This window comes from Miscanthus floridulus, chromosome 1 (assembly GCF_019320115.1).
Source record: "Miscanthus floridulus cultivar M001 chromosome 1, ASM1932011v1, whole genome shotgun sequence".
NCBI classification, from domain to species: Eukaryota; Viridiplantae; Streptophyta; class Magnoliopsida; order Poales; family Poaceae; genus Miscanthus; species Miscanthus floridulus.
The window spans coordinates 190,364,514-190,435,413 of NC_089580.1; the positions used below are offsets into that span (position 1 = coordinate 190,364,514).

The 70,900-nt window shown below is 48.5% G+C and overlaps 4 protein-coding genes and 1 long non-coding RNA gene across 6 annotated transcripts; 1 reads left to right on the forward strand and 4 right to left on the reverse strand.

The window, feature by feature from the left end:
* Nucleotides 1–14,790: 14,790 nt before the first annotated feature.
* LOC136506585 (uncharacterized) lies at nt 14,791–18,699 on the reverse strand. Its single transcript, XM_066501501.1, has 3 exons — nt 18,335–18,699; nt 17,870–18,172; nt 14,791–15,067 (listed from the first exon to the last, which is right to left on the reverse strand). The coding sequence occupies exons 1-3, from the start codon at nt 18,350–18,352 to the stop codon at nt 15,020–15,022; spliced, it is 369 nt and encodes a 122-aa protein (XP_066357598.1). The 5' UTR covers nt 18,353–18,699; the 3' UTR covers nt 14,791–15,019.
* A 5,514-nt stretch (nt 18,700–24,213) lies between these two features.
* LOC136506594 (uncharacterized) lies at nt 24,214–24,924 on the reverse strand. The gene has a single exon (XM_066501510.1). The coding sequence runs from the start codon at nt 24,834–24,836 to the stop codon at nt 24,462–24,464; it is 375 nt and encodes a 124-aa protein (XP_066357607.1). The 5' UTR covers nt 24,837–24,924; the 3' UTR covers nt 24,214–24,461.
* Nucleotides 24,925–27,871: 2,947 nt separating this feature from the next.
* Nucleotides 27,872–31,262, forward strand: LOC136551915 (uncharacterized). 2 transcript variants are annotated; one of them, XM_066543448.1, is made up of 10 exons: nt 27,872–28,212; nt 28,452–28,634; nt 28,893–29,062; nt 29,391–29,489; nt 29,699–29,767; nt 29,972–30,118; nt 30,332–30,421; nt 30,509–30,676; nt 30,763–30,838; nt 30,977–31,262. In XM_066543448.1, exons 1-10 carry the CDS (start codon nt 28,128–28,130, stop codon nt 31,099–31,101), a joined length of 1,212 nt encoding a protein of 403 aa, XP_066399545.1. In that variant the 5' UTR covers nt 27,872–28,127; the 3' UTR covers nt 31,102–31,262. The 2 variants fall into 2 exon arrangements, with proteins under 2 accessions (XP_066399545.1, XP_066399550.1); XM_066543453.1 differs by having other exon boundaries at nt 29,972–30,112.
* Nucleotides 28,989–31,054, reverse strand: LOC136551930 (uncharacterized). The gene is made up of 3 exons (XR_010782702.1): nt 30,915–31,054; nt 30,012–30,144; nt 28,989–29,117 (listed from the first exon to the last, which is right to left on the reverse strand). It is a non-coding gene; the product is annotated as an uncharacterized lncRNA (long non-coding RNA).
* Nucleotides 31,263–31,403: 141 nt separating the features above from the next.
* LOC136551905 (probable serine/threonine-protein kinase PBL3) lies at nt 31,404–34,983 on the reverse strand. The gene is made up of 6 exons (XM_066543438.1): nt 34,132–34,983; nt 33,214–33,572; nt 32,986–33,121; nt 32,755–32,891; nt 32,529–32,652; nt 31,404–32,032 (listed from the first exon to the last, which is right to left on the reverse strand). Exons 1-6 carry the CDS (start codon nt 34,187–34,189, stop codon nt 31,545–31,547), a joined length of 1,302 nt encoding a protein of 433 aa, XP_066399535.1. The 5' UTR covers nt 34,190–34,983; the 3' UTR covers nt 31,404–31,544.
* Between the last annotated feature and the right edge of the window lie 35,917 nt (nt 34,984–70,900).

Sequence of the window (70,900 nt, forward strand, 5' to 3'; positions counted from 1 at the left end):
TCCAACTTCCAACCCTAAGAAGATCAGTGGGCAAGATTTGTGCAACTACTGTCAAAGAGATTAGAGATATTCCGGTAGTGTGTGAATTTCCGGATGTGTTTCCTGAAGATTTACCCGGTCTACCACCTGATAGGGATATACAGTTTAACATAGAGTTACAACCTAGAACAGCTCCGATTTATCGGAGAGCTTATAGAATGCCACCTAAGGAATTGGCCGAGTTGAAGGCTCAGTTACAAGAATTAATTGAGAAGGGGTTTATCCAACCTAGTTCCTCACCTTGGGATGTCCGGCAATTTTTGTGAAAAACAAAGATGAGACCCTGAGGTTATGTGTTGACTATCGTCCGTTGAATGAAGTGACCATCAAGAATAAGTATCCATTACCTCGGATAGATTTGCTTTTTGATCAATTGGCCGAAGCCAAAGTTTTCTCCAAGATAGATTTGAGATCAGGGTATCACCAAATTAAGATAAAGCCTGAAGATATTCCCAAAATGGCATTTACCACAAGATATGGATTATATGAATACTTGGTAATATCTTTTGGTTTGACAAATGCTCCCGCTCATTTCATGTATCTGATGAACTCAGTATTCATGCCTGAGCTAGACAAGTTTGTAGTAGTGTTTATTGATGACATTTTAGTATATTCCAAGAATAAGAAAGAACATGCGGAACATCTCAGAACTGTTCTGACCCGCTTGAGAGAACATCAACTATATGCCAATTTCAGCAAGTGTGATTTTTGGCTTAAGGAAGTGCAATTTCTTGGACATGTCTTGTCAGCTGAAGGAGTTGCAGTTGATCCCGGTAAAGTGAAGGATGTGCTTGATTGGAAACCACCAACCACTGTTCATCAAGTTCGGAGTTTTCTGGGATTGGCGGGGTATTATCGTCGGTTTATTCTAGATTTCTCTAAAATATCAAAGTCCATAACTGAATTATTGAAGAATCAAGTTAAGTTTGTCTGGTCATCTGATTGTGAAGAGGCTTTCCAGACCTTGAAAAGACTGTTGACTACTGCACCAGTGTTAGCTCAACCTGATATCGAGAAGCCGTTTGATGTTTATTGTGATGCTTCAGGTATTGGTATTGGATGTGTATTGATGCAAGAAGGCCGAGTCATTGCCTATGCGTCCAGGCAACTTAAGCAGCATGAAGAACACTATCCGACTCATGATCTAGAGTTAGCAGCTGTGGTTCATGCTCTGAAGATTTGGCGGCATTACCTGCTTGGTAATACGTGCCATATGTATACAGACCACAAGAGCTTAAAGTATATCTTTACTCAGTCAGAATTGAACATGCGACAAAGAAGATGGTTAGAACTGATTAAGGATTATGATTTGGAAGTACATTATCACCCGGATAAAGCAAATGTGGTTGCAGATGCCCTTAGTCGCAAAAGTTATTGCAATTGTCTGACAGTGAGAACAATGGGTTTGAATTTATGCCAAGAAATGGAGAAGTTAAATGTAGAAGTAATTCAACAAGGAAGTTTGACTAACATAATTGTTGAAGCTACTATTTGAGATCAAGTTATTGTTGCTCAGAAGGAAAACAAGGGTATAGCCAATATCAAGGAAAAAGTCAAGAATGGAAAAGCGGAATGCTTCAGCATAGATGATGAAGATGTGTTATGGTTCAAGGATCGCCTGGTGGTACCAAAAGTTCCTGAGTTGCGGCAGTCAATTCTAGATGAAGCACATGCTACTAGGTTATCTATCCATCCGGGAAGCAACAAGATATACCATGATTTAAAGCAAAGATTCTGGTGGACTAAAATGAAAATAGAAATTGCTAGATATATAGCGAAATGTGATACTTGTCAAAAGGTGAAAGCTATACATTTGAGGTCTGCTGGTGAATTACAACCATTGCCTATTCCATCTTGGAAGTGGGAGGACATAAGTATGGATTTTATTGTTGGTCTACCCAAGACATCAAAGGGATTTGACTCAGTATGGGTTATTGTAGATCGACTCACTAAGTCAGCACATTTTCTTCCAGTCAAGACAATATATCCTACGATCTAATATGCCAAGATGTACTTAGCAAGAATTATGAGCTTACATGGAGTGCCAAAGACCATAGTGTCAGATAGGGGTACACAGTTTGTCTCCAGCTTTTGGAAACACTTGCATGCTTCGTTAGGTACCAAACTTCTGTATAGTACAGCTTATCATCCGCAGACTGATGGGCAGACTGAAAGAGTCAATCAAGTACTTGAAGACATGTTAAGATGTTGTGTCCTTAACTATTCCAATAAGTGGGATGAGTGCTTACCTTTGGCCGAGTTCTCATACAACAATAGTTATCAGGAAAGCATTAGAATGGCTCCATTTGAAGCACTCTATGGTCGTAGATGCAGAACATCATTGAGTTGGTCTAAGCCGGGAGAGAGAAGATTCTTTGGAGTTGACCTTGTGAAAGAAATAGAAGACAAGGTTAGGCAAATACAGAGTAATCTGAAGATAGCTTAGTCCCGCCAAAAGAGTTATACGGATAGACGGCAGAGACCATTGGTATTCAACAAAGGAGATTTTGTATATCTGAAAGTATCACCAATGAAGGGAGTTAACCGTTTTGGTGTTAAAGGAAAGTTGGCACCCCGATACATTGGACCATATCAAATTTTGAAGAGGTATGGAAAAGTGGCATATCGCTTGAAATTACCTGAACATCTCGCAGCTGTGCATGATGTGTTCCATGTTTCTCAATTGAAAAAGTGTCTCCGAGTGCCTGAACAGAATGTTGAAGTTGAAGGAGTGGAACTAGAACCGGATTTAACTTATTCCAAATATCCTATCCGAGTGTTAGATCAGAAAGATCGTGTTACTCGAAGACGGACAATCAAGTTCTATAAAATACAATGGAATCAACATTCAGAAGAAGAAGCTACTTGGGAATCTGAAGATTACTTGTTAGAAAAATTTCCAGAGTTTCTTGCGGCAATATAGAATAATGCTAGTGTACTATGTTGTTACCAATCATGTTTGTAAAGGAACCTCAGCTATTTTATGAATAGATTTTGGATATTTTTGGACTGACACATTTCCTTTTCCATTACTTACCCTATGACTTTGAATCTCAGGACGAGATTTCTTTTAGGGGGAAGGATTGTAACACCTCGGGTGTTTAAATACTAAAACATGACATGTCATCATATGCATTGCAAAGCATTTGCTCATATGGAAAACTTTGATATGCATTCACTAAAACAAGTTTACATTTATGTTATGAGTGTTGCCTTGTATGGTTTGAATTGAGTTAAAAATTTGGTTTGGATTTTGAATTTTCAAGAAAACCTTGATTTTTCAGTATTTAAATCCTACCCTAAAAACACATTTCAAAATCTAAGCATATTTTGGGGTTGAGCCTAAAAGAAAAAGTGTAGAGCTTGTCAAGTTATACAAAGTTTGTTTTTGGAGTTTTCAAAGTTGTTTAGAAAAATTTGAAGTAATTTGAAAAGGCGTGATTCTTTAAATGTCCACTATTTGAATTCAAATTTGCATTTCAAAATGTAGAAAGAATTTGGGTATGGTTATAAAAGAAAAGTTGTAGAATTTTAAATTTGGAACAACTTTTATTTTTGGAGATTTTTGAGTTGTTACATAAATTTGGGAGTAATTTGGATTTTTAAATCGAATGGCAGTTTGGTAATTTTGATGAACAGTAACCGCGGAAGCCAACTCACCGTCCACGACCTTCCTTCTGCTTCCAGACGCGACTGTGGACACCCTTGGCTTTGTGCTGGCATGGGAAAGGCCCCTGCGTGGCTTCTCTTTGTTTTCTGGCCGCCCTATAAAGCCTGTGCAGTCGCCGTTCTTCATTTTCCCTTCTCCTCTGTTTTCCCGACGCCATCGCCGCTGCTCTGTCGAGCTTTCACCGTCGATTCAGCGCTGTTGCCATTCCGACAAAGCCTATCCAAGCTTTGCCTGCTCCTTGCGCACCCAGCCAGCCAGTTCTGGTCACTTGATTTCGCCGGGAACCCCCGTTCGTTGATCTTCTTCCTCGTGGCCGGCAGTACCGCCGTCGCGAGCGCGTCGTCGTGGCCAGAGCTCTCCGTCGCCGGAGCACCACCACCGTCGACGTTTTGCTCCACCATGGTTGCTCGGATCGTCGACCTGCTTCAACGTTGCTTCTCCAGCCCGTTCTTTGCTCCATCGAGCTCGGGGTGAGCTACTAGTGCTTCCTGTGCACGTCGAACCACTCATCCGTTGCTCTTCCGATCCAGCTTTATGCTCCAGTGCATTTGGGGTGAGCTCCAGGTTCTTTTCCGAGTTGTTTGTGTGAGCTCCAGATTCTTTTCCGAGTTGTTTGTGTGAGATCCTGGTTCTTCCCGAGTTGTTTGTGTGAGCAGGTGGTTTGAAAATGAAATTTTCCTTTTTCAGATATGATTGAATAGTGTTGTAATTTGTTATTTTTGTGTAGATTTATTTAGAGCTCCAAAAATTATGAAAATTTTTGTGTGACCTCTCTGTGATGTATATTATTTAGGAAAAATATAAAATTTTACTTTTCAGTAATTTTTTAATGTAATAAAAATTGCTCAATTAATTAATAAATGAGTTTTCATGACTTTTCTAGGCTTAATTAATTATCCAAAAATTATGAAAATTGTTTTTCCACTTAGTTATCATGTGGTGAACCTTTACAAAAATTTTGAGCTCAATTGGAACAAGTTGATTTATTTCATAATTTTCATAATTAATTCATAAAAGCAAATATTAACCTCTAATGATTTAGGTTTGGATTGAATTTTTGATTGAGTGATGACTTTGTGTCATTAGTTGGTAATGATCCTTGGCAATTGAAATAAGTTTTATGAATATGTTTAATTAGTTGTTAATTGGCATCCATCATCGAGCATCATATTTTGTATCTCGCATCATGTTAAACATGGCATTGTTACTACGTGTAGTAAACGAAGGTGAACACGTAGCAGTTAATCAAGTTGCTGAGGAGGTTGATCCGTCTATTGAGGTCGGATCAAATACTTGTGGTGTGACTCCTGAATCGGACTTTTCCGTCAACGAAGGCAAGCCCCGGATGCATACAACCCTACCTTGTGTTTTACAAATTAATTTCGCTTTTGCTTTCCGTTACTGCATTAAGTGATTAGGAGTTAAGTAAGAGCCTAATTGGTGCATTACCAACCTTGTTATTCCATATTTACCATATTACTAGTTTTAAATTCGTATATGCCTAGTTTTGCTTAGCTATGCGTAGAACGATGAAGTCAGGTGATTAACTGTCACATGCAAGTTTCAAATGGAACCTTGGTTACTTATGTTATCATGTGATATGAGAATGTGGAGTAATAATTCTAGACCGGGTGGACTCGGTGTGTGTGAGCCACAAGACATGGAGGTCTTGTGAGCGGGTTCTTTCCGCCTGTGTCGATTAAGGCACGTCCGTTGTTGAATTGCATGAGGTGAGAATTTGTAGTACTAACCACATACTCCGGTAAGCCTGAACTCAGCTATTCTATTATGAGAATGGCTACTCATGCACTGGGAGTGAAGAGATGGCGGGAATAGCGTGTACCCACGTGGCCATGGGCTGGAATGGTGGAGTACTGTATTCTCAGGTGGCGCGGACCCGTTCTTGTTTTAGAGGATCCGAGGGTAGGTTGGTATATGTAGGTCAGGGACATACATATGTCGTGTGGTCTGGAATCCCCAGCTGGGTTTAATCGGTTCGAATCGTCGTTGCTCCTCGATTATGGAGACTCAACTCACTGTTCATCATCGTAGTAATAATAACTGGAATTTGAGTAAGGTTTGAGAAAGTGTTGGTTATGAAGTTTCATGATCTCATTACGGATCATGTCAGCTTTGTATATGATCTTTTGAAGACAAATATGTTAATAAAAAGAATCTTGTTAAAGAGCTTTTACGCAAAAGAACTTTGATTATTGCTAAAGCCATACCTTGAATCCCTGAGCCTGCATTCCTAAGTTCTATCAGTTTTATTTCGGTTAAGTCTTGTTGAGTACTTTTGTACTCAGGGTTCGTTGACCCCTTGTTGCAGGTGAGCCTCATGAGCAGATCTGTTTTGGATCGTGCTGCATGACTATTGTTCGTTCTGACGATGAGAAGTAAATGTGTGATCCTTGGGCAGGATGTTTATTTTGGATGTTATGTATATGTTAATTATGCCACTCCACTACTACTATGGTTTGTATTAATTATCGAACTTAGTTTGTAAGGTTTGAAACAACTGGTTTGTAAACTATGTTATCGTAAGACTTCCGCTGTTTTTACTCTGGTTTTGATATTTGAATAAATGTTGTAATACTGCAATGACTCTGTAACGTGATCCTGCTCGGAAATCGTGGATGATTCGGGGTTCCCCGAGGACACCCGACAGTCTTTTTAAGTTATTGGAAGCATATGCATAAATGTCAAAGGTCATCGGATAGTGACAGGTGCATGTGGGCCCTATAACTTAGGAGGTTCTGCCACATCAATTTTACTATCGAGCCTTTGACCCCAGCAACGGAAGGGGCACAGACATCGCTCGGGGGCTGCCGAGAGTGTCTACTCATTTAGACATTCTCTTTGCCCGACCCCTCCTTACGTTTGAAAACCGAAAGCACGATTTGTGGGTGTAAACTTTGAATAGAACTGGATGACCTGCTAGACCCTAAGCCCCAGCGGCTATGGTGTTTTTGTTCACCAGTGTAATCGAATTCTTTGTCCCTGCATCCCAAGCTTTGGCATCCGCCTTCTCAAAAGGGGGTTCAGAGAGGTCTGCCTGCTGAATCTCCTTTAGGGAGAAGCTGTCAGGTCAGCCAAATCGATCAAACGGCTCGGATCGCTTCTGAGAGACAGAAACAAAAAACTACGATGCTCGTGTAGGTTACATCGGCCCCATCACAAACATTGGACCCGAACTCCGCATGGACATGTCCGATAAGAGCTTCCGTCACTCATGCCGCCAAGGTAACATCACCGACCCTCGCTTTCATTTCCATTATATCGTGCATTCATCCCATATATCCAAGTGTTGCATATGCAATCGTTGTATCTCAACGCTTCGTGTCACGTCACGAAGTGGTAGTCGTCTCATTCGATATGAGTGGCAACTGACCAAGGTTCAAAGGCCAACCCGCAAAGGGCTTGAGGCCACCTCACGTCGAACAAAACCAGGGGAGAAAAACCGAGATGAGCCCCAGCGGCCTTGCCCGACCCCACTCAGAAGTGGGCAGGGACATCTCGACCATTCTCGTTTGATTCTAACCTCGAGCCAAACCCACAAAATCTCCATTGAGGAGAGGCCAATGGGCCACTTGAGCCTATTGAATGACTCAGGCATCTACCGGGAGACGGGTTAAGAAGTAGGGGAATGCCATATGACGGCTCTACCGACCCCATCAGCGTATGATGGACCCGGATTCCACACAAAAATGCCTATTAGAGAACTCATTGAGTGCGACACTTGAGCCGTCGAGGCAAGTGTTGTTAGCTCAGCCCCTCTGGTTGTGAAAACCGAGGACGGGGTGACACGTGAAACACGGTCGACCCCTATCAGACCCCAAGGGGCTCAGGGGCTCGAGCCGCCTGATCCTAGATCGAGAGACCAAGGTTTGAAGGCTGGCCCACAAAGGGCCCAAGGCCCCCTCGCGTCGAACTAGAGCTTGGGAAGAAAACATAGATGAGCCTCAGCGGACTTCTCCCAACCCGCATAGAGGCGGATAGGGTTATCTCAACCTTCTAGTTCAATCTAGCCTCTAGCCGAGCCCATAGAATCCCCATTGAGGGGGAATATGTTGGAAGGCGGGTTATGGAGCAACGGAACACAACCTGAGAGCTTTGCCGACCTTATCGCAAGCAATAGGACCAGATTCTGTTCGAACATCCCCATTAGCGAGCTCATCAAGCACGTCACTCGAGCCATCAAGGCAAGTGACGTCGCCTCAACCCCTCCAGTTGCGAAAACCTCAGATGGGGTGACAGTCACACAAATGAACCAACCCTTGACTAAATCCCCGCCATGCGTGGGGGCTCGAGGAAGGTTGGACTTACAAGGAGACCGAACGCACGGTCGCAGAACAATAGCTAAAATTCTAAGGAAGGGGTATGCGCGAATATAAGAGCAGTTTCGCTATCATCTCTTTGGTCTCTAGTGACATTCAACCCCAGCAACCGCCAAGGGTCGGATCTCACTCGGGGGCTGGTAAATGTATAAAACCCTCTTTTTTCAAAACAATCGATGCGTCGGACATCTTCCTCGCTTTAAGGTTAGCGACAAGGTTTGTGGGAACAAATAACTGAGCATGCATGGTAAGACTGTAAAAAACCCATGCCCCGACGGCTATGGTAACTTTGCTCATCAGCATAATCGAAAATTCCCTCTTATACACCTTGGGCCCTAAGGTCTTAACGAACGGAAGGGTCAGATTGCATAAGCACCTTTTTTGAATCCAAAATGGGAAGAAAGCAAGTTCAATCAAATGAAACAAAATTACGAATCTGTCTTTAGGATACAAAAGTGCCGACACTTGTCCACAGATTAAAGATAATGTCTATTGAACCCATTCGACTAACTATCCCCTCTAGGGGAGCACCATGTCTTTGATCCTATTCGCCAGGTTTCGCGCAATAGGAGTCACATTCATCTCGATCTCATCCAGCTCAGAGGCTTCGTAGCCAGGCACGAAGCCGGTGCTCATTGTCTCCAAGTCAATGCTCTCCATGTAATGAGACTGAGCAACAACAAAGGCTTGGGTGATCCCGGTGTGAAAAGCGTCCTCAAGCTGGCGCACCCGCGCCGTGATGTGTACGGCAGAGGTCGCAAGCGAGCTGGTTCCCTCTAGTCGTGCCACCCTTAGGTCATCGAAGACCACCCCAATGGCAGCACGCAGGAGATCATGCTCATCGCTCTCCGCCTGAAGGATCCCCCACTTCTTGGTTAGCTCCGTGGCCAGCCCAGCGAAAATGCTCTCAGCCTCTAGCCTTTGGGCTACCGTGGTTCCAAGATTGGCCTAGAGGGAGCTGACCTCCCAACACGCCTTGTCATGCTCTCAAATGGTCTGGTTGCCCTACTCGAGGGCTGCGCCATGCTCCGAGCGGAGTCTCTCCATAGTCTGGCGTAGCTCATCCCGCTCCTTGCGCAGCCGGGCTATCGCCTCGGCGTCCAGGCTCACCCTCTGCTATAGGGCCATGGACCTCTCCTCCCCTCCTAGTTTGAGCTCCCGCACTATCTCTACCACGACCAGGAGGTCGAGCGTCTGCTAGCGGGCCTTGGCATCCTGCTGGAGCAGCTCATCCCGCTCCATCCACAACCTGGCGGCCTCCTCCATATCCTACCGTGCCCTCTCTGATAGTTCATCAAAGGACTTCTCAGCATCCTCCGCATCTTGACATGCTTCGGCCTCCCGCTGTCGGAGACTAGCCGCCTCCTCGGCTAAGGGAGTCAGCTTGGCCACCTACTATTGGGCGACAGCAAGCTAGGCGCTCACATCTCCACGCAACCGAGCCTCCTCGGTGAGGTGGTCCCATTCCACCTTCTGCTCACGGAGGAACCAGGATTTCTCCTGGCTATGAGCGATAAGGGACTGAAAAGAAGATCAACGTCAAAAACACAAAAATACATGAAGAAAGAAGAAAGCGAGAGGGGAGATTAAGTAGATACCCAGCCAGTTGGAACGATGACATCATGCAGGATGCCCCTGGCCTGGTTCAAGACATCCACCATAGCCGAGATCCCTCCGTTGAGACTCTCCCGCTCTATGCTCTCAGTAGCATCGTCGAGCGAGAAGAGAATCGATGTTGGGTCTTGAGGATCCATCCACTGTAGCAGTGACTCAACCCCACATGGGCGAATGGCTGCCCCCTGATGTTAAAGCCAAGGGCGACCCCGTGCTGGTCCTCTCCACCACCGCCACGATGCCCGAGGACCCTCCGCCTGTATCCCCTCCGTCTGGCCCACCTCAGACGCCGTGGCCTAGGCCGCCGGTGGCACAGATCATGCCGCTCCCTCAGGCACCATCGCGACTGTGTCTGGTTGTGCCTGGCTTGTCACAGTCATGGCCATCTCTGCCCACGATGCTGGGGCCTTGACTTGTGGTGCCGCACCCACCACAGACGGTGCCACAAGCACGAGCGGCAGCTTCGTCTGCTCCGACGTAGGCAGTGGAATCACCTCTACTGCCGTTTGCTCGGTGACCCTCGGGGGCGCTCCTTTAGCCCTGGCGTTCGCTTGACCCACCAAGGGCACGGGTGCCACCGCGGATGGTGCCTGACTGACCGACGAGGCCGCAACATCAGTTCTGCTCCTGCCCGAAATGGGAGCGACGTCGGGCGACAACCCCCATCTCGCCTGAATGGCGACGCCCTTCTTGGGCACCACCACCAAAGAACCATGCCGCTTTAAGACGCTGCAAGAACATAAAAAGCATGAGTCACGACGAAAGTAGAAAAAAATAGAGGAACTGGTGGCTTACACCAGCGCTATTGGGCAGGGCCATTTGGGGATGAACCCCTAGGTCTATGCTCTGCCTCATCAGGGCGGGATCATTTTGAGCTTGCCCCTGCTCCTGGGCAGAGAGGCCCACCTCCCTTGCATACGGGGTGCGGCAGCGGAGCCGCCACCCTCCACCGACACCTCGGGCGCGGTGGTAGATCTGCCCGCCCCTGCTGGCACTTGAGGTGCAGCAGTAGGGTCACCCCCCTACGCTGGTACCTCAGGTGCGGCGATAGACCCACCCACTCCTGCTATCTCTTGAGGTAGGCCGACGGTCTGACCCGTCTCCGTCGGCCCCACGGACACACTTTCTCCCACGTGGAACGAGAAGGGTCCCTACATTGATGAGTGGGTGCCTGTCAGCGCGTCCTTGCTTCCTAGGTCACCCCACTCGACGTCTGCCACTACCTTGTCATCTTCCTCATCGTCGTCGTCGTCATCATCACTGTCTATCTCCTCTCCTCGCTCTCATGCCTGTAGTTTTTGCTGCTTCTTTTTCCTCTTGACCTCCTTCGTCTTCTTCTGCCACTCAGCCGCAGTGCGATTCATAGCCACCATGAGCGGGTCCTTTGGTAGTGGAGCCACGTGGTCCATAAGGACAAGCCTCTTCGGCTGGTCCCACTATCTCAATATCAGCATCAAGGAATTGGCAGCTCAATTAAAAAGGAGGCACGGGGAAAGAGGACTTACGAAGTCGACGTACCCTGGTTCCAGCCGCATTGGGGGTGCCCTGGCACCGGATACACAAAATCAAGAGCGACGCCGGTGTCGTCCCATGAAGGCTCCATTGCCTCCTTGATGCGCTACGCCACTTCGGAGGGGAAGAGCGCTCCATCGGCAAGCGCCGTCCCATCGAGGGACGCTCCGGGCGCCATCAGGTACAGGGGAAGCATGCGACTCCTCAGCGGCACCACCCTACGTATATGATAGGTGCCGATGATCTCCGATCCCTTCACGCCCCTTTCCTTTAGAATTCGGATGGTGGTGACATGGTCCAAAATTTTCTACTTGTCTTTATCCGGGACCCCCACTTCCTCCACGATTCTGGGGCCTCTTCGATGAGGCGACCGGTGAATGCTGCCAAGGGGGCGATTGCGTCGTTCTTGACATAGAACCAATGCGAATGCCACCCCTTGTTGGAGGTCGACAGACATATCGACGGGTATTCGTTGACCCGGTTGTTGCGGAGCTGAATGTCAACGCATCCTATCGGCACACTTAGCTCCTGCCTCTTCTCCTGCTTCTTTAGGAGGGTGACGACGAAGAAGTGCCGCCACATGTCAAAGTGGGGACTAATCCCAAAATACCACTCGCACAAGGCGACGAACGCCGCAATATGCTGGATCCTATTGGGAGTAAGATGCTGTAGCTCCACATTGTAGTAATTCAACAACCCCCGAAGGAACTTATGGGCGGGCGTGGCAAATCCCCGCTGGTGAAAGAGAGCGAAGGACACAACGTAGCCATCGGGCGGCGATAGCGAGTCCTCATTGTTGGGCAGCCGCCACTCCTCGGTAGCGGTCTGTGCGCAAAGAAGGCCGCGGCGAACGAGGCCCTCCAGGCACTAGAGGGTGACATCAGATCTGCACCACGACTCCATTAGGCGATTGGGGTGGTTGGATGTGAGCTTGATGGCGGCTGCGATGCGGGTGTGGGAGGCTCAGGTGATTGGCGGCGGAGGTTGTAGATGCAAAGGCAAGGAGGCAAAGTACAGAACCCTGGGGGCGAACCCCTTGGTTTTATAGGGGCAACGGATGCGAGAAAGGCAATCATTCACCTAGATCTCCGTGCCTGCCATGATACACCACCACGTCTCATCGCGGGATATGCAACCGCAATCTTTATCCTTTCCTACCAAAGTCACGCCAGACGTTTCGCCTTCTCGGGCAAACCAGGACTCTTTTTCCTACAGAAGGGATACGGGTCAAAAAGCGTCTCTCCAGCCCGCCTGGGCCTAGGAGTTTGAGGGCTAGCCCAATGATTTCAACGGCCGTCCCAATGAAGGATGGGCCCACGAGCGGCCAAAACTCAGGCGCACGAGCCTCGAGGGAGTCTCGATCCAAAATCGAGTCTCAACCAGGCTGACCCTGGACGAATCCCCGCGAATGGGATACCAGGGTTCCCTTTAAACTATCCAGTTGTTAAAACACCAAATCTCACAGCCATACCCATGAAGGGTTCGAATTACCCCTGGGCGATTCTATTCGAACCACTCGGGGGCTCAGGGGCTACACCCGACGGGTGCGCTCGCGCGCACCCTCTGGAGAATTGAAACACCCCCCGGGCAATTCTATCCGAATCACCCAAGGGCTACACCCGTCGGGTGCGCTCGCGCGCACACTCTGGCAAGTCAAATCACCCCCGGACGATTCTACCCGAATCACCTGGGGGCTCGGGGGCTACTGTCGGGGACCAAATACTGGGGTACCTAAAGAGGAGGAGCTAATAACCATCAAACGTTGATACTTCCGAACAGATAAGAACGCAAACTCCACTTTTTGCCCAAACGACCGAAGGTTGGCTCCGCCGCGCCTGACCCCCGAGGGCTAGACTCTGCCTCGCCCGATGTCTGGCGGCAGACTTTGCCTCGCCTGACGTCTGAGGGCAGGCTCCGCCTCGCACCCGACGTCTGAGGGTAGGCTCTACCTCGCCCGACGTCCAAGGGCTGGCTCCGCCTCGCCCGACGTCTCAGGGCAGGCTTCGCCTCGCCCGACGATCGAGGGCAGGCTCCACCTCGCCCGACGTCCGAGGGCTGGCTCCGCCTCACCCAATGTTCGAGGGCTGGCTCTGCCTTGCCTGACGTCCCGGGACAGGCTCTGCCTCGCCCGACGTCCTGGGGCTGGCTTCGCCTTGCCCAACGTCTACACCCTGCTTTTTCATAATGACGAACACAGGGTAAGACAAGACACTCAAGTCAACCGTAGTACCGAGGACCATACCCTGCACGCCTGCGGGTAAGTACCATCAGGATATGACGGGACGAGCGCTTTTAGCCCTTCCAGGCATGACAGAGCTCGAACAGTGTTGTAGGCGCCGACTTTTGTCTTACAGTGTTGTGGGCGCCGCCATCAGCCATCGGACACGGATCCTAACATAAGCATACGACAATCACTATAATCTAGGAGGAAACTCACATCATCTACAGTAACAGACGTATGGTCACTTTTCCGTCTGCTCCCCGTAGGGTCACGACTCGGCATCCTGGCACGCCGCACCGTCCGCCAGAGTAGGATGGGACGTGATCACTTGCTAAACGAAGTCAGAGCACGGCCCTATCAGGATCAGCGAACGTGCTATCCCTGGCACTGTCTGCCATGTCAGCAGGACAGGCTTGAGGGAAAAGGAAGACTCGGCACCTTCGAAGGACCTTCTCTACCTCTAGTTTTTCCTCTTTCTCCCATCTATAATCCCTACTCCTCCTTGGTCTATAAAAGGAATGGCAGGGCACCCACTAAGGGGATGGATCAATCCTGCACATCACACGGCACATCTAAGCAGCATCTAAGCTCTTAGCGCCCGTTCGACCTTTCCATCAGAGACTTGGGACATGTCCCTCTCTCGGTCGTTTGTACCCCCTACTACAAACCTTTTTCAGTGCTAATAACACGAGCAACAGCAAACTGAACGTAGGGACATTCTGCCCGAACCAGTATAAACCTTGTGTCTTTTAGCACACCATCTGAGCCTAACGCGCAATAAATATAAATTTACTAGTTAGTGTTTATTCGAAACACCGATAATATGTTTCACATAGATGTTGCACGTGTTTGTTCCAAATGTTTCATCTGCTTCAGACATATGTTGCAGCAAGTTTTTTTTGGTGTTGTAAGTGTTTTCATGTTTCAAACGTTGAATGGGACGGCCAGAGTCACACGACACACTTCCGCAGGCAGGGGTGTGAGTGCGATACGGAACAGGCGCATGCAGCCCCCACGTGCGTGATATGGAGCGGGGTGCAGTGCGGGAAGCGGAACGGAAGCGTGCAGTCCCTATGTTCGAGCGGGTGGTCTAGGCTGGGCGAGGCATCCGAGCGATGCGGTCACGGGAAACGGAGATGCACGCGACACGAGGTGCATGCGCGGGTGTCTGTCCGGGCTCTAGCATCTCCCAAGGTAAATTAAAGTTGCGGTAAAAGTGATGCGTTGTATTTGGGCTTCTTATCCTTACCTTAAGGTAGATTTGTACTGCTTCTTTTATATTTATGAAAATATGTGTGCGCTCTTATAAAAAAATGTGCGAGGAGTCATTTATTCTTTCCGTATTTTCCCATCATAATTGCAAAAGCCAATTGAAACGAACCATGCCCCTTGATCAAACAAAAAGACGGAGCTGGTGCAAATTTCCCATCCAATATAATGATTATAGGGTAACATTTTACCACCAATCACAAACAAATCGATGGTGATGTGTACAAAGAGACCTTTGTTTACCCATGAACTACACATTTTTGGATACTTGACAAAACCGAGACCTGATCGCTCACAAGTCGCAAGTGTTCTGCTGCGACAAAACAAAGGCACAGGCAGCAGCGCAGCAGCTCCTCTTCAGGCCTTGATACAACACTGGAAGTAGCTCAGGAACTTCTTCCCTCCCTGAATCAACAAATTTCTGATTAGGAACAAACCACATACATGGATCAAGGTTATGCTTATACGCATTCGCTTGGAGGAATTTTGGAGGAATTTGGATGGTTTGGAGGAATACTGGAGGAATTTGTGAGAGAGAAACACGGTTCCGGATAAAAAAAGAAGCGGATCAAGCCGGATTTAAGGGTACACGAACGGAGCCAAAATGTCTGGTGCATAGTGAAGTAGACAACATGCGCACACAATTGAGGTTAGCGTGCAATTGTTTGAGGTTCAGTTAAATCATACAATTCCATATCTGATGTACCGCAAATGCACTCGTGAGTGTGGCAGAAATTGGATTGTGATTCTCCATCATCACAAACAACAATGTAAGAAAAACATTATGAAGATGCCAATAAACTGCTGCAAAATGTTCTAGGTTTTTGGCAATTAAGTCTTGGTTTGATGCTTCTTCAATCATTTTGCTATTTATCACAGCTACAACCTGAGAGTTGCTTATGCCCTCAACTGGCTAAACCCATCATTAGTTTCCTTAAGATTCCCCTATGGACAAGGGCACACCAATACATCTGCGCAGCTTTCTAAAAGCACGTAGATATGGATAATTCACTAGTTGGTTTCAGTCAGGCTTATTCAACTAGCTAATAGTGTTTTCCTCTCACGAAAAATCAGCACTAGCCAGCTTAATCCAGCATCGGCACCAATCAGCGAACAGGGTGAATATGATTAAGAAAATGAGAAGATTCGTCCTTGCCGATCAGTTATGACAAAGAATATAATGCATGAAGTAGGAATAGGTGGGGTTGTTAGCTTGACGCGTCCATTTACTGGACAACCTTGTTGGGACCTACTCTGATCCCAATTCGGGCAGCAGAAAGGACTCATGATGAAACTATCATCTAGGGGCATGTTTGTTCAAATAAGAGCCTGTTTGGTTTTCATAAGTCAGATGACTTATTAAGTCCGGTGACTGAAAACCAGTGACTTATAAGTCATGCCTATTTGGTTGTAGATGACTTATAAGCTCATTAAAGGTGTGGGCCCCACGCGGAAAAGAGTGACTTATAAGTTTTAAGCAGGGGTGAACCAACTTAAAACTTATAAGCATGGGTGACTTATAAGTTGGTGGTGTTTGATAAAATAAGTAACTTATTTCACTTTTTAACTTATAAGTGGTGACTTATTTGGAAACAAACAGGCCCTAAGTCACCTACTTATAAGTTAAAAAGTGAAATGAGTGACTTATTTTGTCAAACACCACCAACTTATAAGTCACTCCTGCTTATAAGTTTTAAGTTGGTTCACCCCTGTTTGGTTCCAAATAAGTCACCTACTTATAAGTTAAAAAGTGAAATAAGTGACTGATTTTGCCAAACACCATCAACTTATAAGTCACCCCTGCTTATAAGAAATAAGTTGGTTCACCCCTGCTTAAAACTTATAAGCCACCATTTTCCACGTGGGGCCCACACCTTTCACTTAACAGGCATAAGCTTATAAGTCATCTACAACCAAACAGGCATGACTTATAAGTCACTGATTTTCAGTCACCTGACTTATGAAAACCAAACAGGGCCTAAAACTTATAAGCCACCCTTTTCTGCGTGGGGCCCACAGCTTATAAGTCATCTACAACCAAACATGCATGACTTATAAGTCACTGGTTTTCAGTCACCTGACTTAATAAGTCACCTGACTTATGGAAACCAAACAGGCCCTAACTTGTTGAACCATATTTCAGTAGAACTAATAATAGTTCATTCTAAATGGGAAGGGGATTTTGCACCATTCAAATATATTATTCGTCTAAACCTTGCATTCAGAAGGCGATCCAGATTTTTAACGCACACTGCTCGTGTCTACACCTTATTATAATTTACAGCATATGCATTTGAGGAATTATGAGGGAGCTGCAGTAATAAGCCCTTAGGATTACATTATCTTCTTATTCTGTCCTCAGATTATGGAACAAAAGGTCATCCCTTAGTATTACCAGTTCCAAGCACTACCACATGGTCAGTTCCACCGTCCATGAAAAATTACCCGTGCTTTGGAACACGAGCTTGACCCTGAAATCTCACGCGGCTGCTATTGACTATAGGCTCCATTTCTAAACTAAACCAACAGAACCATTATGCCATTTCAGGAATCTGTTTCAGAAGGACAGCAGTAGGAAATCGAGCTTCTACAGACTGCAGCGATGCTGCCTACTGAAGTGGTGAGGTGACTTTACTATGCCCTTGTTTAGTTGGACTCCAAATTTTAAAAAAGTGCTACAGTACCTGTCACATCGAATGTTTGTGGCCCGTGTATGGAGCATTAAATATAGACGAAAAGAAAAACTAATTGCACAGTTTGGTGAGAAATTGCGAGACGAACGTTTTGAGACTAATTAGTCCATGTTTGAACACTATTTGCCAAATAAAAACGAACGTGCTACAGTAGCCCCAAAATCCAAATTCATGGAACTAAACACGGCCTATGTGTGGCAGTGGTAATGCTACATTCCAAAAAACTGGTTTCGCCGGTTGCAATTTTTTTGTCCACTGTCAGCTTTGCTAATCTGGCTCGTCCGGAGTCCGGACTAGTTTAGTTTATTTAAGTTTATACTTTTGTACTGCAGTCACTCACAATTAACAAGTTCAATCCTCGACACTAATTATTACCCCGCGCTTATAAAATTCAATTAAAATCAGACGAATCGAGATGTAATATGCTGAATTTCCACCCAAAAAAAGAAAGAAAAGATGCCTCAAGTTCGTTTAGTGATTCTGGAACGGAGCGGGACACGAAACGGAAGTTTACCGTTGGGGAGTGGTCGCGGGCGTGGAGCGGGCGGCGGCGGCGGTCGTCGGCGGGGCGGGGGCGGCCGACCTTGGGCTGGGCGTTGTTGGCCTGCGGCTTCTGGGCCTGGGCGTGGGCGAGGAGGTCGTCGTCGCCGCCGAGGCTGGCGCGGGAGAGCTCCTTCTTGTTCTGCTTGCGCATCTCGCGGATCTTGGAGAAGTCCATGGAGTAGTCCGGCAGCGCGCCGTTCTTCATGTCCCAGTCCCCGAACGCCGGCACCGTCATCCAGGCGTTGTTGGCGCCCGCCGCGTCGTGGCCCCGCTGCTGCACGCACCAACACGCACGGTGTGAGAAGGGCGAGCCGAACACATGCACGGACACGGATCGCTCGCAGCAGGAATCCGAGGCCGAGCAAGCTCCTCGAGAAGAGGAAACCAGGGAGGAAGCAAGAAAGGATTCAGGGAGGCCGAGATCGGTAGCTCTTACCTCCTTAAGGTTCTCCATGGATGGATGGATGATCCCTCCTCTGTCTCTCGTTCGCGTTCTTGTCTTGCTGGGTCCGCGCGTGTCGGATGAAGCTGTGGAGCAAATTCGGCAGTCACGCAGCAACAGTGTTGGACTTGTCTTCTTCGAGAGGCACGGGCAGCAGCTATCGCACGGTGTGGAGACGAGAGCAGAGGAGGGAGAGGATGACCTCCGCACTATATAGGGGTCGGGATAAACGGCAAAGAAAATGCTAATCCAGCTGGTTTCGAGCTAACAGTGGGTGCCCACTGTAGCCTTAGCCGCTAATCTTCCTGCAAAGCTCGCTCTTCGATCCGTTGCTCTGACTGCCCGTTGCGTCCGCGGAGGCGGGCGGCCACAGCTGGTGACTGCTGTGCTGTGGTGGAGCTAGCACTGCATTGATGATTTGCCTGCTGATCTGGGCCCACCGACCCGTGAGCGGTGACTCACCCGGTCCGGCCCGGTCCGTCCTGGCCATCAGGCCATGGCTTCACGGGGCTTTTGCCTCCTCTCTGCAACTGCGAGCTGCCTTTTCGGGAGCACAGGATGGTGATTGGTCGGCAGGAAAAATCTGCTGTGACTCCGTGTGGCCAGCTCGGCCGTGCCCCGAAAAGGAGAGACAATTCGGTGGATCGCCCGCCCGGCCTAACCGTCCTCGATCCGCTGATAAGCCACGGCTGCTATTAGCTGATGTACTGTGAGAGAAAAATACTATTCATGGATTAAAAAAGTACGGCTTATAAGCTAAATGAACAGGGCTCTTGCCATTGTTGCCAATCGAAGGCGACAGGCAGCGTGAGTTCCTTCATCTTCCCTTGCATTTCTTTCAGGTGATCGATCCATCTTCCCGTGAAGCATGTCGACGCTGACGCAGGGGTTTCAGAGGTTCAGATAGCTGCCAAAGTTCTCAGAGCCTCCAATCCATCGTGTTGTTGGTGCCAACTGCGGACCTGGATCACATGCAGTTACAACTGCTACTGCAACTTTAGCAGTAGCACCTGATCCAACCATTCAGCACAGATTCAACGTCCATGATCAACCGGACATGACCTCTCTGGTAGCTGCTAAACTATTGCTCTTAGCAACCGGATGACTAAGGGTCTCTTTGGCACGGCTTATGTCGGCTTCGGCTTCATCTATTTTGCGCAAATCGAGGCACTGTAGCGTGAAGCCGTTTTGTAAGCCGGGGTTAAAATGAACTAGAAGCCGGAAAAGCCAGTTTTTCTGGCTTCACCGGCTTTGGCTTCACCGGTGAAGCCGTTTTGGATGAGCCGCGCCAAAGGGGGCTTAAGTGAAGCTACTGCTCTTAGCAATCTGATTGGATAGCATGGATATTAAAAAATAGTAGGTAATAAACAAAATGAAAGAACACGTCTCATTTCAACAATAATCTGTATTTTTGCTCTAAATCGAGAGGTTAATGTTGTGTAAAGTAGAATTGTTTTGTATTCATTATAACGCAAAGTGCATAATTAGTATATTATTAGAATAGTGGGTACTAATATATTAATATAACAGAATTAAAAGAAGCTCCCACGTTCACTGAAAGGCCCTAGAAATTACAAGGTTAATAGGGAAAAAGAGAAAAGTGTCCACAGAAAACAATAATAATAATAGTCAAATAAACAAACTAAAATATTTTAAAAATGATATTGAAATTAACAAAAATCCAAATAGTGCAATAAGCAAACTAGTTCCCCGCGCTATTTGCGTGGTCCAACTTGCTAGTTAGTAAGTATCATACAAGAGCTATATATCAACGACGTGTTTGGTACTGCTCCACAAAAAATCTGGAGTTCGTGGAGCACCTCTTTAGGTGCTCTTACAACTCCATATTTTTTACTCGAACAGAGTGCGTCGAGCTAAACCTGTTTGACTAAAAAATGTGGAGCAAAGTTGAAAACGTGGAGCGGAGCAGTCCCCAACAGCCCCAAAATTGATAGCCATTGGCACAAGGACTTTGGCTCCGGCGTTCAACAAGGCTCTGTTCATCTAGAGCATCGGTTGCATCGAGGAAATCCACTGGAGGAAAAAAATATGGAAGAATCTGGATAGAATATTATGTATTTTTTATTTTAGTTTTTTCATGTATAATTGGGAATGTACTGTGCCGAGTTTTAATATAATCTGGAAAAAGTCAAGAAGGGAAACATTAGGACAAATTTATGGTAAAAATATAATATACAAATAATACCTGCCCAGATTTTCCTCCATGGTAAAAAAGAATTTCTGTTATTTTTCAGTTGGTTAGGAAAACATAGCGCTAATCATAAGCTGTTGTTTGCATTTTGCTGCACTTTTCTCCAAAAGAGGCTGCGGGCTGCAAAAATAAATAGAAAACAAAGGGAAAGGATAGGCTCTCATCCAAGGCATTGGTTGCCCCTTGAATGACTCAGATGTACTACTGCTTAAGTTGCGGTAGAAGTTACAACTGCACGGGATCTTGGTCCGCCAACTGCCAGCGTTCCTATCATACTACAATCATGAATTTATTCGTGATTTGCCCTGCTCGTTTGGCTGATAAGTCATGGCTGGAAGTACTGTTAGCTGATTTGTTGTGAGAGAAAAATAATATTCGTTGGCTAAAAAAGTATGGCTGAACGCGTTGGCAAAGGTTTTCGTCGTATTAATTTGCCGGATACGCATACGGAATATGTGTATTCGAGTAGGCAGGCGTGCAAGAGTGTGGTGGACACCTGTGACCGTGTACGTAGCAGACTTTACAGTTCAGACTTTCAGAGTTTCGGTTCCAATGGCACTAGACTTTTGTACCTTCCTTTTCTTTCATACATGTCACAATAATTTGTATGCAGCTGTTGTTGGTTGAGAACAAAATATGCTGCACTACAAACAAAACTATATGTTCTACCTGATGCAATCATATAGACATCAGACATCACAGGTACAGTTTTTTTTTTTATCAAATCACAGGTACAGTTTTGATAAGTAGCGATATACACACACAAAAAAAGGATTTTTGAACAAGAGTTGGCAGCTGTGCAATGAACCGGTACAAACAAAATTGGCTGGTTGATCAACTGAAGCTGCGTCTCAACTCTCAACCAGTTGGGTAGTTAGGAAAAGTTTGGATTGGTTACTACAAGCAACATTCTTTTGTGCAGAAAACTGCTTTGGTTGGTACCACTCCAATGATAAACTGCTGATGCTGATTATGATGCCTCCTCTTCCAAAAGCAGCAGCAGCAGCACTTAGCCACCTAGGAAACAGCAGCAGCCCTGTGTTTGGGCCTCAACTAGTAGCCCAGTTGTGAGTTGTGACTACCTGATCTTTGAAACATTGATCATTTGGGCTAGTCGTTGTTTTTTGCTTGCAACTTGCAAGTGCTAATATAGGTGTGAAATGCACACGGGTGACAATGACAGGTAGGGCGCCTTTTTTTTACTGATGCTGTCAATGATTGACCAAGTAGAGCATGGAAGCTTTATAAAAAAAAAAAAAAGTAGAGCATGGAAGCACTTGGTTGATTGAGCACGTAGCGGCCACAAGCACCATCGACCGAGAACGGCAATCAGTTCAATTCACAGAAAAAATACAGTTTAGAAAAAAAATCTATTGTTTCAAACAGTCTAAGTGGTAAAGAATCTTGCAGAATAAAATTCTACTATATAATTATTTATTTTTTATTATTATTAAGAAAAAAAATCAATTGGGGTACAAATAACAAAATGGCATAAATCTGAAGATTACCAACGAAACAAGCAAGCGTTAGTGTATCTCTGACATCTCTTCTATCTTGAATTAGTAGGTAGCGTGCCCGTACGTTGCTACGGGACAACTAAATTTTTTATACTAAAAACACACGGATCGCACGATAAGATAATAATACTGTTAAATTAAATACCGACGTTAAAGTGACATTTAATTCAAAAAGCAAAGTTCGTGAAATTAACACAATCACGGAGAGCGCGGCGTCGCAGGCTCACAAACTCTACTGTATAGACTTTTTCGTGGTATGACTAAGATAATATTTTATATCGGCAGAAAGAATTCTCCGATATCTATTTCTTTTATGCGCCAATAAATCCATGAATAAATTCCGCAGCATCTCCATATAATTCTGTACACATAGGTTCGAGTATATATGTAAATATTAGTGCCTATCACATGGATAATACTGTGTGTCTTAAAAAATCTCTCATAAAATTTTAAAATAAAGTATGTTATACTCACTGTATAAATATGTGTGGTTTTAGGACTATTCCACACAGACATATATTGTAGAATAAGGTATCTACTTGAGTGTCTGTTCTAAGATGTTGAATTAGGTGTTGTAATTCCTAATTTCGACATATTTTTCAGGTCAAGGTAACCAATGATGACACTTTTCTTAGTGGTGCATAATTTTATGGTGCACCTTTTGACTATCTGAGTAAGAACAAGTTAGCACTACAAAGGCTCAGAAAAGCTACTGAGAAGGCCAAGGTTGAGTTTTCCTCCACTATGCAGACTAAACCCTATGTCCCTGTTTATCATTGCCGATGCTTTTGATGCAAAGCAATTCAACATTACTATGATCAGATATAAGTTTGAGCCTCTTGTGAGCAATCTCATAGAGGGACTCTCATCCTTTATATGATCTGCCTCAAGGATATTGGCAGGACGATGGGCCCATGTTAAAATGTCGCACCAAAAAGTATCCACGTTTTGTCCACGATTTATTCCCCATGAATACATGCGGGTACTATGATAACACTAACTACACCAAATGAAAAATTAGAGAGAATTTGCATTGCCTCCAGAAGAATTTATTTATTAAGTTCTTTAGACTCTACATGTAGTTTTGAAATACCTGTTTGCATGTCATAACTCGTATCCTAATTCAAAATTTTGTAGTTTAATTAAAATATGAGGAAATGATTCAAAATGAACAAACCCAAGGGCAATTTCAGCAAGAAACAGCAAGCGAGGGCGATAGAACACGTGAGCGTGAAACCAAATGAAAGGAGGAAAAAAACTGTCCCTTTTGCAAATGCAAAGAGGAGAAGTAATTAAATGTATGCAAATTTGACAAGGTTCTCAGAAATGCAAAGAGATTCATTTTGTCTTAATTCTCTTTCCTTCTGTGTTAATTCTCTTTCCTTTTGCTCGTTGTCATGTATGCTGGTGCATGCAAACATGCCATGTGTATATGGATAGCACAATAATTTTCAACTTCCTATTTTGTCGTGATTCCTCTATCACATGACAGGTAATATTCAATCAAGGAGAATCGCACCAAAGGACGCAGCATGCGGGGATGTCGTAGGATCGCAGGCGTGGACAGACGGACGAACCAAAACAAATGTCGCACCAAAAAATATCTATACTTTGTTCTTTTTAGTTGTAGAAGATTTTAAACACGACGAGGATAATTTGACTTGGCCAATACATAATCGGATAGCTGGTGTCCGGTGTATACACAAAAAGGATGCTATTGCCTAGAAGGAACAACCCCATTGTTTTCCTCTCGTCAGTCCCACAATAATGCCGGGACGTTTCAATTTCTCTGCAATTTCTTTGTCAGGTAGTCGACAGGTGGATCACCAGATAGTGAGAACGAAATGGTCAAGAGTTCTGAGTTGGTGGACGTCATGTTCAGAGTTTCAGACAGTAGCCGATGCATATAATATTGTGTACAGCTTGTGAGCAAACTTACAACGCCCCCTCTATGTACATGTACTCCATTTTTTAACACCGAATTGAGTGAAAATGACGAGAACCGAACTCCAACCTCCTAAATTCTAATTGTGTTGCGTTTTTAACGACGTCTTGTTGTAAATGGCAAAGAATTCAGAAACCAAGGAGAAACAGAGTTAAAGAAGCTGATGAGCAAACTTCACAAGGACCAAGTAGGCAAGTACTGCTATCCAAAGAACTGAAAGGCCGTCAGAAATGGCTATCAGCCATGTGTTTATACTTCACTTCAGTATTTCCAACAGTATCATTGTAAGAGACGTCCATCAATATGCACGTTAGCATAAGACGAAGAAGAACGAAACAAAAAAAAAAAAAGAATTCTGATGAAAGAAACGCGGACGACGGAGCCGCTGCATCCAAGGAGAAGGAGTTGGGCTCGGGCATGCCGGAGCCGGAGCAGAGGATCAATCAATCACGCGTCCTGGGCGTAGAAGTCGATGATCTCCTTGAGGTCGAGGTGCAGGATCTGGGAGACGGACCGGGCGTCGCAGGCGAGCCAGAGGATGTGCTCGAAGAGGATGGCGTCGACGTCGACGAACATGGCGCCGCCCCCGCGCTCCTCCTTGCGCGCCACCGTCTCCAGGAGCAGCCGGAACGGGTAGGAGTCGAGCACGAGGCGGTCCACCGCGAACGCCCGCCGCTCCTTCCCGACCACGACCGTCACCGTGGCCGGCGACGGCGGGGCCCCCGCCGCGTCGTCGTCGGCTACCGCGGCGTCGAGGGAGCGGTAGCCGATGCGGGGCGGAGAGGCGGACGGCCACCGGAGGAAGACGCAGCAGCCGGCCATGGCGACGGCGCCTTTCTGCTGCTCCTCGGGATGGTTTCCGCGTGGCGTGGCAGCTGAAATGTTTCTTGGGTCTCTTCTGGGTGGGTGTGCAAATGCAGAAAGGATTGGATGGAGCGAACTCGTTTATATGAGACGGCGGGGAGGTTGAACGAACCGTTGGGGAGATTTTACAGAACAGGACCTAGTATCTACGGTAGTCACCCAATGTATGTATGTGCACGAGTGGTTTAGTTGTACTCGCTCTGTCCAGGAGAGAATGTAATTATGGCACAATGTCATGGTTTAGTATTCTAAGTTCGATTAATTATAGATAAAAAATATTAATATTTATGATATTAAATAAGTATTATTAGATTGATTACGAAATATATTTTTATAATAAATTATTCTAGAGCCGTAAATGTGAACAGTATTCACAGTAAATTTGGTCAAACGTGAACCACTTTTGTTGGCACGCAATCCGTAGTTGCATTCTTTCGTGGACGGAGGAAGTAACTTGTAACTATCTGATTCTCGGAAAGTAGAGGGTTTATATGAAAAGTGCTACCTCCGTTGGATGCTAGCTTTGTCTTGGGATAGCCGTTGGGTACTGGTTGGACCTGGCCATGCTGATTGCTGAGCAAGAGATCGTGGAAAAGGACAGGCCGCGGCGTATTTCCTGAACGGGACCACGTCTCCGTGTCTGCCACTCCGTTCCGCTGTCTCGCTCCCTGGTGCTGGGGGCTTGGGGCTTGCCCGTCTCCGTCTGACTTGGCCCGTCGGCTCGTGCCCTCATCGAGTGTGTGTGTGTCTCACACTCTCTCTCACGTGTACTAACAATTTGTACGCTACCTGACTCATCTCCATGACTCCATCGGCTGCTTGGCCGTAGAAAAGCACCGCCCGGCCATTAGCGTGTGCGACGCCGAGACAGACAGAGACGTGCGCTCCGCTCGGTTCCATCCACGCGGCTTGTTGGGTGGCGGCGCGCGCGCCACCGAGTGGCCGAACCGTGGTGACGACTGCGCCTGACACGGCGCGGAAGCGGCCGCTGCGGCTGTGGACCTGTGGTGGCGCCGTACGCGGTGCTAGTGCCGCGCGGGGAACACGTCGTGGTGGGCAACGGTCCAGCCCAACGGAAGTTTCGCGCGCGCCGCCCGGATCACTGTCCGTCTCCTTACCGTGCTTGCAGGCAGCAGCAGGAGCCATCACCAACTCTGACTCTCTATGCGTGTGTTCCTCTGAGAGTACGGGCGCAGCTGACGGATCAGTCCCTTTCCGTTGCTGTGTACTGTTTCTTCGTAAGGCTAACGCCCAAGCAGATGGCCAGCAGGCAGCAGATTTGTTTTTGGGAACTAGTATACTTTTCTCTAAGGTGATTGCAACTTGTTTCTTTAGATTTTGTTTCATAGCTCCTTTTTCACTAGTGAAATGATTTTTTTAGCTTTACGAGCAGCTCTATCAATAGAGCTAAAACTGTGTTTAATGAACGGTTGGACAAAACAACCCTACGTATAGAGCTCTTTAAAAACATGCTCTTATAGAATCGTACAAAGGAGCCCACAAAAGCGTGTTGAAGCATGAAAAAAACAACTATTTCCAGCTTCATCCCATGCCAATCTAACATGTTCTAAGGAGCTTCACATGTCAAGCTGTTTCAAAAATACGTACCTGTTTGACAAAAAAAGCTTTAAACAGCTCATGAAGTTGCTGGAAAAGTTGCGCCAGAGCCTTAGTCAACGCCGGCCCTCAACGCACTGCAAAGGACTTCGCATTGGAACACAACAACAATCTGGACCCCCGGGCCCCGGCCCCTCCATAAAAAGGGAAAAGTTTGGAGCCCTGGATTCCATGGGCCACAAAATCCACTAGTTGTCTCGAGGCGCACCGCCCCATGCCAAGGCAAGGAAAAAAGTCATTTTTGGCTCCTTAGACCCGCCCTGGCCCCTCCATAAAAAATGAAACATCAGAGCCCTGGATTCCATGGGCCACAAAATCCACCGGCTGTCTTGAGCGCACTATCCATGCCACAACAAGGAAATAGTCATTTTTGCCTCTTTAGACCGAATTTGGGACATGAGATTTTTTTGTGTTCATGCATTATTTCAATAAATTGTTGTGCAAATCCTACAAATTTCTTGCTTTCAAATAGGCCCTTAAATTGTGCTTGTAGTCTAGATCTTCTTCTCAAATTCCAAAATCATACAATCACTTCAACTTTCAAAAATCTGTTTAAACACCTCCCTACCCCCGTTAGAAGTGATTTTAATGTGCTTTTGTTATTTTCAGTTAAAAAAATTATGGCAAACATCATACTAGATTTTTAAACCACAAAATATATCTCTAAGCTTATTTTTTTTAGAAAAACAATTGAGATAAATTTGGACATAATAATTCCAAAAAAATAGGCATAGCTCGTAAATATTCCAAAAAGCTTCAAGAATTATATTTATCTCCATAAATACGATAAAATATCCACAAAAAATTGGAAAATTCTAAAACCAGAGTATTTAATATCTGAATGCGTTAACAAGTATGAATGAATTCAAAAGCAATGCATGTGGCATTCATGTTTGCATGCCATGTTTTTGTTGTGAAAAAAATTAAAACAAATTTATACATTGATTATAATGTTTTAGAAAAAAATTTAGAGATAAATATAATTTCCAAAAGATATATTTTCATAATTTACACTTTTTTATTTTGGATGTCACGCCTCAATCTATTTCTAGGATTTTCTTCAAATTTTAAAAAATTAGAGATATTTTTCGTTGTTCAAAAATCTTATGAACTGATTTATTTATTTATTTAACGGAGGTAAATTTTGCTTTTATAAAGCATTATGAAGTGTTTATCGGTACTTTGACTTAAAATGATAAAATCACCAGCCTTAAGGATAAAATCACAATTTATCGATAACATAATTGGTAAAAAAACATAGTTATTTTTTTGGGAACTTAAAAAAATTAGTTGCGAGAGTTTTTTTAAGGATAAATTGATTCTAAGAGTTTTTTTAGAAACACCACACTCTTTATTGATTGAGTTGGGGTCATATACGAAATACAAATGTCCTCGGGCGGAGCAAGCGTTACAAAAGAGATGAACAACCTCGTCGGAGGGCTGCCTCCAACACGGCTCCACCATCCTTGGGCTTTGGCCCAATTAATCTTGTCCTACGTGGGCCTCCATGCATACATGGCTCTCTATCACGGTAGCGCTCATAGCAGTGAGGACCGTAGGAGTACTGGAGGAGGAAGGAGGTTCCGGACGGACGAGGATGACGGCAGAAAGCTCTGATAATCAGTCATCACAATGGCAGCATCCTCCTCCCTGGGCTCTGCCAAAGCCCTAGCGTGCTCCCACGCCTCCCTCCTCGCGCCTCAAACCCAAAGAACAGGTACCTCCTCTCCTCGCGCGTTCTTTCTCGTAGGATTCTCTCTCCCATAGCGGCCATACGCATCGCAGGTCCTTCAATCCGGTCCGTGTCTCGCGAGTCGCGACTCCGTTCCGGGCATTTCAGTCTCTGCCCCCTCGATAATCCGTGTTCCGTCACTTTGCTGATGGTTTCTGCACTGCAATGCCTAGTACTATCTACTGAATATGAGCTGGGATTTTGATTCTCGTGTCGTGATGCAGTGGTCGCGTCAGCTCCGTCGCACCGCACTTCCGTCAGGATGCGCGCTTCTGCTGATGCGCCGGCGGAGCCGAAGAAGACCGTCTGGGTGTGGACGGAGAGCCGGCAGGTGATGACGGCGGCCGTGGAGAGGGGGTGGAGCACTTTCCTCTTCGGATCCAAAGATCTCGGCAAGGATTGGTCATGTCAGAACTCAGAACAATGCTTCCCTTTATTTCACGCCGATTGTATTACGTGAACCTTTGCTGGTTCAGATAAACGTTGAGATAGCTTGAATCCCTGATTCAAATGTTACAATTTACAAATCCCAAAGGCCGATGCAGACTAATTTCACATAGAAAAGAAGAGTGAAAACATGTCTGGTGTCATGCTGGAAGGAACATGCAAACTTCTTAGATTCTGCTAATTTCATGACTCATTGGTATTCTCATTTGATTTTTCAGCAACTGCTCGCATCAATCCTCTCTTCATTGATGGCCCGGAGATTTTCAATGGGGAAAACCAAAAGGTTGCTGTAATTTCACAAGTCTCTTCGCCCAGTGAACTTGACCTTGTACAACCAGACAATGCCGAAGCCGAGAACATTGTCATAGACTTTCGAGGTGGTTGGCAGGTTAGACAACTGAACATTGCAGCATAAGCACCCACTCTTAAATCTTAATGGTCCCCTGTTCCATAGTAAGGAAGTTACTTCAAAGTTCTAATAAATTATTCGAGATCGCTTACATGATGTTTGAATTTTCATAGTGACTTGAGATTGATTATCACATCACTACACTCTAGTTTTCTTTTTTATATTTCATCAAAGGTTTATAATGACTAATGAGTGTGTCTGTGTGTACATATATTCTTGTTTGACCAAGGGCTTCTGAACATGACTGCATAAACCTACCTTCTGACCAGCAGCTTCTGAAATGGTATTTTATTTATGCATTTCATAGGTTATACCGGCAGAAAATATAGTTGCTGCATTCCAAGGATGTAAAGGAACTGTATTGGCTGTTTCAACAAACTCAACTGAGGCACAAGTTTTTCTTGAGGTAATTATCCAGAGATTTCAACATATGACACCATCTCGTGCATATAATGCTGGTAGGTATATTGTTGTGGCCCTGTTCGTTTCGCTGAAATTTGGCTTATGCTGAAATGCTGTGAGAGGAAAACACTGTTCGTTCGCTGAAAAGTACTGCTGAAATGCTGATGCTTATGTTGCATGAGGTCGTTTCATGTTCCGACACTCATTTTGTAGGCCTTGGAGCAAGGGCTTGATGGAGTTGTACTTAAAGTAGATGAGATGGATGATATCATTAAGCTCAAGGTATTTATCACAACTCCTTTCAAAGTCCTTTGTGCTTAACTACTAAACCCCTGCTAGTATATGACGGTCCTGTAGTATTGAACACCATTGTTGTACTATATTTATATGTAAGTGTACAAGAGCCTACTTCTTCCTACTGCTTATTGTTTATCTGATTGTACAATTCACCAGACATTTGTTTTCCTTCCCCTTTTAATGACCCAGGATTATTTTGACAGAAGGAACGAGGCAAAGAGTCAATTACCATTGACAAAGGCTACTGTATCAAAGGTTGAGGTTGTTGGTATGGGTGATCGTGTTTGTGTGGATCTTTGCAGTATCATGCGACCTGGCGAAGGCCTTCTGGTTTGTGTATATCTCTCACCTCTTCACTGTTGCTACACATAGAAAAAATGTTATAAAACTATTAAAATATCTCACCACGTTGGACCAGTTCAATGCACCCTCATGGATTTACCTTTCTGCGTTACTACCTCTGTATCAACACATGGCATTTTCTTTGTTACTATTATCAACACAAGCATACAATTCTGCCTCTAAAGTCTTATGACATCCTATTTTTAGGTTGGATCCTATGCAAGAGGAATGTTTCTTGTTCATTCTGAATGCTTGGAGAGTAACTACATTGCAAGCAGGCCTTTCAGAGTCAATGCAGTAAGTTTAAAACAAAATGGATGGCCGTATGTATTTAGTGTATTGCAACAGACCTAGACCTACAAGAGTGCAATTCGCCACTTTTAGGGTCCTGTACATGCATATGTCACCGTTCCTGGTGGCAAGACAAGCTACCTCTCAGAGTTGGGGTCAGGAAAGGAAGTCATCGTGGTCGATCAAAATGGGCTATGGCGTACTGCAATTGTGGGTCGTGTGAAGATTGAATCAAGGCCTCTCATCCTTGTAGAAGCAAAGGTACATAGAAAGGGTGTTCTTTGCTGTAAGTGTTATGTGTTTATCCATATACATGTCCATTTGATGGCCCGATTGGTTTCCTGCAGGATAACTCTGGAGATGACACGTATAGCATTTTTCTACAAAATGCAGAAACAGTTGCACTTATCACCCCCGACACAGGTAAACCCATTATGTTCAAATTCAAAATTGTTGGACCATAAATGCTCACTATCGCTCCAATGCTTGCATAGCTTACCAAGTCAACATTGAGTCTCCTTTCAATCAGCTTATTCGTGACCTATCGTCTGATGCATGCAGGATCAAGTGGAAGAACCGCTATTCCTGTGACTTCGCTAAAAGTCGGTGATGAAGTTTTGGTGAGGAAACAGGGCGGCGCCCGTCACACTGGGATAGAGATTCAGGAGTTTATTGTTGAGAAATGAAAATAGATACGCTGAATGAACCTGTTACCTCAGGTAGAGATTCAGGAGTTTATTGTTGAGAAATGAAAATAGAAACGCTAAATGCACCTGTTACCTCATTACCTGCTACCAACTTTCACGTCATTTTGAACAAAAAATGATGTATGGTTGCAACATTCATCTATTCTGCTATTGATAGCCGTGCAACTCAATTGTGAAATTCCTTTGCAGCAAACAAAGAGATGCCAGGTAGGGGAATTTCAGAAGAGTCACGACACAGGCCAATAATGAGTACCCATTGAACCAGGCCAGATAACTTATCATGGGTTGACATGGTCATATTCCCGTGTCATACACGATCTCCAAAACATGAGTAGAAGCAAAAGATACAACACTGCTCAGTGCTCACTGCTTGAACCCACAAATATACAACCTACAGGGGCGTGGCCCCTCTAAGTCCACTTCTAGTGCACTTGTGCAGTGCGATATCCTGCCAATGGGGATGCTGCTGCTGCTGCTGTTCCAAGCGAGCGCCGTGGTGAAGGTTGAACTCTCATTGGCGATTTTGGGGTGGTGCTCATTGGTGATTTTGGGGCAGTGTGTGAAGCTTTCCGTATGTCGACTAATGGTGATGGTGAACCATATTTGGCATCTTGTAGCTGTTCCAGCTCTTCCAACACCTGCGACATAGGAGGCCGCAGCTTGGCATCACCGCAAATGCATTGCAAGGCAATGCTTGCAATGGCATTTGCGCCTTTTTTTGGATACTGTCCTCCCAGCTTTGTGTCCATGATACGGTATAGTCTGCGCTTGTCGCCCAAGTGAGGTCTGGCCCAGTCAACTAGGTTCTGCTCAAAGCCTGGTTTTGATTTATCTAGGGCCCTTCTTCCAGTGAGCAATTCAAGCAACACCACCCCAAAGCTATAGACATCTGCCTTTGCAGAGAGGCGGCCTGCAAAGATTCAAGCAACATAAAACTAAATAGATCCAGAAATAGCACTGTATATTACCTAAATCCAAGAGTAATATGCCACATGTTGCCACTATTACGAACAAAGTTGACTGGACTAATCTTGTTGACTGGAGTCTGGAGCATTCACTATATGAGGACTAATCTGATGTATCATAGCGTTTAAGGAATTGAAGCACAAAATTGAACAAGTGCAATTGGCTCCAACTTAATTGAGATAAAAAAAGAAATATAAATACACTTATTTGATGGCAGGACCCCACAATAATTTCTTTTAGCTTAAACAAACACCCCTTTGTTATACCCCAGTATCACCTAAGGTGCTTTAGGTAGAAAATAAAACAATTAAGTGTCTTTAGCTATTGCAGTCCTAGGACCTATTATTGACATCACCCTTTAGAAGCTGAAGCCACATACCAGAATAATGCACAACACTACCCCAATATTTCATAATTATGCGAGGAAAAAAATATCTAACCTGTTGCAATGTACTCTGGAGCTGCATATCCATGAGTACCCATGACTTGTGTGGATACATGGGTTTTATCCCCAGTTGGACCGGCTTTTGCCAAGCCAAAATCTGAAAGTTTGGCGTTGAATTCCTGCATTGAAACAAGGACAAAGCACAAGATAAAGGACCATTCAACAGGACAGACATGGTCGGCAATCAGAGTTAGATGTCTTGAATTCCTAATTAAGCTTACTGAATCGAGCAGAATATTTGATGCCTTGAAATCGCGATATATGACTTGGTTTTCAGCATCATGTAAAAATGACAAGCCCCTAGCGGCTCCAATAGCAACTTTGAGCCTTATTGCCCATGACAAAGGATCAGCGCCTCCTAAACAGTAGAAATATTGCATTGTTAAAGGGAATGACCAAGAAAGTTATAACTGGGACTTCACAAAGCAGAGCCATAGAGATGAAACACATACTTCTAAACAGATGGTTCTCCAAACTTCCCTTGGGCATAAATTCATACACCAGAAGCCGGTTATCACCATCTGAGCAATAGCCAATGAGCTTAACAAGATTCTTGTGGTGAAGTTGGCCAAGGTAATCAACCTCTGTCTGCAGCAGCAAAAAAGTAAGAACAATCACGATTGATGAACAATGACAAATGTTCTAGGAGTAGGGAAAATGTAGAAGAGCTCCGAACCTACCAGCCATTCCTTGTGTCCTTGAAAACCTTCTGGTTTAAGCTTCTTCACAGCAACTACCATACCACTCCCTGGCCTTGAAGGAGCAAGCGTGTGTTCATCAATCCAACCTTTGTAGACATGCCCAAACCCTCCTTCCCCAAGAAGACTGTCCGGTCGGAAGTTCTTGGTTGCATTTTTCAGATCATTGAACGTGAATGCCTTCAAATTAGAAGATGACAAGATTTCACCTTCTGTCCGAGTAGTAGGAAGCTCACTTCGATCTCTCATTGATGGAAGAGTCAAAGTTGAACGAGTTGAGTTGCTCTTAATTGTGGACGGGACTGATGACAAACTTGTCTTGCTGGTCACTTTTGATGGGTCTGATCTCTCAACAAGAAGCAAAGGAAAAATACGAATGAGAAAAACTTGATATCAATTATGAAGGTGTCATACTCATGAATTCTGGTACCAAAATATCGACAATTAAGTAAGTTATCTGGTATTGTAAACTCATTAGGCTATCAATTTGAGAGTAAACGTGTTCCAGGCTGATGACAAGTGGAAGTACTTCCCTATCTGGTGCTCTACCAAATTTGTGAACCTACTGCAATACAAAGGAGTAAAAATATGTCACAGAATTCCTACTGGATTCATAATAACCTCTCTTCCGTTTGCTAACATGAAATCAAAGTAATATAAAGCCTAATGTACCGATTTGCAAATGATGCCTGTGAAAGTGTTCCGACTGTTGCCTTTAAACCCTATGTCCCTATCCCTGTCTTATCCGACAGAAGTAACAAAGAGGAACAAACGTAGAAAGGAAGGTGCTAATTAACTGCTAAGAACAAAAACTCTAGACCAAAATAGGTAATAGAACCGGACAAATATAGAGCGAAATATAAAGCGAAATAACTCTAGAGAGAGAAGCAGGGCACTCACAGGCAGCATTGTTCATGCTGTGATCCACCCGCGCCGTGGTGTCGATGCAATTCCCCATCTTTACTCTCTACCAATTCACCCACCGCCCATGCACTGTGCACCCAAACAAGAAACTCTGTAGCCTCAAGATCCCCAGCTAGATAAGCTCAATCTTCCGTTTACATGACAGAACCGAGCAGGAAAAGATGGCCTCCCTTGGCTCGCAGCGCGAGAAGGCCAGTAACGCAAGGAATCAAGAGGAAGAGAGACTTCAAGTGTGCCCAAAAGTCCAATCTTTGCAAGGCCTGGATGGAGCTCAGCCTTTAATTCGGGAGGAAACCAGCAAGGTCGGTAGCCAGAGAGCCAAGAAACCAGCGTGCAAGAAGCAACCTGTCTAGTCTACCCCCGGCACCTCAAAAGTCAATCAAAATCTCGACGCCCAACCAGGTCAGCTTCTCCTCTGACCAACCGTGCGCCCCTAGCAAGAATCCAAGCTGCTGCTTTTTTTGCTGGTGGAAGAACCCCGCCCAGTGACCCACTCACTCCTGACGGGAAGGGAAGAAACCCTGTTGCCAGAACGGCGTCCCCGAGCCGCAGTAGGTGTCTGAGCTCACACCTCGAGTCAACTCGAGGCCGCCGCCAAACCAGCCCTCACCGAGAACCGCACGGCCGGGGAGGTCGAGTCGGGGTGCGACCGGATCGCTTGACTTGGTGCTGGCTGGCTGGAGGGAGGCAGAGCAAGCAAGCAAAGCGGCGGACGGACGGACGGAAGCAGCCAGCCCGCCACCGGCCGAGCTCAGGCGGTGAGGTGTGGAAGCTGCGAAAGGGAAGCGGTGGCTTCTTTGGCTTTTCCCTCCCTCTTGTGCGCTGCACGCTGCGCTCTGGGCGGGCGTGGAGATTTACGTATATACCCTTGAGAACAACCGGTTGATTTACCGGTTGTTATCAACCGTGCGATGCGTTCCTATTCGTGCGTTCGCTTGGCTTCAGCGTTGAGCAAACAATCATGCAGGTGCCTACGTCCCTGCCTGGTACATAAATGTGAGCACGGAACACCCTACGATAATCTCTCCTCTCTCAGCTCCTTGTGTGGATTTTGTTTTTTAATTTATGAAGAATTTATGAATAATTTGATATATATTTCTCTATGTCTGGAATTCATAGAAATAATTTGTAAATCTTTTTGAAAAAATTGATATATATTTGTGTTATTCTCAAATTACATCACTCTTTTCAATAAATTACACCGAAGAAATCATTGTAAATATAGTAATAAGGCAGTGTAAATATAGCTATAAGACAATGTAAGTGTATGAGAAAAATTTAGTTGATAAGAGGGACTAAAAAAATCTGTTGTTGACTAACATTTTCTTGAGAAAAAGGATTGTTGTGCATATGCCCTTTCGGCAATACGGAGTAGCGGTGGATTGCAGTTGCACTGCTTAAAGGCCTGTTTGCTTGGTATCCGTCGGCTGAAGTTGTTTTGTTGTGAGAGAAAAATACTGTAGATTCTCGCTCATAAGTTCAAGCGAACATGGCCGAGTAGATATTGGATAAAAATTGTGTGGTTTTGGACTCAAGTCATGCTCAAACCCAAATTGTTTTTTTTCTCCAAAACGACGTGGATGCTCACATTGCTTATCATTCGACAATAGTGGATACACCCATGAAAATTTGGCATATGGAGACCCCTTTAAAGATAACAACGATTTATGTGGTATATAAAGAAAGAGGTATCTAAAAAAAGAGTCATCTTAACAAAAGACAATCTAGCTAAAAGGAGTTGACAAGATAGCAAAATTTGCTACAAGTTGAAATATATTAATCATTTATTCTTTTAATGTTATTATGCTAATAATTTTTTCTGGCGTGCCACTTATCTAGTTCAAGGTATTCGTCCACTGATCAATTTTGAAGATTTAATTCAAAAATTTGTCAAAACAATTTAGACGGAAACAAAACTTACGGTTACTAATAAGTATTACACAGTCATTTGTTGGTTAATATGGTTCACTTGGAATGATTCGGTTTGTAACAAACCAAGTCCGAAAAAAGATTTCTTGGATGTCATATTCAAAACAACACATTGGCTACAATTATGACTTGGTTGCAGCGTATTGAGGACCAAATGGAGCCTATGATTTACGCGGGTCACCGACTAGATTGATTTTTAATATAAAACTCTTGGGTGTGCAAGACACTTTTGTATAATTATATTGTATTGAGTGTGGACTGATGCCTCTCCAAAGCCAGAGGCTCCGTTCCATTATTGAAAAAAAAAAGTTACTGGAAAGAATCATTAACATTCATTCTTTGAAGAGACGATTTAACTAATGGAGCTGCAATCAGATTGCACCCAAATTGTAAATGACTAGAAAAAAAACATAATGGGGTAATAACCAGTTTTTCTGGGTAACACGTGAGAAGAGTCTTTTTACCTTTCATCACAAGGGAATCGTTTTGCTTGTGTATCGGGAAAAAGGTCTCCCGCACGTGCTGCAAGCCTGCAAGACGAGTTGAGAAAAACCACACACGTACGCATGATGGTCAGATTATTCCCGGCTGATGATGCTGGGTTTCATTTCACCTTTGAGGCCTTGGGAAAATCAACCTTATCGTTTCACTTTTTTTAATACTAAATACTACCAGGACGCCATCAAAAGCGAGCCTGAGTGAGAATCTCAACTTGTCATTTTCCTTGTCTGTCCCCACTCCCGCCTTGTCCGTTCACCACTTGCAGCTACGATGATGCCCTTCATCTGTCCATCTCCCTTGTCCCGGATGCTGGATGCATGCATCGTTCCGTTTTCTTTTTCAGGCGAGCAGAGCTTAGCACCACATAAACGTGCCTAAATTCCAAACATATGAGCTGCAGATGAGACTACTTGTTGGAGCAGCTGCCAAGTGCACATCGAGCTTCTCAAGCTGTTGGATGTGTTCCGTTCGCTGGGCTTATAAACCATACTTTTTCAGTTAATAAATAGTATTTTCTTTCACAATAAATCAGCTAACCGTACTTTCAGTCACGGCTTATCAGTTAAACGAACAGGGCAAAGACCTGAACATCTGCTGTTTCCTTGTGCAATCACTCCCACTCGGCAACTCCAATAATCTGCTGTCCACCCACCTAGCAGCGTTAAGCTTAAGCATCATCGTACACATATTATATGCAATGCCGCTCCTAGGATTTTAAGGGTCCTCTAGCGATCTCATCGTAACGGTCCCTCTTAACTATGTATAAAATCTTATAATATATATGCACTAATTTTACTTGTAAAACGAAAGCAAATTCAATTACATAATTTTAATTTAACATGTCTGATAATTATCGAGGAACAATATAGATTAAGCAATATATTTGTAGATGTATGATAATTATCGAGAAACAATGTAGATTAAAAAAACAATATATTCGTTTTATTTTCTCACCCATGACAAATGTTTCTTAGGTAACATTCTAAAATTCTAACACCTAAATTAGAAGAAAAATATGACTATATGGGTACAACGTCCTAGAAGTCTGGAATACTACATAAATAATTAATTTGGATTAAAAATAAAAAGAAAAAAAAATACCTTGGGCCTAAACAACTGATCGGTGATCGCAATTCGTAAGAAGCCAAGAATCAAGATGTCGTCATCGTGGCGCCCTGCCTGGTCGTCGTCCTCGTGCGCCGTGTCTGTGTCTCCGGTAGTCTAGCTGTTCGTGGCGGCGCGGCTCGCCAGCTCCGCGTGTGTAAGGGCTACGTCGCGAACTCACGATCAGAGTGTGTTGTCTCTTTGCCTCCTCTCTACCCAAGGGCCGTGGGAAAAAGGAAATTAGGAAAGAAATGTCGATGTTGTCTTTTTTGGTCGCCTGACCAGTTCTATGTCTCTCTTCTCATTAGTTTGCTAATGCCTAATGAACTATAGGACCTGAGGATTTGTATACTTGGACTTAGGCCCCTCCTCCTCTTAGGCCCTCGACCATCGCACCTAGTGCCCTACCCCTAGGGCCAACACTGATTATATGCTCAGATATGAATGAAGTGCAGTGTGGAGAGTACTCACCACATTCCCTTACCAAATGTAAGTAATATATATTACTCTCTCCGTTCCATTTTATTTGGCGCAAGTTATAATGGTCCAGTCTCCTAGATTACACTTTGATCATTTATTTCTTTATATTATATTATTTATTCTTATAAACTTATAATCATTGGATAGTATAATTCCTTACAAATTTAATTATATAAAGCTTGTATTATAATAGTTAAAAATTATTAATCTAATTATTGATCAAAGTTTTTAAAGCGATAGACCGACAATGACATACAGTCAATACACCATCACATAAAGAGATGGCCGTACTAGTAATTAATCTAGAAGGATTGTCAATGCGTTTACAATTGAATCACGCCGAAGACATGTAGCATTTTGTCTATGCATGACTATCGAGGGCATGTTCGGCTGGTATTAAAATCGACTGATAAATCGATTAAAATTGTTTATTATAAGAGAAAAATACTGTAGATTTTAGTCAATAAGTCGGCTAATAAGCTCAAAACAGACAACAAAACGACATGACGCCGATCATTTTATAATTTATTTATTCCGGTGTTACTTGACCTTTAATTACACTGAAAGGACTGAACTCTTTTCCCGCAGCGGCAGCCGCCAGCCGCCTCAGTTTTCCACGGATACGACGGATCCAGATGCATCGCATGTGTTGTGTCTACTTGGGACTGTCTTCTGCACTGTCCTTGCGGTGACTACCATAAATAGGGGCTAACGTTTTCAGTGGTTTCAGTACAAATAAAATAATCCACGTACAGTAGAAAATATTAAGACTACTATTTACACAATATAAACTATTTATATTTATGGTTTATATAGAAACTTTTTTCTTTCATCATACATTACCTTTATTTTCTCTTCCTCTTCATTTTTAGTATGAACCACCTTCTCTCTAAATATATGTAGCTTCTACAAATCATTATAACAAATACAGAGCATTTGTTTTTTTTATCTAATCCTACTTGGGGCTATTTGAAAAAAATAGGAGTAGTACTAGTACGCTCCGGTGCTTGGGCATGTGGGCAGCAAGGACGGAGTACGTTCCCATGGTGCCCAGGATTCCAGGAAAGCATCGCCAAGCATGAATCAGCATCAGCATCACGGTTACCATCTAGATCTAGCAATGCTCATGAACCCCCTACTACTGCTAGTAATTGTGCCTGTGGCAAGTTACATCTGGGCGTTTGGCTGTGATTATTCAGAGCTTGTGTTTGTTTAGCTGAAATGGTCATGAAGGATGAACCGGCTTGTAGTGGAGTACAGTACGTAGTAGCAGTTGATGATGTACGTGGAAAGGTCTGCGGTTGCCACTCAACTCCCTTTCCTAGTTCCATCATATCATTTGATGATGCGTCCGCCCGCCCGGACCTAATAACCCAACTGCATGCATATCAAACGGAAAGGAGATTCCCGTTCCTTGGCATTTTCAGGCTCAAAGCCAGCCAGCCAGCCAGACGATGAGTTGTGTTGTGTCACCGTGCTTTCTTCTCCACTCCTGTCTCCGGCATGGCAATGATGGCAATGATGGAATGATGGAATTCGATTCCAATCACAGTGGTAGGTACCCTTTGCTTCTACAGTTCTACGTGATGCGTTGTGTTGTGTCACCGTGCTTTCTTCTCCACTCCTGTCTCCGGCCCTCTGAGTCTGAGCACGCAAACGCGGGGGCGACACAGAGATGGGGACTGCATGCCTTCCTTTTCTGCTCTTGTCCCTTGTGCTTTCTCTCGTACACCATGATCTTCTCTGGATTTAGTAGATGCTAGGCACGGTGAATGAACCAAACCAAACCATGCCTTGCAGATCTCTGTACTACCCTGACCTGACGATGGGTGCAAAAATAGCTGGACAGACACGGAGCAAACAACATGTCTACAGCTGTGTTCTGCATCCAACATCAGTGTTTCAGTTTCACAAAATGTCAAAGAATAGATTGCCAAATTATCCTTGCCCTCATTTGGTTCTTGTCGAATTACGGGGAACAGCAGGAATATAATCGAGTCCAGTCCGAGTCCAAGTCCTCCGTCTGAATCCTGCCCAAAGACTGCAGCAGTGTCTTCATCCGGCTGAGCTATACCACTAGTCCTGATCCCCAAAGGAGACGGCAGCCAGATGCGCAGGGATAGGAACAGTGGAACACACATGCACATTCAGAGCACCAAATAAATCCTCGTCGACCGGATCCGGTCAATGGCTGACAACAACAAATCTCGCATATCTTGCACGAGTGAAAACAAAAGACGTATATATAGCAGACTATATAGAGAAAAAAAAAAACGGAAGGACAAGAATCTTGCTGTGAAGGTCTATCTAGAAGTCGGTGGCGGCAGAATAAAGGCAGCTGCTTGCTGCTTGCAAGTTTTGTTTCAGTTTGGCCATTCTTCTCTCTAACAAACTGATTAATTCACTGCGAGGAAAAAAAAATATGCTAGCTTTTTGTTGTAAACTTGTACTCCCTTCGTGGTAAATTATAGGACGTTTTGATTTTTCAAGATATATCTAAGCATCTAGAAAAATCAAAATGTCTTGTAATTTGGAATGGATAGAGTTCCTGTTATTATATTCTCTAATCTCAGCGTACTGCAATCAGGCGGTTTGCTAGTGGCAGATTGGCAGACAGGCGGAGTTAGGCAGCGAGCACTATCTGATCTGGCCTGTCAACAGTGAGGGAGTGTACTGGATTGTTCCAAGAAAGAAACCATCAGAGCTAAATTAAAGACCAACTAAAGCAAATTCGATGGCCATACATACGCTTTTACTGGGATTAAACAAATATAACGGGGGACCATGCATCTCAAAGATCTGCTGCGCGGTTGACAATTCCTCTGAAGCGGCGAAGCTTGTGCGGCGCGGCAGGCCGGCCGGCCGGCCACCCATGATGGGACGATAGAGGGCTCCATCGGCATCGGCAAAGCGAGAGCGAGAGGGGAACCCGCGCGGAAAAAGGGCAAGGAATCGGAGGCGGGCAAGGCAAGGCAAAGGCGAAGGCGAAGGAATTGGTGGTCGACCCGCCCCCGCCCCCGCCCACCCCCACTACTACCGGCCCGGCCACCCCACTGCAGCGCTGACACCAATCATCGCTTTGCCGAGAGGAGGATCGCCAATTCGCCATTTGCCAGAAAAGGCAGGCGCTCACACTCACGCACACGTACGCGGATGTTCTGGCCTCTGGAGCATGACTCGCGTGACTCGTGAGAGGGGAATCGACGATGCTTTTTCTTCTAAAAAAATTCGCAAATTGTCGACAGGAATCGAATGCCGGGTCAGGTAAGGGATCACCGGCCATGTATATCGGCAACTTCAAATAAGCTGAGTGAGCGTTGGATCCTTGGCGTGCATCCACTGTGCCCTGATTCTTATCATATATTAGTACTCATTAAAGCGCTGCTTTATCATCATCATCGCTGTGGCCACCACCATGTCTACAGATACGGACGAACACCGACGCGACCGTCTAATTCTTGTTCCACTGCTGTACTGGCGTGCTGCTCGCTATGAAAGATTGGGCCATTCATGTTATCGGAGGTGGTGCTCAACTGGCCAACTCCCCACAATGTCAAGGACGGGAGGGGTTCCTCGGAGTAGCAAGCTATTGGTCCCGTTCCACTTATCCCATATCCGGTTTGTCCGGCTTCTTTTTTCAGCCAGAATAACGTTTTTCTCTCATAATATTTCAGCTAGAACAGTGTTTTTCAGCCAATTTCAGCCAAGATTCAGCAAGCCGAACGAGACCAATTATAGCCAATTTGTCCGCTATTTCGCTGAGATCAGTAAGGCTCCTCCAATGGTTTTTCTTTTTTTTAGAAAAAAACATGGACCAGTTTCATATTTTCATAATTTAAAATAAATTAATTACAACTTCCAGGATCGAACCGGATTTTTATTATTATTAGAAAATAGAAAAACGCTTTTGAAATAGACCGAGGACCAAATTTGTCTGGTTTTGACGGTTGGAGGGTGTTTGTTACCCGGTTTCATCGTTGAAGGTTGAAAATCGAACTTCAATACGAGTTGAAGGTTGAAAAATATACTTTACCCTTAAAAAAATACTCTTAGAAAAAATAAAAAATGCATTTCTGACTCCGTCTCTGCATGAAGTTATTGGTGTTGTAACATCGACTGCAAGAAGGGCATGAAAAGCTGTCTAAAGACAATTTCTGGGTGAAATGCTGCGTATCACACTGCTTTGGGACGCATGCCATTTAGCTAAGTACTTAGCTACCCGGACCCAAAAAAGAAAGCTTATGGTGAAACTAATGCATAAACATTTGAGGAGGGCATATCAGCGCACGCATGAAGCACCAAGTTGACCAGAATTGCTCTTACCGACAATCCATAGTTGGGAATTGGGTTTGCTTGAAGTTCCAGCCGTATATCAAATTAAGTAGGAACTAGAGCGGATCAATTTTTGGTATTGCAACGAGTGGGCTGAATGACTTACAAGTCGAAGCTGATTGTTAATTTTCGGATTCATCTGATCATCATTCATCCACGTATCATAGCTTAAAAAGGCTCTTCATATTCCTACAAAGGTCAGTGTTGGTGGGGTACCCCAACTTCCATAGGACTACCGGAGGATACCCGAGGAAATACTGGAATGTCGACTTTATCATAAGGACTCTTCAGCTAAAGTCTAGGTAGTACTGTACGTGTGAAATGGTCGGGTTTGTCGGGCTCCCTTGGATTTTTTTAGCTTTTTACTTGTATGCTTCCGAAAAAAATACATTTTTTCTTGTATGGTTCTTTTTATTTGAACTTTCTTGTATGGCCCTAAAATAGAATTATGTTTCTTTTATGGCCTTATGTCTATTTTTAGCACTTGGCGGTGTTAAGTTCAGAGTAAAATGGTCATTATACCTCTGACGAAAAAATAAAATGCAGAATTTTGTCTGTTTGTTGTACATTTGGAGTAATGTTATACAAATAAGTTCACATATAACAGTACATAACAAGACACATAGTCAAGTACACAAATACTTTGCAATAAAGTGAGCTTATCAAATGCATTAAAAATTACACAAATGCATTGGAATTAACCGTAGGTTGACACACAAATTGTTCACAAATCCACCATAGTTTCAGTCACACATGAATAAGGTCACACAAAAGTACGATTTCAAATATACATTGGTCTCACATACAACGAGAGAATTCAATATGCATATCATAAATCAAAGATTGAGCCTTCTTTTGCTTTGCGTGCTCATGACAGGGCGGCTAGGAAGTCCTGTCTCGCTTCTTGTGCCTATCGAGCACCACGTTGTCGTTCAGCAGCCGGGTCTCCACGACACCGACGTCGAGAGGCCGGGATGGCGATGGTGTCGCCTCCATCCGAGTCGGATCCTCCTGTGGCTCGTGCACGCTGTACCGAAATTTTTATTTTTAGCCTTTTTTTAAAAAAAATCACAAATATGCCCCTGGAGGTAAGATTTCAAAATCCGAACCCTTAGCTCGGCGCCAGCCACGTCTCGGCGCCAGCGTTGCTAGCGCTGAGCTCTTGGGCTCGACGCAGACGTGGCGGTGACATGACAGGCAACTCGACGTCGTAGATCTTGGCGCCGAGCTTAGCGCCATGATCTATGGCACCGAGGTGGTGTTTTGACCCCGGCCCCAACCTATTTGCCCGAGCCTTCTTTCTCTTCTTTCTCCCCCCTCTCGAGTTTTTTTCTCTCCCCCACTTCGTCCTACCTCACGAATCGTCATATTGGACCTTGGAAACTTTGATTTGATCCGTAGATCTTCAAGAGCAAGGTATCCTCGCTTCCCTCCTAGTTTTTTCGCATCGATTCGGTATATATTAATCGGATTTTTCAACGTAAGAATCGTCATTACTTAGGGTTTCATGTAATTTTTAATATTTGTATTATACCTAGGTAACCGCAGCGCATGTTGTTATGTTATGGGTTTATTGTTGTGCATCAAATGGGTTCTTCGAGGCTAAGGACGACACTGGCAGACTGAGCGAGCTCATCGCTCTAGCAGAGGCGGGCTTGCAGGCGGAGAAGGCTGAGGACGACACTGGCAGACTGAGTGAGCTTATCGCTCTAGTAGAGGCGGACTTGCAAGCGGAGGAGGATGACGATACGTTCTTCACTTAGGCCACAGAGGCCGTAGATGAAGCGGAGGCCGCTTACTATAGGCGACACGTAGGTCAGAGCAATGCAGATGAGTCTAGCCATAGCAATAAGGTTGCGGTAGATGACTGGAACTCGGATGATGAGTTGCTTACTCAATATGTTTTAGACTGAGAATTTGGAAGTGCATTTGTCCCCTATGTCTACTGTCGGCACATACTTCTAGTATTATTATGTTGTTTAATATGGCATAGTATTAGACTTTTCATTATGTGGTTGTTTTCATTATTTGTGGTCATAATATTCAGCTTAATATTGCGGACGTAGTGAAACATGATCACGTGCCACAAACAAAACCTAACGAAGTAGGGCATTATATAATTCAACACATAAAACACATGAAATGGCATGTGAGATCATGTACCAATCTAGGGTACATAGTTCCTTCGACTAATCTAACATGACTTAGGTAATTAAACCAAACAACAAATACATAGATGTGTCATGTGAATAAGATAACGTTGTCCTAGTAGTGTATTCACATAGCAAATTGTGTTGCACCTTCTCCACAGTAGCCTCTCATTGTTGTTGGTGGTGGTGGCGGGGGTGACGGCGGAGGGCCCTTGTTCTTGTGGTTAGGGCAGGTGCAATATGGATCATTGCAGAGTGCCTCCTGTGAATCGACACCATTGTTGTTGTTGTCCTATCTATCATTCTTATAACCGCTGCTAACTTCCCTTTCTAGATCGAAGATACGGTTGTAACACCCTTGGTGTTACATTGTACTGTTTTTGCTAAAACACTGCATGAGCATCTTACTTGTATGTGAATGTGTGTAATCTAGGGTATAAATCAATTTTTAGAAATTAAAACGTTCATTTGAAACATGAACCGAATGTTACATGGTATGTCACGTTGTATCGCTTGGACAGAGAATTACTCGCGGTCGGGATCGAGAGTCACTAGCTAGCTTAGTGGGTAGCTTGGAAACCAAAAGCGACGCGAATCCGAACGATGGACTTAGTCATTTCTTAAGTCGGAGAGGGTGTCGACGAAGCAAAGTTCGGGCATTTTTAGAGGAGGATCGGGTTAAGTCATTGAAGGGTCGAGATGGCGGACTAGAGGGAGGGGTGAATAGTCTTTTCTAAAATTAATCACGTCGGCTAACCGAAACAAGTGCGGAATTATAACTATCGGTCTAGCCAAGACTACACCCCTCTATCTATATTCTCTAGCACCTTTCAAAGATACTAATTAAGTAACAAAGGTGCCGGGCTAGCTAGAGCTCACCTAACCAATGCTAGGAGCAAGGTCACACAAACCTATGCCTCTAGTACTTTAAGCAACAAGGGAGCTCCTACACATGCTAGTAAGTAAAAGCACAAAGCTAACTAAGCTCACTAGCAATGCTCAATAACAAGGCAACCAATGCCTAATTAGTGAGCGCAACTACTTAGCTACACAAACTAAGCAATGTGACTAACAAGGTTACTAAAACCAAATTAGCCACACAAGGGAGCTACTTCTATGCTACACAAGCAAGAAGGTAATTAGCAAGCTACACAAGCTATCTAATTACAAGAGCAACTACACAAGCTTAATATGTATAAAAGTAATTGCAAGCTTGTGTAATGGGGATGCAAACCAACGGGAAGAACAAGGTTGACACGATGATTTTTCTCCTGAGGTTCACGTGTTTGCCAACACGCTAGTCCCCGTTGTGTCGACCGCTCACTTGGTGGTTCGGTGGCTAATTAGCATCACCCGCTAAGCCCGCACGTCGGACGCCGCAAGAACCTACCCCTTGAGTGAGGGTAGCTCAATGACACACTTTACTAGAGTTGCTCTTCGCGGCTCCCGTGGGGCGAGCACAATGCCCCTCACAAGCACTTCTCCGGAGCGCCGCACAAGCTTCTTGCGCGCTTCGACGGAGACCACCACCAAGCCGTCTAGGAGGTGGCAACCTCCAAGAGTAACAAGCACCTACAGCTTGCAACTCGATCACCTAGTGCCACTCGATGCAACCTCACGATGCAATCGCACTAGAATCGCTCACTCACACAATCGAATGATCACTATCAAGTATGTGTGAGATGGAGGGCTCCCAAGCACTCTCAAGCATGGACACAAAAGTCCCCCAAGGTGCTCCACCACGGCCATGGCCGAAGGCCACTTCTATTTATAGCTCCAAGGGCTAAACTAGCCGTTACCCCTTCACTGAGCAAAAATCGGGCTGACCGGACGTTCCGATCGTGTTGACCGGACGCTAGACCCCAGCGTCCGGTCGCTCGCAGACGACCACGTGTCCCGATTCCAACGGTCACTTGACCTGACCGGACGCAGCAGCTTCAACTGACCGAACGCTGAACCCCCAGCGTCCGGTCATTTCCAGTAAGGCACCGACCTTGACCGGACGCGTCCGGTCACACTTGATCGGACGCAGCCCAGCGTCCGGTCACACTCCAGCTTCTGCGTCACCGTACGTCAGCCTGACCGGACGCACCCTACCAGCGTCTGGTGCTTTCAGACCCAGCGTCCGGTCAGTTGACCGACGCCAGCGTCTTCGCGATCAACTCATTTTCACTTCTAACTTCTTCACCCTTGCTCCAATGTGCCAACCACAAGAACTTGCATCCGGCGCAATAGAAAATAGGCATTCCATTTTCCCGAAAGCGCCGAAACCCATCTCAACCCTACAAACACCACCACCTTTGTAAATGTGCCAACACCACCAAGTGTACACCACCATGTGTATGTGTGTTAGCTTTTCACAATCATTTCCCAAAGGATGTTAGCCACTCAACTTGCCACGCCACTCGATCCTAGCGACGATGCAAAGTTAGATCACTCGAGTGGCACTAGATGACCGATATACAAATAAGTTTGCCCCTTTTGATAGTACATCCATCTATCCTAAACCCGGTCATAAACTTCTCTACACATCTATGACCGGTGAAATGAAATGCCCTAGGTTATACCTTTGCCTTGCGCATTCCATTCCATCTCCTTCAATGTCGATGCAACACATGCACCAACACGATCAACAATGATATGATCCACTTCATATCATCACGTGATCATATTGGTTCATCGATCTTGACTTTACTTGCTCTTCACCGTTGCCATCGTCCATCGGCGCCAAGTCTTGCTCAAGTTTTACCGCCACGTGGTCCATCACTCCAAAGCCTTCGACTTGCCCTTCATGCTTGCAACCGGTCCATCAAGCCAAGTCTTGTCTTGATCTTCTCCACCTTGATCACATGACTCAATGTCATGTCTCATGTGCAATAAGCTCCTTCATCATCACATGTGTGAGCTTTGCAACATCTCCAAGCCATTTTCACCTCCATAGCATATGTTGCTCACACACATGTACCTGTAGACTAATCACCTGTGTATCTCACATAAACACAATTAGTCCACCTAAGTTGTCACTCAATTACCAAAATCAAACAAGGACCTTTCAGTCATGGCAAGGTGTTTTAGCTTGGTTTGATAGCCCTATATACCCTCTAGAGCATAGAACAACTAGTTTGGCGTTTGGAGCATCGGGTTCGAGTTTTTGAGCCACTTTAAAAAGCGTGCATGGCACATTGTCCATCTCCGGGCGCGGTCACCACCTCTGCTCGACCTGGCACCGCTGCTGGCCTACCCAGCGTGCGCTGCTGCATCGGCCACGTCCCCACTGCTGCGCCTATGTGAGCATGCCCACGCGCATGGCCCGCGCTGCTGGCTAGGGTCCCTGCTGCTATGCCTTGGTATGCGCTCACGCACGCCGCATGCGTCCAGACGCGCTGTCTGCCAGACATTGTCGCTTGCTGGCTATCTAGCCATTACTACCGCCCGGTCCACTCTGCTATGCGCGCCTGTCTTGCGACACGCGTGCACTAGGGTCCTTTGGGCCTGAATGCTGCCTCCTCCATCACATCCGCTTGCGCCACTACCCGACGTTGCGTCGCCTTGCGTGTTCGGCTCGTCCGAACCAATGTCGCCACTGTCTCGAGCACACTCACGCGCATCGCCTGCATGGCTTTCATTGCTCCTGTTGATGCAGCACAGCTGCACACGCATGGGACGGCGGCCACACTATGCCTTCACGTCCGTATCCGCTACCACACTTAGCGCCAAGCCAAGCCGTCCTAACTTCCCTGTTTCGCAGTCGCCGTGTCGTCGGAACCGCCCCCTTCGATTTCACCATAGTGAAGCCACCGTAGTGCAATTAACCCTGCCCTCAGCTCCATGGTGTATCTAGGCGCACAACCGACCCCACCTTGTTGTTTGTACCGTTGCACAGTGCCCTAATTTGGGATTGCCATGCCACCGGGTCCTTAACACTGGACGGGTATGCGCCGTCGGCAAGCCACGTATCATGTTCATCTCTTGGCAATTCCTTGCACCGCTAGCCTTTACTCCAGCTACTAATCGCCCTGCTCACCTTGGTCGAAGCTTTACCGCCGCCTAGCATTCCTTGACGTAGCCATGCCATCGCCGTGCGCCGCCGCACCGCTCGCCCGCACGCGGCCAGCTCTGCTCAGGCTATCTTTGACCGAACCTACGCATCGACTATTTCCATGGGTAGACCCTTGAGCTCACTAGCTAACTCATTTGCTCTGTTTTCGTTGTTACTCATCGGAACACCCCGCCGTGGTTGCAGGGTACCCGCCAATGGGGTCCAACCTCGTTGCAGCGTCCCGGTTCACGTTTCCTTCGCCCGACACGTCGTGTTCGCCCCAAGGTAAGAGTCGGCTCGGTAGTTAGGGAGGGGAAGGTATGTTGTGGCTGGCATATGTCGCCGGTGCCAGCGCCATCGCGCCAGAGCATGCGCGCGCGGGTGTCGGGGGTAGCACCGTTGTGAAGATTGGAAATTCCGAGGGCGTAGCTATAAAATAGTAGACACGCGGAACAGTGCGCTTATCGCTCGAGTGATTACGGAGTAGGCCGAGGTTGTTTCTGCATATCGATCGGCGCGCGCAGATCCTTTCCGCCGCGGGCTGTCGTTCGGCTAGGCCGCGCCCCCGCGTGGGCCGCACTACGCATGCACGCGCGTCGCACCATTGTGGGCTGAGCCACGCGAGTTGGGCCGCAAGTTAGAAATCAGTTTCTTCAATTTCCAATAAAGTAGAAATGCTTATTTAATTCAGTTATGAGTTAAACTTTGATAAATTGTAGTAAATTCTGTAGATGTCCAAAAATAGTGAAACTAAGTTTGTTAGGTTCGCAAGATTACCATCTACCTGTTAGTGTAATTAGATTACAGTTAGTTATGTCAATGGTAGGTTCATAAATTCAAACTAGCTGGCTTAGTATTATGTAGATTAATATTTGTAGAAATTTTTGTGGTAAATTGGTATTAGCTATAGCTATGAAAAATTTTACAGTAGGCTCACTAGATTATTATGTACTTGCTGTAAATTTTGTGCGCAGGGAAGACTTGTTGCTCTCTTGTCGTGGATCTAACTCTTTCTGGGTCGACTGATTGGAGGCGGAGATGGTGGAGGTCCTTGCACCGCACTGAGTCCGGGACTCAGGAGTGGGGACTTGGAGTCCAAGTTTGGACGGGGACCTGGACACCTAGGACAGAAGAGTGATGGGTTGGTCTTGCTTGTGCCTGGGGTACAAGCGGGGCGTGTGTCTTTAGGGCACCCAGCTGGGGGCATTGATTCACGAATCGCTGGCGTTCCGGTACGGCTTGTCTGTGGGTTAGCACCGTAGTAAGAACTAAAAGTTGAAAGAAGAAGAAATGGAACTAATTGCTCAACTCTTACTTAAAAGTAGAACATGTGCTTATATAGACTGGCTAGACGATAACTTAATACGACTGATAATAATAACATAAATAAGGACTCACTATTAGTATTGCTTTCTACCAAAATAAACCAGCAAACCATAAAGCTTATCATGTTCCTTGGAGTCAGGAAATTTATTTTCACTAGTCGGATAAGTCTTGTAAGTACATTGTGTACTCAGGGTTTATTTACCCCTGTTGCAGGTAATGCATGAGAAGTACCCTTGTGTGGAGGATTCTTCTGGTGGGCTCGGACGGATTCCTCGTTTCCTATCGCTAGATGTTAAATTCTAAATTCCGCTGTTTATTAATCCACACTCTGACATTTAGAAATGTAATAATGTAATTTTTAAGAACTTCTGATGTATGAAATGGACATGTATTGTAACTCGTTCTCATTATTGGATCCTTGGAAAAAATATGGATCTTTTGGGTTTTCCCTTAGGGTGTGTGTCGGATACCGTGAGAAGGGGTACCCTAAGCAAGAACCAAAAAACGACTGCTTAGACTTCGTAAGGATCGAAACCAGCTAAAACACCGCTGGCCTCGGCCGATTCTCCGACTCGCCCGAGGCCCCCTCACCGCTGACCTCGGGCGATCCCCCACCGAAGGCCTCGGCCGACCCCCTCTCGTCGCAGGCCTTGGCCGGGCCACCGACCCTCCGTCTCGCGCGAGGCGGGCTCGGCAGCACTCTGCTGCCTCTTCCTTCACCCGTCCCTCTGACGAAACGTCGTGTCGCATTAACTCAGCCAACTGCTGCCCCTGACGTCGGCCGTATGCTCGACACAGTACAGCGGAATGGCCGACGGGACAGGAGGCAGGACTGGGCAGGGGTTACCCGCCACTATGCCAACCACTATGCACATGGTTGACACCCATGCCTCACTGTGCTGCCAACTCCTGCTCCGAGAACAACGCAGCGTGGGGAGCCACGTCTAGGATACTGTGGCCTCGGAATCAGTACCCAGGACCAATAATTCCCTCTAAGGCCTCGGCAGTTTGTTTCAGGGGCTCGGCAGCCTAAGGATCCATGTCCGCCGAGCCCCCATGATGGCTCGGCCTCGGCATCTGCAGAGCCACGGCTCCCTACGACGTCATCGCACGATGACCAGCACATCGCCCGCCATGTCCTGCCTCAAGCTGTACTGGAGCCCCACGACGCACAAAGACCAAGTATGACCGGCGCGTCACTTCTGCACGACAAGGACGGGGCCACTCCATCGACCATACCACGACAATGGCCGGCTATAGGGCTCGGACACGCCACCCCATTTATAGATATAGAGCGCTATGTAGCAACATATGTACGTTTCTGGTTCTCCCTTAGAGTATAAAAGGGAGGGACCGGGGCCATTTCTAGAGGGGGCAACGAGCAGAAAGACGAACACACTGATAGAACTACACACTTCTACGCTGCTTGAGAACAACGCCTCAAACAGCCTGCACCACCTCCGCCGAGACCTGGGGCTAGCTCCCTCTCTCACCTAGCTTGTAACCCCCTACTACGAGCACTCCGGTGCAAGGAATACAAGATCGATCTCTCAGACTGGACATAGGGCCTCGATTGTCTGAACCAGTATAAACCTTGTGTCTCTTTGCATCACCATCCGGTTCGGGAGCACGCAGCACAAATTTACTCGTTGGTTGAGGACCCCCCGGTTCCAAAACACCGACAGTTGGCGCGCTAGGTAGGGGCCGCTGCGTGTCGTTTTCGTCATCCCAGCAGGACTCGGATGGCTGACCCCATACGACCATTGCATCTCGGCACCGTAGTTTGGTTCGGGAGCCTAGAGTTCATGTCTCTAGGGCATGAGTACGACATGGTGCTCCTCACTCCTCGAGCCCCACCGTCCGACGATGAAGTCATGCCCCGGCAGCCCAGGCGCAGGCGGTGTCCGGGCGGCCGCTCTCGCCGCGCTCGCCAGGCACGACGCGAGCAAGGCGACCCCGACGCTACGCGAACCCGGGGCGGCACGCCACTCCCCGCCGATATCCTATGACCAGCTATTGGTACGGGGTCCCTGGCTGGGGACCTGTCTGGCCTGAGCATGGACAAAGGAAAATCGCCGGTGGCTCGCGGCGATGCCCAGTCGTCTAGCTCCGCTCTACCACTCCCTGAAGAGCCGACCCCGGCGGGGCAGAATCTGGAGACGGCACCGTCCCCATACCCCTTTGGGTTGAGAAATGCCGCCGCCTCTTATGCCTACGCTTACACTGCCGCTCACGAGCACCCCTCGGAACGCCACCAGCGCTTCGCTCTCGACCTGAGCACCCACTCCGACTCCTCGGACAAGGACGAGGCATGGCCCGGGGTGGATTTCTCCGAACTCCACAACCCTGGGGCTTTGCGCTAATTCTTGGCCACAAGCGACTACTGCCTCGGCTATTCCGACTCCGACGACGAAGGGACTTACGATCCATCCCGTGAGTGCTTCCACGTCGAGCTCGGGATGCCAAGGGCGGGCGAAGAGGAAGAGAGGACAGGCAACCATTCCCCGCCCCAGGCAGGGGCGGGTGATGCCACACCTCCGCGTCTCGAAGCCCCGACAGCACGGAACGAGAATCCCGTCCGCGTGGAGCATCGACGCCCAGACCTGGAGCAGCTCCGCGAGCTTCAAGCCAAGGTCGAACAAGACCGACTCCTTCTGCAACAGCTACGGGACACTCTCGAGCTGGAGCAGCAAGAGCGCGGTGAGGGTGGAGGAGCCCGACGGAGGGCCCATGACGTCCATCACCGCATCAACGACAACGAGGGGGATGAGCCACCCCCAATCTTTAATCGCGCTAGCCAGAATGTCGCAGCGGCTGCGATGCTGGTCCGAGCAATGCCCGAGCCCTCCACCACCGAGGGGCGATGGGTCCGCGGAGAGCTCCGCGACCTCCTCGAGACCGCAGCGGTGCAGCAGGCCGAAAGTTCCGCCTCCCGCCGGCGCGGAGGCACTTCGGAGCAACCCACGGCGTGACCTCGCCAGGGCCAGGATGCCTCGGTCCGTCCCGAGCCTGCTCGTGCGCTGACGGTCAACAGGGCCCTCTCGGTGCGCGACCGACCTGGACACCAACGCGAGGTACAAGGCGACCACGAGGTAGTTGGCAGGCGACGGCGCCACGATGACGGAGCCGCCCGGGGCTACCACCCACACCGAGGTGGTCGCTACGACAGCGAAGAAGACCGCAGTCCTTCTCCCGAGCCACCTGGCCCTCGGGTCTTTAGTAGAGCCATCCGCAACGCTCACTTCCCAGCCCGGTTCCGGCAACCTACCAACCTCACAAAGTACAGCGGCGAGACGAACCCCGAGCTATGGCTAGCCGATTATCGCCTGGCTTGTCAGCTAGGTGGTGCGGACGATGACCTGCTCATCATCCGCAACCTCCCTTTGTTGTTGTCAGACTCAGCGTGAGCCTAGCTCGAACACCTTCCCCCCGCACAGATCCACGATTGGCGCGACTTGGTGAGGGTCTTCGTCGGGAATTTCCAGGGCACCTATGTGCGCCCCGGGAACTCCTGGGACCTCAAAGGTTGCCGCCAGAAGCCAGATGAATCTCTTCGAGATTTCATCCGGCGCTTCTCCAAGAAATGCACCGAGTTGCCCCACGTCGGTGACTCGGAAATCGTCCAAGCATTCCTCTCTAGCACCTCCTGCCGAGACCTGGTCCGAGAATTAGGCCGGAACGTACCAACCACGGCGGCCGCACTCCTTGACATCGCCACCAACTTTGCCTCGGGCGAAGAGGCGGTTGGGGCCATCTTCCCCAACAACGACGCCAAGGGGAAGCAGAAGGACGAGGCCCCCGAGGCCTCGCCCATCTGCGTCCCCAAGAGAAAGAAGAAGGGTCGCCCAGGGAAGCAGGAGGTCCTCGAGGCCGGCCATGTCGCCACAGCAGATCGCAGGAATCCCCGAGGCCCCCGGGGCCCCGGGCTATTTGACGACATGCTGAAGAAGCCCTGTCCTTACCATCAAGGTCCGGTGAAGCATGCCCTCGAGGAATGCACCATGCTCCGGCATTACTACGCCAGGCTTGGGCTCCCCGACGACGATGACGCCAGGAAAAGGGGCGCCGGCGAGAGGGACGGCGATAAAGATGATGGGTTCCCCGAGGTACGCAACGCCTTCATGATCTTTGGCGGACCCTCGGCACGCCTCACGGCGCGCCAGCGAAAGAGGGAACGCCGGGAGGTCTTCTCGATCATGGTGGCCACCCCCCGGTACCTTGACTGGTCTTGAGAGGCAATCACCTTTGATTGGGATGACCACCCCTATTATGTTCCAAACCCCGGGCAGTACCCGCTTGTCATCGACCCGATCGTCGGCAACACCCGGCTCACCAAAGTGCTCATGGACGGAGGCAGCGGCCTCAACATCCTCTACGTCAACACTCTAGAGCTCCTGGAGCTCGACCAGTCACGACTCCGAGGCGGTTCCGCGCCCTTCCATGGCGTCATGCCAGGAAAGCGCACACGACCCCTCGGGCGCATCGACTTACCCATCTGCTTTGGCACCCCCTCCAACTACCGCAAGGAGGTCCTCACCTTCGAGGTGGTTGGATTCAAGGGGGCTTACCACGCCATCTTGGGACGCCCGTGCTACGCCAAGTTCATGGCGGTCCCCAACTACACCTACCTCAAGCTCAAGATGCCAGGCCCCAACGGCGTCATCACCATCGAGTCCACGTACGAACATGCATACGACTGCGACGTCGAGTGCATCGAGTATGCCGAGGCCATCGTGGAGGCCGAGACCCTCATCGCCGATCTCGACCAGCTTGGTAGCGAGGTTCCCGATGCCAAGCGGCGCGTCAGGACCTTCGAGCCCGCGGAGGACGTCAAGCTCGTCCCCGTCGATCTCACCGTCCCCAACGGCCGAGGACTGAAGATCAGCACCACCCTCGACAGCAAATAGGAGGTTGTGCTCGTCAACTTTCTCCGTGCGAACATCGATATGTTCGCGTGGAGTCCCTCGGACATGCCGGGCATACCAAGGGAGGTCGTCGAGCACGCCTTAGATATCCGGGTGGGCTCCAGGCCGGCAAAGCAGCGCCTGCGCCGGTTTGACGAGGAAAAGCGCAGGGCCATCGGCGAAGAAGTGCAGAAGCTCATGGCCGCCGGGTTCATCAAGGAAGTATTCCATCCAGAGTGGTTGGCTAACCCCGTATTAGTAAGGAAGAAAAGTGGCAAGTGGAGGATGTGCGTGGACTACACTGGTCTGAATAAAGCGTGCCCGAAGGTCCCATTCCCACTACCACGAATTGACCAAATCGTCGACTCCACTGCGGGATGCGAAACCCTCTCCTTCCTCGATGCGTATTCCGGTTACCACCAAATCAAGATGAAAGAGTCCGACCAGCTCGCGACTTCTTTCATCACTCCATTCGGCATGTACTGCTACGTAACCATGCCGTTTGGCCTCAGAAACGCAGGGGCTACTTACCAGCGGTGCATGATCCAAGTCTTTGGCGAACACATCGGGCGAACCATCGAGGCCTACGTAGATGACATCGTAGTCAAGTCCAGGAAGGCCGGCGATCTCATCGGTGACTTGGAGGTTGCCTTCACATGTCTCAGAGAGAAGGGCATCAAGCTCAACCCCGAGAAGTGTGTCTTCGGGGTTCCCCGAGGCATGCTCTTGGGATTCATAGTCTCGGAACGTGGAATCGAGGCCAACCCAGAGAAGGTCTCGGCCGTGACCAACATGGGCCCGATCCGAGACCTCAAAGGGGTGCAGAGGGTCATGGGATGCCTTGCGGCCCTAAGCCGCTTCATCTCGCGCCTCGGCGAAAAAGGCCTGCCCCTGTACCGCCTCTTGAGAAAGTCCGAGCGCTTTTCTTGGACCACCGAGGCCGAGGAAGCCCTCGCCAGGCTCAAAGCACTGCTCACCAACCCCCCCGTCCTGGTTCCGCCCACCGAGGGTGAGCACCTCTTACTCTACGTCACCACGACGACCCAAGTGGTCAGCGCGGCCATAGTAGTCGAGAGGTAGGAGAAGGGACATGCTCTACCCGTCCAGCGACCTGTCTACTTCATCAGCGAAGTGCTCTCCGAGACTGAGACGCGTTACCCCCACATCTAGAAGCTGGTTTACACCATAGTCTTGGCTCGACGCAAGCTGCGTCACTACTTCGAGTCCCACCCGGTGACTATGGTGTCGTCTTTTCCTCTGGGAGAGATAATCCAAAACCGGGAGGCCTCGGGTAGAATAGCCAAGTGGGCTGTCGAACTCATGGGGGAAACCTTGTCTTTCACACCTCAGAAAGCGATCAAATCACAGGTCCTAGCCGACTTTGTAGCCGAGTGGACCGACACACAGCTGCCACCCATTCAGATCCAATCAGAATGCTGGATCATGTACTTCGATGGGTCTCTAATGAAGACTGGGGCTGGCGCGGGCCTGCTCCTGGTCTCGCCCCTTGGAGTACACATGCGCTACATGATCCGGCTTCACTTTGCCACCTCCAACAATGTGGCCGAATACGAGGCCCTCATCAACGGCCTACAAATCGCCATCGAGCTTGGAGTGCGACGTCTCGACGTACGGGGTGATTCGCAGCTCGTCGTCGATCAGGTGATGAAAGAGTCAAGCTGCCATGACCCCAAAATGAAGGCGTACTGCATGATAGTACGTCGCCTGGAGAACAAGTTCAATGGTCTCGAACTCAACCACGTTGCGCGAAAGTTCAACGAGGCCACAGACGAACTGGCAAAGATGGCGTCAGCGCGAACCCCGGTCCCCCCGAACGTCTTCGTCAGAGACCTCCACAAGCCATCCGTCGACTACGCCTTGGTGACGGAAGAGGGCCCATCGGCCGAGCCCACCGCAGGGCCCGAGGTCCCCTCTACCACCGAGACCCCGCCAGCCAAGCCCGAGGCCATGGCGATTGACGTAGAGCCTCCCAAGGCCGACCAAGGAACGGACTGGCGAGTCCCTTTCCTTGATCGCCTTGTTCGAGGAGAGCTTCCTGCGGACAGAGCCGAGGCCCGACGGCTTGCGTGATGAGCCAAGACTTACGTCCTCTGCAACGACGAGTTGTATAGGCGTAGCCCATCTGGTATTCTCCAACGATGCATCACCACCGAGGCTGGCCAATCCCTACTTTGGGACTTGCACGCGGGAGTCTGCGGGCACCACGCGGCGCCTCATGCGCTTGTGGGTAACGCCTTCCGCCAAGGTTTCTATTGGCCAACAGCAGTGGCCGACGCCACGAAGCTAGTACGCTCCTGCGAGGGATGCCAGTACTACGCTCGACAGACGCACCTCCCGGCCCAAGCCCTCCAAACCATCCCCATCACATGGCCATTCGCTGTGTGGGGGCTGGACATGGTTGGGCCTCTGCAGAAGGCACCCGGGGGCTATACCCATCTGCTGGTAGCCATCGACAAATTCTCCAAATGGATCGAGGCTCGTCCGATCACTCAGATCAAATCCGAGCAAGCGGTGCTGTTCTTTACGGATATCATCCACAGGTTCGGAATCCCAAATACCATCATCACCGACAATGGGACGCAAGGAACACCGATTTCCCAAGGGATCGGGTCTCGAGCTCCTAAGGAGGCAAAACAAAAAACGCACGTCAAACACTACGAGGGGGCTCGGAGAGAAAACAACGCGGCACGAGAGAGGAAAGTACGTGCCTGGGTGACACCAGGCAAGTCCCGTCCCATAATAGTCATCGCTGTCTACAGCGACCGCACTGCCAGTTGGCGGTACTGCTCGAGGGTATCCCATCGCCCCCCCTCTGCGGTATCTTCAAGGGCGAACACGGGCTCCCCCTCGGGGTCGGCCCGGTTCCGCTAGAAAACACGCGGGAAGTTCCACCCACGGGGCTCGGGCCATAGTCGGACAAGGGCCAAACTCCCCTCGGCGGGATCTGGGACTGGCTGCTCCACGGTACTGGCCGCCTCGACGTCCGCCGCCTCCTTCCCATGGGAGGAATCATCAGACGAGATTGCCTGAACCAGGGGCGGCACCAAAACTTGCTCCGTCTCCATCTCCATCGCCTCGGCCTCGACGGACCCAGGGGCTCTGGCCTCCGCCATCTCCACCTCGGTGGCCCCGGCGTCCACCGCCCTGACTTCGGAGGTCTTGGGGGCTCCGGCCTCACCCTCAATGGCCTCGGCGATGGTGGACGCCCCAGCCTCCTTCGCCCCAAGACCCACGACATCGCGGGGCGCGGGCTCCTCCTCTTCCACTCGCTCCACGGCCGCCTCGGCACCCTTTTCCTGGGCAGCCGCCTCCTCCGAAATGGCCCCGCCCGACGCTGCGCCATGCTGCACGCCAGCCTGCGCCTCCGCTGCCTGATGGGCGGAGGAGCTAACGTTCACCTTGAGCGCCTTACGGGGCGCCAAGGCTGGATCTTCCACCAGATGCTTCTGGCTGGAAGCAAAGACACTCCCAAGGTTAGCATGCGACCAAGGGGCAAACAAGAAGTACTACGAACTCCACCAGAAAAAGACGCTTACCGTGAACGGGGATGCAGCCGCTTCGGCACCGCCAGCCTCCTCTGCAACGGCGGCGGTGGCAGCAGCAACACGGCCTCCATGTCCACCGGTGCCAGCTGGCCTCCGCCGGACCCCGGCACCTCCTCGACCCTTCGCGGAGACAATGGGGTCGCCCCCACCATCGCTCGCTCCACCTCCGCCGTCGGGCCCATCGGGCCGACGGCACGCTCCTCCGACACCCGCGCCTCGGGCGGTTCGGCCTCGGTCCCGAGACGGGCCGCCACTGGCCCTGGGACACCTCCTCCTCCTAGGAGCATCAGGCTCCTTGCCGGCACCCCGGGCACCATCTCCCTAATGTCGAGGAGGTGTTCCAGGCAGGCCGTCCCCACCTCGCGCCGCCGCCGTCACCCGAAGAATCCGACACCGACGACGAGGGAGACGGCTCCAACGGGAGACCGTCGAGCTTCTGACACCGGCAACGGGCATCTAGCTTTTCGCGCGCGAGGAGCTTCTTCGTGCGCTTCGCCTCCTTGGCATCTTTCTTCTTCTTCTCCTCCTCGGCGCACGCCCTGTTCACGGCTCACCGCCGGGCGTCCTCGGGAACGGGCGACGGGGAGTCTCGCACGTCTCTTATCCCCTGCGGGAACGACGAAGTAAGACAACAGACAAAAAAGGCGGAAAACAAGAAGGCCGCGAAAGCCTCGGCAACATCCAACTTACCAATGAAATGTGCCCCCACGACGGGCGCATCGGGAACGGCATCAAATCGTCGAGCTTCGGCTTCCCGTCTACCGCCTCTCTCACCCGACGCAGGGTCTCGTCGTCGGTAAGGGCGAAGGCGGACATCTTGATGCTGGCAATCGGGTCGCTCGGGGTCATCTCGAACAGCCGCCGCCGCCGGGCCATCAGCGGCAACACCCTCCGGCGGTGAAAAGCCGCCACGACCACGGCCGCCGAAAGGCCGCGGTCACGCAGCTTCCCCAAGGCCCTCAAGAGCGGCTCCAGCCTAGGCTGATCAACCTTGATAACGCCATATCCCCATTTCTCTGGCTAACTCTCTACAACCCGCCCGGCATAAGGGGGAAGTCCTCCGTCGTCGTTGCGGAGGTAGAACCAGCTGTCATACCAACGACGGTTGGACGATGACAGCTGGGCCAGGATGTAGAGGGACTGCCGGTCTTGGCGCATGTGAAGAGTGCAGCCGCCGGCCCTCAGCACCTTCCGAGCCCCCCTCGTTCCCCCCGGCTTGGTGGTGAACGTCGCTCGGAACAAGTGGAGCCACAACTCCCAGTGGGGAGCGATCCCCAAGTACCCCTCGCAGACGGCGACAAAGATGGCCGCCTGCGCGATGGAGTTGGTTCTGAAATTGTGAAGCTCCACGCCATAGTAATGCGGGAGCGCCCGTATGAACTGATCCACCGGCGACCCGAGGCCTCGCTCGTGGAAGACGACGAAGCTCACCACGTAGCCGTCGCGCGGCCTCGGCTCCGACTCGTTCCCCGGAGCAATCCACTCTGGCTCGTCAGGGTCGGTGATCGGGCGGAGAAGACCGGCCTCCACGAGCGACCGCAGCTTCTCCTCGGTGACGTTAGACCGCTCCCAGGGATCCGCCGGGACGATGACAGGACCACCAGCCATTGCGCGGTGGGGGACGCTGCTCCGGCGGTAATCTCTCTCCCTCTTTCTTTCAGTCTCTCTCTCTCGCCCTTCTCCTCCCCGCTCTATGCTCTCAACAATGGCACAGAGGCAGCAAAAGCGAACGCGGAAGAGGTAAGGAGGGGGAGGGCGAGGCTCTTTGCGTATTTATGCAGGGACGAGATGAAACCACCGGGCGACGAAATCGGGGAAGTTTCCCCTAGAAAATCCGCTGCGGTTATCCAGATCCGGTTTTACTGCCCACGCGCCCACTCCCTCCTCATTAATCACGCGTACGGTTACATCCCGTCGGCTGACACCATGTCGCGTCGAACCGCAGCAGCAGCAGGCGCCGTTTCGCCTCCCCGAAAAAGCCGCCTCAAAAGACGCCCCTGTCGTTGTTAGCCGTAGGGAGAGAAATAACCCCCACCCGATTCCTTTCAGGCAAAGGAACTGGGCACCGAGCCCACTACGGTCCAGGGGTTCGAAGGCTGGGCCCTTAGGGGTTTCGACAGCCGCCCCAGGGCAATAGAGTCAGGGGCGACTACGGCGAGCCTATACGAGGCCGAGGCCCAAGCAAGCGAAACGCTTGGGACGCCCTGTGTCATGTCCGAGACCGGCAGGGAGGTCTCCGAATGGGATCCCACCGTAGGGAGGCACCGAGCCACCGAGGCCCAGCGAACGGCCTCGGCACCCACTAGAGAAACCCTCCGGTACTCTTGGAGCGCGTCTCCAGACCGCTAGCCGACCCCCAGCGAACAGGGTATGGGCCTCCACTCGGACTTACCCGATAACAGCTCACCGGAAATGCCATTGCTCGCGCCCACCGAGGGTAGCGTGGCACATTCCACCCCTCCTTCCGAGCGAAAAGGAAGCGCGAGGGTCGAATAAAAAGTCAGGAGAATCCCTGACGGCCCTCCTGCTCTGCACAGAGGCTAAGGGACTCTTCCTGCAAAACATTGCCGAGGCCCAGTGACTTGGGCTCGCACACGAGGGGGCTCGGCAAAACAAACCCTCCTTCTGAGCGAAAAGGAAGCGCGAGGGTCGTTCAAAAAGCCAGAAGGACTCCTGACGGCCCTCTTGCTCCGTGCAGAGGCTAGGGAGCTCCTTCTGCAAAAGACGCCAAGACCCCGTGACCTAGGCTCGCACCCGAGGGGGGCTTGGCAGACAGACCCTCACGCGCGAGGGGCGAACCAAAAGCCAGGGGGACCTCTGACCGCTCTCTCGCTCCGTGCGAGAGACTCGGGGGCTCCTCCTGCAACTTTGCCGAGACCCAGCGGCTCAGGCTCGCACACGAGTGGGCTCGGCAAACAGCCCCCCGTCCGAGCGAAAAGGACGTGCGGGGGACGGACAAAAAAGTCGGGAGGACCCCTGACCGCCCTCTCGCTCCGTGCGGAGGCTCGGGGGCTCTTCCTGCACCCAAGATAAAGACAAGCGACCCGAGCCCGTTACGGTCCAGGGGTTCGAAGGCTGGGCCCCCAGGGGTTTCGACAGCTGCCCTAGGGCAAAAGAGTCAGGGACGACTACGGGCGAGCCTGTACAAGCGTGCCCTGTGTCGTGTCCGAGACCGGCAGGGAGGTCTCCGAATGTGATCCCACCGTAGGGAGGCACTGAGCCACCGAGGCCCAGCGAACGGCCTCGGCACCCACTAGAGAAACCCGCCGGTACTCTTGGAGCGCGTCTCCGGACCGCTAGCCGACCCCCAGCGAACGGGGTACGGGCCTCCACTCGGACTTACCCGATAACAGCTCGCCGGAAATGCCGTCGCTCGCGCCCACCGAGGGTAGCATGGCATCTTCCACCCCTCCTTCCGAGCGAAAAGGAAGCACGAGGGTCGTACAAAAAGCCGGGGGAACCCCTGACGGCCCTCTCGCTCCAGGCGGAGGCTAAGGGGCTCTTTCCGCAGCATCATCGAGACCCTGCGATCTGAACTCGCACCCACGGGCCCGGCAAACACAATAAAAACCCCTCACTCGAAAGAGAAAAAAGCCCCTGAAGAAGTGAAATCACTCCTCCAGGGCCTCGGGGGCTACACCCGGCGGGTGCGCTCGCGCGCACCCACCGAAACCTCGAGTACAAAACACCATCCCGACAGGAACTATCAAGAGCCAATTCTCGTCAGAACCTCAGGGGGAGTGCCTCCACTCCCCCCAAGGCTCGGGGGCTACTGTCGGATACCGTGAGAAGGGGTACCCTAAGCAAGAACCAAAAAATGACTGCTTAGACTTCGTAAGGATCGTAACCAGCTAAAACACCGCTGGCCTCGGCCGATTCTCCGACTCGCCCGAGGCCCCCTCACCGCTGACCTCGGGCAATCCCCCACCGAAGGCCTCGGCCGACCCCCTCTCGTCGCAGGCCTCGGCCAGGCCGCCGACCCTCCATCTCACGCGAGGCGGGCTCGGCAGCACTCTGCTGCCTCTTCCTTCACCCGTCCCTCTGACGAAACGTCGTGTGACATTAACTCAGCCAACTGTTGCCCCTGACGTCGGCCGCATGCCCGACACAGTACAGCGGAATGGCCGATGGGACAGGAGGCAGGACTGGGCAGGGGTTACCCGCCACTGTGCCAACCACTATGCACATGGTTGACACCCATGCCTCACTGTGCTGCCAATTCCTGCTCCGAGAACAACGCAGCGTGGGGAGCCACGTCTAGGATACTGTGGCCTCGGAATCAGTACCCAGGACCAATAATTCCCTCCAAGGCCTCGGCAGTTTGTTTCAGGGGCTCGGCAGCCTGAGGATCCATGTCCGCCGAGCCCCCACGATGGCTCAGCCTCGGCATCTGCAGAGCCACGGCTCCCTACGATGTCATCGCACGATGACCAGCACGTCGCTCGCCATGTCCTGCCTCAAGCTGTACTGGAGCCCCACGACGCACAAAGACCAAGTATGACCGGCGCGTCACTTCTGCATGACAAGGATGGGGCCACTCCATCGACCATACCATGACAATGGCTGGCTACAGGGCTCGGACACGCCACCCCATTTATAGATATAGAGCGCTATGTAGCAACATATGTACGTTTCTGGTTCTCCCTTAGAGTATAAAAGGGAGGGACCAGGGCCATTTCTAGAGGGGGCAACGAGCAGAAAGACGAACACACTGATAGAACTACACACTTCTACGCTGCTTGAGAACAACGCCTCAAACAGCCCGCACCACCTCCGCCGAGACCTGGGGCTAGCTCCCTCTCTCACCTAGCTTGTAACCCCCTACTACGAGCACTCCGGTGCAAGGAATACAAGATCGATCTCTCAGACTGGACGTAGGGCCTCGATTGCCTGAACCAGTATAAACCTTGTGTCTCTTTGCATCACCATCTGGTTCAGGAGCACGCAGCACAAATTTACTCGTTGGTTGAAGACCCCCCGGTTCCAAAACACCGACAGTGTGCCCGACGGATACCGCCCATTGTAGCTTGCCTTTGGGGTGCTTAGTGTCTGGTGGAAGGCGAGCGCCTCCATAAGCGTGTTATTTCGAGCGGTTTTACCACAGTTGGTACCAGAGCCAATAATGGTTACAAGTTTCATCACACATTTTTCAAAAACTTAAAAATTTGACCAACAAAAGTTTTGCGAAAAGTAGGATGCGATTATATTAGGTAAATAAGTAAAAGCCCTAGCAATATGGTCTATCTAGGATAACGACACTGGTTTTATCTATTCAGTTTTCTATAGGTACGCTGACTTACATTGCGTAAGAAATCGCTTAGTATACGAAAAGTGAGTGTGCGATGTGCCAAAAAATTTACGAATGCCGCTATATTCCGGCTTGAGTGAACGTATAGGCCGAAGCATGCATCATGATAATAGCATCTTACTTAAACTAAAATCCCCCTTCACATATAATTGAGTTAGTAAATTGATAGGACTAACTAAAGGAATGCTTTAATAAATGTGTCGTCAATTCTCTAATCCCTTGCTTCTGATCGGGAAGGTGTTCTAATGGATGGTTCATATCTCTTATAGATGAATCTAAGGTCTGGATGCGGGAGCACCAGTTCTGGGGTGGCTCATGGTCTTGGCGAAGGCCAAGGCGGGGGGTCAGGAGGTTCCACCTCTGGGTCCTCATCCTTTCCCACCACCACCAATGACTCATGCAAAGATGATGGCGGAGCTGTTAGCTGCTTGCCAGAGTTAGCCTGTGCCATGGAAATCGTGGCACAAGCTATCGTGGGCTTCGCCCGCCGAGGCCATGGGGGCAACGGTGGGAACGGGGGTGGTGCCCACCATCCTGAGGGACCCTCCTCTTACCAGGACTTCCTCAAGACTCACCCACCCATTTTCACACCGTCAGATGAGCCCCTGGATGCAGAGCACTGGCTTTGCATTTTGGAGTAGAAGTTTTTGCTACTCAACGTGGCCGACGAGCAGAAGGTGTGCTTTGCAACGCAATAGCTTTTGGGGTCCGCGAGTGCATGGTGGGATACCTTCCATGCCATGTAGCAGCTAGATCATCAGGCAACCTAGCAAGAGTTCACCACTGCATTCAGAGAGTTCTATATTCCTGCTAGTGTCATCAACCGAAAACTGATTGAGTTCTTGGAGCTACGATAGGGGAGTATGACAGTGATGGACTATGTGAATAAGTTCAATCACTTGGCCTAGTATGCTGGCATTCCTATGGACACTGACGATAAGAAGAAGGATCGCTTCTTTCGTGGTCTCTCTTCCATCCTTCAGGAGAAGCTGTACATGGCAAACTATCAGACCTTTGGGGCACTGATGAACGCCGCCATTGCCATGGAGGGCTTTCAGTGGGAGTCCCAGGCAGAGTGGAAGAGGAAACAAGTGGCTGCGGGGTCTTCCAGCCACCCTCACACTCAGAAGGTACAGGTTGTCCGACGGGGGCCCTATCAGTCATCAGGCGGGCCTTTGTTTCGGTAGCCCCAGCAGACTTCTCAAACTTCCTCCACACAGTACCATGCACCCCGCAGTAGGTGCAGCCCTAGTAGTCTTCAGGACAGTAGGTCCCACCTCATCAGGGATTTGGGAACAAGCCCGGTGTTTGCTTCAAGTGTGTCAAAGATAGCCACTATGCCCGAGAGTGTCCCCAGAACCAGCCAACTCAGTCCGCTCAATCGTCAGTGAACTCTAGGCTTGTCAGGAGGACCATGATCAAGAAGAAAGTGCCCAGCAGATCCAGCCAGGTGCATTTGACAGATGTTGAGCATATTTTGCAGCAGGAGCCGGTGATGGTTGGTATGTTTACCATCGATTCCCATCTAGCCTATGTGTTGTTCGATTCTGGTGCATCACATTCCTTTATGAGCATGAGATTTGTAGAGTGGCATAACTTACCACTCATGGCTATACCGTCTGCCTATAAGATCCATACTATGGGTTCGCAAATGTTCATCAATACTCGAACGGATACAGTAAGCTTGGTATTAGCCACCCACACTTACTGCCAACAGTTCATGGTAATGTCTGGGCAAGGCATTGTTGCTATTCTTGGAATAAACTGGTTGTGGGTGTATGGGATAGTATTGGATATGAAGCGGAGAAGTGTGGAGTTACGGCTTCCTTCTTCTGAGGATAGGATGTCTCTTATTGTACCCTTAGATCCAGTCTTACCTGTTGTTGCCCATGCTGAAGCCTCTCCTGATCTTACCTCCATTCCTATGGTATGTGAGTTTCTAGATGTTTTCCTTGAAGGTCTTCCTAGGTTGCCACCGGACAGAGAGGTAGAATTCTCCATTGAGCTAGAACCTGGTACTGCCCCTATCTCTAGACGCCCGTACCGTATGGCTCCAAGGAAACTAGCAGAAATGAAGAAGCAGCTAGAAGAGTTGATGAAAAAAGGTTTCATCCATCCTAGTTCTTCACTGTGGGGTTGCCCGGCTATTTTCATAAAGAAGGATGGTACTCTGCGGATGTGTGTGGATTACCGCCCTCTTAATGCGGTAATAGTTAAGAACAAGTATCATTTGCCCTGCATAGATACTTTGTTCGACCAATTTGCTGGTGCCAAGGTGTTCTTGAAGATTGATCTCTGATTAGGCTATCATCAGAATAAGATCAGGCCACATGATATACCAAAGACAATTTTCTCTACTAGGTATGGGCTGTATGAGTACCTAGTAATGTCTTTTGGTCTCACCAATGCTCCTGCCTTCTTCATATACCTGATGAATTCAGTTTTCATGACGGAGCTGGATAAGTTTGTGGTAGTTTTCATTGATGACATCTTGATCTATTCCAAGAATGATGAAGCGCATGCCCAACACCTTTGGATAGTACTGGCTCGACTAAGGGAGCACAAGCTATATGCTAAATTTAGCAAGTGCGAATTTTGGTTAGATCGAGTGCAGTTTTTGGGGCATATGTTGACACTTGACGGCGTTTCCGTAGATCCCAGCAATGTGCAAGATGTGTTGGATTGGAAATCTCCTAAGTCTGTGCACCAGATTCGTCAGTTCCTGGGTCTAGTTGGGTACTATTGGTGTTTCATTCCTGATTTCTCCAAGATAGCCTAGCCAATGACCAAAGAGCTCCAAAAAGAAGCTAAGTTTGATTAGAACTCAGCTTGTGAAGAAGCTTTCCAAACTCTGAAGACATTCCTGACCACTGCTCCTGTGTTGGCCCAACCAAATATTGATAGGCCCTTTGATGTATACTGTGATGCCTCGAAGACAGGGTTGGGGTGTGTGCTTATGCAAGATGGGTGTGTGATAGCTTATGCTTCACGCCAACTGAAGAAGCACGAGGTGAATTACCCCACTCATGACTTAGAGCTGGCTGCTGTAGTCCACTCTCTGAAGATATGCAGCCAAAAAGTACGCTCAGATATACTTTGACTAGATTGTGACTCTGCACGGGGTTCCCCTTACTATCATCACTAATAGAGGGTTAGTCTTTGTCTCTCATTTTTGGGACCAGCTGCAACAATGTCCTGGTACTCATCTCCTTAGAAGCTCTGCATGCCATCCACAAACTGATGGCCAAACCGAGAGGGTGAACCAGGTGCTCAAGGACATGTTGAGAGCTTGTGCCATCTCTTTCCCTGAGAAGTGGGATGCCTGCTTAAAGCTAGCAGAATTTTCTTACAATAATAGCTACCAAGAAAGCATCCGCATGGCACCGTTCAAAGCTCTATATGGAAGAAAGTGCAGGACACCACTAAACTGGGTTGAAGTGGGAGACCGTGGGTACTTTGAGCCTGAGTTCATCAAAGAGGCTCGAGAGCAAGTAAGCATCATTAAGAGCCACTTAAAGGCAGCTCAAAGCCGACAAAAAGCGTATGCCGATAAGCGAAGAAGGCCCTTGGAGTTTGTAACTGGAGATTATGTGTATCTCAAGGTATCTCTTATGAGAGGGGTGCATCAGTTTGGCAGCCATGGCAAGCTAGCACCTCGATATGTGGGTCCATATCAGGTGTTGGAGCAATGTGGCCCAGTTGCTTATCGTCTATGGATTCCCGATATTTTATCTGCGGTACATGATGTGTTTTATGTATCACAACTAAAGAAATGTTTGTGGGTTCCCGATGAAGCCGTGGAAATTGAAGGGCTTCCCTTCCAGCCAGATTTGACTTATGTTGAGCACCCTATCAAAATCCTGGATGAAAAAGAAAGAGTAACCAGGAACAGAGTGGTAAAGTTCTACAAAGTACAATGGCAAAACCATTCAGAGGATGAAGCCACATGGGAGCAAGAGAGTTACCTATTGAAGCATTACCCCCACCTTCTCCTTAGAGCTGATAGTTAGTTGCTGCGTCGAAATGTATTTCCTACCTCCTCACACTAGGCACACGAAATCTCAGGTCGAGATTTTGTTTTAGGGGCATAGATTTGTTACACCCTCGGTGTTACATTGTACTATTTTTGCTAAAACACTGCATCAGCATCTTACTTGTATGTGAATGTGTGTAATCTAGGGTATAAATCAATTTTTGGAAATTGAAACGTTCATTTGAAACATGAACCGAATGTTACATGGTATGTCATGCTGTATCGCTTGGACGGGGAATTACTCATGGTCGGGATCGAGAGTCACTAGCTCACTTATTGGGTAGCTTGGAAACCCAAAGCGACGTGAATCCAAACGAAGGACTTAGTCGTTTCTTAAGTCGGAGAGGGTGTCGACGAAGCAAAGTTTGGGAATTTTTAGAGGAGGATCGGGTTAAGTCATGGCAAGGTGTTTTAGCTTGGTTTGATAGCCCTATATACCCTCTAGAGCATAGAACAACTAGTTCGGCGTTTGGAGCATCGGGTTTGAGTTTTTGAGCCACTTTAAAAAGCGTGCACGGCACATTGTCCATCTTTGGGCGTGGTCACCACCTCTGCTTGGCCTGGCACCGCTGCTGGCCTACCTATCACACGCTACCGCGCCGGCCACGTCCCCACTGCCGGGCCTGTGCGAGCACACCCACGTGCATGGCCCACGCTGCTGGCTAGGGTCCCTGCTGCTGCACCTTGGTATGCGCTTGCACACGCCGCACGCGTCCAGACGCGCTGTCCACCCGACTTTGCCGCTCGCTGGCCATCCGGCCATTACTGCCGCCTGATCCACTCTGCTATGCGCGCTTGGCTTGCGACACACATGCATTGGGGTCTAGAGGGCCTAAATGCTGCCTCCTCCATCACATCTGCCTGTGCCACTGCCCGACGTCACGCCAGCTTGCATGTTCGGCTCGTCCGAACCAATGTCGCCACTCTCCCGAGCACGCTCACGCGCATCGGCTGCACAGCCTTCACTACTCCCATTGACATAGCGTAGTAGCACGCATGTGGGATGGCGGCCTCACTGTGCCTTCAAGTCCGTATCCACTACCACGCTCAGCGCTGAGCCAAGCCGTCCAAACTTCCATGTTTCGCAGTCGCCGTGTCGCTGGAACCGTCCCCTTTGATTTCACCGTAGTGAAGCCACCGCAGTGCAATTAACCCCGCCCTTGTCTCTATGGTGTATCTAGGCGCACAACCGACCCCACCTTGTTGTTTGTACCACTGCATAGTGCCCCAATTTGGGATTGCCGCGCCACCAGGTCCTTAAGACCGAACGGGTATGCGTCGTCTATAAGCCACGTATCATGTGCATCTCTTGGCAATTCCTTGCACCGCTAGCCTTTACTCCAGCTGCTAATCACCTTGCTCACCTCAGTTGAAGCTTTACCGCCGCCTAGCATTCCTTGACGTGGCCCTGCCATCACCGTGCACCGCCGCACCGCTCGCGCGCACATGGCTAGCTCGGCTCGGGCCATCTTCGATCGAACCTACGGCTCGACTGTTTCCGTGGGTAGACCATTGAGCTTACTAGCTAACTCGTTTGCTCCATTTTCGCTGTTACTCACCGGAACGCCCCACCGTGGCTACAGGGTACCCGCCGATGGGGTCCGACCTCGCTGTAGCATCCCGGTTCATGTTTCCTTCACCCGGCGCGTCGCGTTCGCCCCTAGGTAAGAGTCGGCTTGGTAGTTAGGGAGGGGAAGGTCTGCTATGGCCGGTGTATGCTGCCGGTGCTAGCATCGTCGCGCTGGAGCGCGCGCACGGGTGTTGGGGGTAGCACCGTCATGAAGATAGGAAATTTCAAGGGCATAGCTGTAAAAGAGTAGACACGTGGATTAGTGCGCTTATCGCTCGAGTGATTACGGAGTAGTCCGAGGTTGTTTCTGCATATCGACCGATGCGCGCGGGTCCTTTCCACCGCGGGTCATTGTTCGGCTATGCCGCACCCCCGCGTGGGCCGCGCTACGCGTGCGCGCGCATCGCGCTGTTGTGGGCCGAGCCACGCAAGTTGGGCCGCAAGTTAGAAGTCGGTTTCTTCAATTTCCATTAAAGTAGAAATGCTTATTTAATTCAGTTATGAGCTGAAATTTGATAATTTGTAGTAAATTATGTACATGTCCAAAAATAGTGAAACCAAGTTTGTTAGGTTCGCAAGATTACCATCTACCTGTTAGTGTAATTAGATTACAATTAGTTGTGTCAATGGTAGGTTCATAAATTCAAACTAGCTGGCTTAGTATTATGTAGATTAATATTTGTAGGAATTTTTGTAGTAAATTGGTGTTAGCTATAGCTATGAAATTTTTTACAGTAGGCTCACTAGATTATTATGTACTTGCTGTAAATTTTGTAGCCCTAGAATAAGTTGATAAATAGAGTAGCTATTATCCTTGCTTTATCATCTATAGCGTAAATCAATATTTGGAGTAAGATTACCTATAGTTGATATAATAATGTAGGCCATACTTCATACTTGTTATTGGTAATAATAGATAACTAAGTACCGTGGTTGGTAGCACTAGCTTAGTAGTTAGACAGATGTACTTTTGTTTTAAGAGCTGCTGTTGCTATATTAATAAGTATTGCATCATCATTTCATGCATGTAGATCATGAGTTAGTAGAGTTCGTGCCCGTCGACGACCAGGTGTACGAGGATGTGACCGAGGAGTATGAAGAGGAGATCCTGGTGGAGGAGGGAGCCCCAGAACCTGTTGGTGCTGACCTTACTGACCCATCGCCTGTCCAAGGCAAGCCCCGGTGCATAACTCCTATTTTATGATCACTGAATATATATATGATGTGCATTTAAGTTACATGAACTTTATGGAAACTACATGCATAAATATATCTACCTATGAGTCCTACTAGTACAGGTCGAGTAGCTGCTATGCTCAGGATATCAGTAGCATGAGTAACCTGCCGTTACTCACTAGTAGGTGATAAATATGATCACTCATGATAAACTGTGTAAAGGTAAATGGTGACCGGGCAGGGATATGATTTAGGTATTGGTGGGTGTAAAGGGTTGTATCTTGCGGCCAAGAGGACATAGCTCGGTTACACTTTTTCTGTCTATGT

Excerpts from the sequence above, each read along its gene's own strand:
- LOC136506585 (XM_066501501.1), bottom strand. Across the intron at positions 15,068-17,869 it reads CCCGCGACCACTCCCCAACG|GGAGGGAAGAAGTTCCTGAG; the intron begins GTAAACTTCCGT and ends TTGTTGATTCAG.
- LOC136551905 (XM_066543438.1), bottom strand. The coding sequence starts at position 34,189 with ATGGGGAATTGCATCGACACCACGGCGCGGGTGGATCACAGCATGAAC. Across the intron at positions 32,653-32,754 it reads CAAATATTCTGCTCGATTCA|GAATTCAACGCCAAACTTTC; the intron begins GTAAGCTTAATT and ends GTTTCAATGCAG. Across the intron at positions 32,033-32,528 it reads TCCAGAGTACATTGCAACAG|GCCGCCTCTCTGCAAAGGCA; the intron begins GTTAGATATTTT and ends GAATCTTTGCAG.
- LOC136551915 (XM_066543448.1), top strand. The coding sequence starts at position 28,128 with ATGGCAGCATCCTCCTCCCTGGGCTCTGCCAAAGCCCTAGCGTGCTCC. Across the intron at positions 30,119-30,331 it reads GCGAAGGCCTTCTGGTTTGT|GTTGGATCCTATGCAAGAGG; the intron begins GTATATCTCTCA and ends TCCTATTTTTAG. Across the intron at positions 30,422-30,508 it reads GGCCTTTCAGAGTCAATGCA|GGTCCTGTACATGCATATGT; the intron begins GTAAGTTTAAAA and ends CGCCACTTTTAG.
- LOC136506594 (XM_066501510.1), bottom strand. The coding sequence starts at position 24,836 with ATGGCCGGCTGCTGCGTCTTCCTCCGGTGGCCGTCCGCCTCTCCGCCC.